We start from the raw sequence: 72,089 nt of genomic DNA, 5'->3' as shown, positions 1-72,089 counted from the left end.
CTCTTTGTGTGGACCCTATCTCTACACACCAGGTAGCCAACTGTCATGGGTAGCTTAAAGAAATCTGACACTTTGAAACTGCTATGCCCCAGTAAGAAGTGTCCTAATCCTTTACCTTGGCAGTTGAATGTTGAAAGGACGCTAACTCAATGGTAGCATTACACACGGGCCACACTGTTGTCACACCTACAGCTGTGCAAAGAATAGCATTCTGAAAGTCCCCTTTCTGCTAATAGCTATGATTGTCTTTGGTGTTTGATATGCAAGCAGGGGCATGCAGAGCTATTAAGAGTTCAAAGTCAGACAGGACAGGAGGATCTGAAACAGAGGCAAAGGGCAGCTCATGCTTCAGTGATCTGGCGGAGGACAACCTCCACACACAACTCTTTGTACCATGCTGGGGCTTATGTAAACAAACGAAAAAAAATCCTTCAGATGAGTGAGCTTCAATAAACACTGATCACTCCAATCGTCTTTGTATCGCGGGCCCTGAACACAACACCTGGCTCAATGAAATTCTTATTCTTCTTGAGATTTCCAATCACCACCAGTACCTTATTTGATTCAGAAAATGTCTATAATGTCTGCGTTATTTCAGATATGTAGAAAAATAGCTTGATATCTCTTTTTTCTAAGTTGATTTATTTGCTTAATATAGACCATTTTGCTTTATTTGAGTAAAAGCTGCACGGGTATGAAAAAGAGATTGATAATTGAACAGGGTTGTCACTAAATCACTTAAGGAAAGGCAGACAAAATGAATGAGGCACATTTCAGTGACAGAGATGTTGCCACTAAGCAATACATTAGATGAGGGACCGCTGGGGGCACCTGGGTCGCTCAGTCAGTTGAGTGTTTGGACTCTTGATTTCAGCTCAGGTCATGATCTCACAGTTGTGGGATTGAGCCCTGCATGGGGCTCTCCACTGAGTGTGGAGCCAGCTTAGGATTCTCTCTCTCTCTTTCTCTCTCTCCCTTTGCCCCTCTCCCCCTCTTCCTCTCCTTCTCTCTCAAAAAATCAAAATTTAACAATTTTAAAAATGAGGGACTTATTTTTTCCCTATCTCTCAACAATAGTGCAACTTAGAGGTTTCTATCTTATATTTGTGCACCTGCATAAATGGAAGAGAGAGAGAGAGAAATAAAAGGAAATGCAGAAGTTAGGTAGTTCTGTTATAGTCTTTGTTTTAAAATTTCTTTCAAATTTATTTTAATAGAGGTATTAAAGTAGTATTTCTAATAAAATGTACACCAATTACACTTCTCACCCATTCCCAACCTCTTCTCTTAATTTTAAAAACAACTCTAACCTTGTACAAAGTGTTGGAGAAGAAAAAATTACAAACAAATTAAAAATCACCTGCGGTCTTCCCTCATAAAATAAAAATATTGGTGGAAAGTTTTACAGATATGCATTTATTGAATAAATGGTTGCAATGCATATAAGATAGGCAGTATAGATCTCAGATGCCATATTATAAATGAAAATGTTGCTTACCAAGAGGAAACAAAAACTATCTCATGTTATTATATATCTTGCAGGAAACCTTGTATTTAATGTTGAATACCAGTCCATTACATCAGGATATCTAATTTTACATCATCAGTCAAGCAGATGGAGGCTATATGAACATTAAGGGGTTACAAAGACACTATCAGAAAAAAAAACTGAAGTTGCAAACACCACAGAGTAATAAATAATCCAACATGATGATAAATGACACAGGAATTGAGAGTTGATCTAGATACAGATTTTGTTTCCTCTTTTGGATTGGGAGCTGGTAGGAATTTGCTATTTTAGTCAGGTTAATTTGAATGACTTCTCTCAGTGTTGATTACAAATTTCTAAGTAATACTCCCATCCCTGCTTACAATGTCAGCTTTCCTATTAACCTTCTAAAACAATTTAAAGAAAAGGCAATTCAAGCATTGCTACTTTGTACCAGCAGAACAAAACGAAAACCAACCTAACAGCAAAAAAAGTAGTTTGCAATGTATAGTTTTACCTTAAGCTCTCAAATTCATCATCTTTTACTGATATTAAAGCACATTAAAAGGAAGAATTTCACCCTACTCCATTATATACCCTCAGCCTCTTTATTAATATTAACATAAGACCAGTAATAACTATTATGTTTATTATTTACAAAAAATAAAGTAGATGGCAAATGCTTATAATGTTGTGCCGTTTGATTCAAACAGCCACTGTTATTGGATAAACTTTTCCATACATAAGTTTGCCTTAGTTTATTTTTTTCACTATAAACTGATCCTCTTAATGATTTTCTTAAAGTTCTGAGTATTAGATAGGGGCATTCATATCTGCACTGACCATGTTTTTATCTTTACCTTCATCAGTGGATCTAAAATGCATCAGCTACTTCTGATACTTACCATCCTCACTTCCAGACCTATACTGAAGACTGGATTCATATGCACCCGAACACTAGTGGATCGTTTTTATTCTTGGGCTTTTAAATCCCAGAAAACAGCCAAAAAGTTGAAAGAGAAATTATGGGAGAAGTGGGAGAAGTGGTACTGATCACTTCACCTTTCTTGGAGCAGGGAATCCACATGAGACACTGATAATCTAAGTTATCATGTACTGTCCCTGGGAGACAGCATTTCTAATGCTGTTCTTTTGGAAGGAATGCAAAATAACTCCATGTAAATTTGAGTGCCAGCAAAAAATACATTGAATTGCTTGTGTCGCAGCGCTTAAAAAGCTCCCTGATGGGCTTTAAACTAGTGTCTACCATTATTGAGGGATAACTTCCGATTTATAAGCTGGACACTTTTGTCATTAAAAAACCTATCCACTAAAAAATATTGTTACATTACACCTAAAACTGAAATATCATTGTGGGAACATAAAATGTTTTCTTGGCCCTCAAATTTATCTGTACCCTGAATCCCAATATTTATGATAAAACAAAAGGCCAATGATCTTGATCACTTTGGATGTTTTCTCTCATCCTACAACCGAAAGTCGGAGACAATGCAGTCTCTAGCATCATAGACTCTATCTCACATAAATTATTCCTTAATATCTAATAAGCCTGGCTTTGGATTAACGCCATCATCCTTTCCTTGCACAGTACTCTGATCTGCAATTTTACGAAGAAACGGTGGAGAAATTGAGGAGAATTAAAAACTCTCAAGCGGTGATTTTCTTTCTTCCAACAATGGCAGATTAGGGTTGTTGTTTTTTTAACGGAGGTATAGTTGGCATACCAGGTTAGACTCACGCGTACAACATATTGACGTGACAGTTCTGCACAAGACACAGTGCTCACCAAGGTAAGTGTAGTCACCATCTGACGCTGGAAAACATTATTACATTATGGACTATACTCTATGTACTACACTCTTCATCTCCATGACATATTTATTTCATAACTGGAAGTTTGTACCTCTTGATTCCTTTTTTTTTTTTTTTTTCTATTTCACGTGTACCTTCACCCGCCTCCCCTCTGGCTATCAGCAGTTTGCTGTCTCTATTTAAGAGTCTGTTTGGGAGAGGCAGAGCTAGAGCTAAGGTGGTGGTGTAGGAGGAGGATCCTAAGCTTGCCTTGTCCACAGCTAGGTAAATGTCACATCGTTCTGAGTGCCCAAGAAATCGACCTGAGGACTGACAGAACAAACTGCACAATGAGAGGGAGAGAAGAGGCCACGATGAAGAAGGTGGAAGTACAGAGACGTGGTATGAGAGAGAAACAGACCATGGGTGCTGTGAAAGGGAGGGAGCCCTGATTGGAGAGAAAGGTGAGAGAGAGTGGAATGAACAGGGGATCACACAAGGAGAAAACTTCCCCAAAGCCATTGGCCGAGGAAACCAGAGAGGCTGGTTTTCATAAGGTTTTGTAACCAGCGGGGTACAAAGACTGGAGTTTTTGGGGTCCGTGGCTTGGCTGGGATAGAGCACTGAGGTTGCTGCCCTACCCCTGGAGAGAAGGCAGGGGAGCAACCCAGGGGGCAGCTGGCACAATCCAAGGATGGGCTGAGGCACACAGGGAGAGACTATTTGCTCTTCTTGGAGCTCATTTGTGAGAGGTGATGTTTGCAGAGTCAACTCTCAGGGGACAAAAGAGCAGGTGGGTGTCATTTCCTTCCCCCACTCCTCAGCAGAGGCACAGAGACACCTGCTGAGAGTGGCTAAATCAGACACTGGCGATTCAGCCTGCTTTGGCTCCAAATCCTATGTCCCTCTGCTGTGCCCTTTTCATCCAACCTGCATCAGTCCCAGCATGGCAAACTGTCCCCCAGAAGACCAGCACAGTTCTCCACACATGAGGTTCCTAAAGTTTGGAGTTGTACTTTAAAAAAATTTCTTACTGTTTATTTTTTGAGAGAGAGTGAGACAGAGCACGAGAGGGGGAGGAGCAGAGAGAGAGGGAGACACAGAATCCGAAGCAGGCTCCAGGCTCTGAGCTGTCAGCACAGAGCCCCACGTGAGGCCTGAACTCACAAACCGTGAGATCATGACCTGAACTGAAGTCAGACACCTAACTGACTAAGCCCCAGGCGCCCCTAAAATTCGGAGTTTTAAAAGTCAGTAGGCTTGGTTGGGATAGAGCCCAGAGTTTACTGCACTGCCCCAGGCAGTCAAGGAACCCGTAGGCAAACTGGTGAAAACAGCAACCTCAGAAACACCCAGGACACCCAAGGGGAAAGTACGTGCTCTTCTGGGAGTGCTTCCCAGAGAGCAGCAAGCACAGAGTCCCCTGTCATGGGACAAAGAAGCCAGCTATTGCCATTTTCTCCCCCCTGTCCCTCCGCATACATGAACTTGAGTAAACAGCACAGCACCAACATGGCTGCCTAACCTGGTTACACCAAGTCCTGTCCTCCTGTCCTCTGATGGTACAGCTTTTCTTGGGTAAGTGTGTTTAAGGACCAGTACAGCGGGCCCTTTCCCCAGAAGACCAGTAGAAACATTTGCACGTACAACATCTTCCCAACAGAGAATTCTGGAAAGTTTCAGTTCCAGTGAAAGTAGCATCAGATATCATTTAACAAGCAGACCAGAGCACGCTTCATTAAAACTTGCCAGGCTCTGGCCAAGGCCAATACTGCCAAATGGAAGAATTCAACTCAAAGAACAAGGAAAGGTCATAGCCAGAGATCTAATTGAAACAAATATAAGTAATATGCCTGATGGAGAAGTGAAAATGACAATCATGAGAATATTTGCGGGGCTAGGGAAAAGCATGGAAGAGGCAAGGGAGAATTTACTGCAGAGATGAAAGAGCTAAAAAAAACAATCGGGCAGAAATGAAAAATGCAGTATCTGAGATTTGAAACTGACCGGATGTAATGACCACAAGGATGGAAGAAGCGAGGAAACAAGTGGAACAGAAGACAGAATTGTGGAAAATAATGAAGCTTAACAAAAGAAAGAAGAATTATGGATTATGAGAGTAGACTTAGGGAGCTCAGTGACTCCATCAAAAGTAATAATATTTTATATCATGAGAATCCCAGAAGAAGAAGGAAAGAGAAAAGGGGGCAGAAGGTTTATTTGAGGAAATAATAGTTGAAAACTTCCCTAATCTGAGGAAGGAAACATACATCCAAATCCAGGAAGGACAGACAACTCTCATCAAAACCAACAAAAGCAGGACAACACCAAAATATATTATAGTTAAATTTCCAAAATCTAGTGGTAAAGAAGAAATTCCAACAGCAGCAAGACAAAAGAAGTCCCTAACTTAAAAAGGAAGCCACATAAGATTAGCTGAAGATCTCTTATATCAGACTTACATCAGACAAACTAAACTTCAAACCACAAACTGTAACAAGATAAAGAAGGGCACTATATCATATTAAAGGGGACTCTCTAACAAGAAGGTAGCAATTGTAAATGTTTCTGCCCCTAACTTGAAATTAACCAAATATATAAAAAAATTAATAACAGAAACACACACACACACACACACACACACACACACACACACACACTGGAATATTACTCAGCCATCAAAAAGAATGGAATCTTGCCATTTGCAATGACATGTCTGGATCTAGGATGTATCAAGCAAGTGTAATATGTCAGTGACAGACCAATATCATATGCATTATCAGTATCACTCAAACATCACTCAAAACTAATGTTTTGGTGGTAGTAATTTTGCAGTACGTAAGTGAATCAAATAAATGCGTTGCATGCCTTAAATCTATACAATATTGTATGTCAATTAGAGCTCAGTAAAACAGTAAATATAAGTACACATACATAGATATACCATCCAAGAAAAAAATAACAGAAGACCAAAAACAACAGAATATCGCTGTGTTAATTTTCTATGAGAAATTTGGTAAATCACTAACTTCCATCTGCTTGCTTTCTTATTGGGGATTTGAGAATACTGGAAGATCTTGGTTGATCAGAGTACACTACTGAGTTGAAATGTAATTTTGTTTTGAAAATGGTAATTAACCTTACCTCTTTTTACTTTAGTTCCCTTTGATGTCAATGCATCTCTGAGGATATAAACAGTAGTGTGAGTTGTTTCAGTTGGGAAGTAACACTTTCAAAAATCTCTTAAATGACTTGAAAACATACACATGCAAACACACACACATACACACACACACACACACACACACACTTGTTTTCTTTTATAGATCAGACCCAATACCTAAGAATTGCTAGACACAGGAAATCTGGATTTTATAGATGTAGGATAAACAAGATATGACATATCGAGACTTCCTCAAGAAATATTTAGTGGCTCCTTAATTCCATAAAACCAAATTAAAGCAGTGGTTTTTGAAAGGGAGAGGGGTTAGATGTTAATTCGTCATCACTCGCCAATGTGAAAAATCTCTTTGCTGACAAAAATTCTAACTTTGACAGTGTGCCTCTTTAGAAATCTCTGCTTGGAAGCTCCTGGGCCTTGCAATTCCTTTATAACCGGTAGTAGTTTCAAAGGCAGTTCATTAAAGCTCCCAGCACCATGATTCTATGTGTAGAATGAACTACTCAGGAGGAAGTAGAAATTGGACTATCAGGATGATCAGCGTGCTCCTACTAGTGAAAGCTTATAAAAATAAAGCTCTATTTGCAAAATATTAGCAACTTTGCCCAAAGTTCTCTCTTAAATTTAAGGTTTTCTGAGCAAAATACTTTGTCCATAGTAATAATTTTCATCTTCTCTGCTGCACAAAATAAGCACACACCCAATAACACTAATGTTGATGTCCAACATTCAAATTAATTATTAATACATATTAAGCAATTACTATGGGATATATTATGTATTATATGCAAAATGTATTTAGCATGTGATTATAAAAGCTCTATAAGGGTCCACTGGTCTTCAACTCTTCCTATACTTATTATTACTTTCTATATTTATTAATTTGCTTCGTTTCTAAAATGCATAATACCTAATTTATGTAATTAATGTTCCCATGCAGAACAGATTCCTTATCTTGTGATTTCTTTCATAACCCTTTTCAATCTGGCTTGTTCTATTTTTACATCACACACACACACACACACACACACACACACACACACACAAACTTTCTATGTGACATTCGTCTGGAAAAATTCACTGGTCTCTTCTAATTGTTTTCCTTTTGTATCTCTCACCATCTCTTGATACCAGAAATTAATTTCTTCCAGTGAAACCATTTGCATCTTTAGCTCTGCACATCTTAGGTTCCTGATTTTCTTCCCTCTTCATGTTGCTTGTGTTCTTTGATTCAATCCTCTACTTTTCCAGGCCAGTGATTGTAGTAGCCAAGGGTTTTGTCCTAAAATATCTGCTAATCTCTTGCAACACCAATGATTTGGGAGAAATTATCCATTCGAAATTTGAAAATTTCCAAATCTCTATCTTCAAACTCAATTACCGACACTCACATGTCACTATTAACTCTCCATACATCTTTTGAGCATGCGTGTTTTGGGGATCTTTAAAACCCAGTGGAAACTAACCTCCTCTTATTCCAAGGGTAGTCACTTTCTACCCAGTTTTCTGAGCAACAATTATATTTCCCATCCCAGTTCTCTGTTCTGATCTATGATTCTTACTTAATTACTCCCCATATTTCTTTCTTCTTTATATTTAATTTTAATCATTCCCTCAATTCTAATGCTACATTACAGAATTCATTATATATTTTTATATATTTTTTAAATTCTTATCTACATTCATGACACAATTTTGTTTTCATTGTATCTTCCACCACCACCTTTTTATTTTTGGTCTTTAGTGGTTTTAAAATACACCTATGCATTAGAACAATTTGGGGAAGTTTTGATTTTCAAAAAGTTATATTGCATTGAAACTTACATAAAAGGCTCCTGGGTGGATCAGTCAGCTGAGCATCTGACTTTGCCTCAGATCATGATCTCCTGGTTCAAGGGTTCGAGCCCCACGGACAGCACAGAGCCTGGAGCCCGCTTTGGATGCTGTGTCTCCCTCTCTCTCTGCCCTCCCACACTCATGCTGTGTCTCTCAAAAAATAAACTTTAAAATTAAAAAAAAATAACATAAACTGCATAGCCCCTTGAGTATACAGCTTAGTGAATGTTTACAAAAGTATTAACCCATTCTCTACTTGAAAATACACATTTCCCACATTATGGAAGCGTGTCTTATGCCACTTCTTAGTATATAAGCATTAAAAATGCCAAAGCTATAATTCCAGCACTACAGATTTTTATGTAATTCGTTTGAGGTGGATCCTGAACATTGGTATTTATTTTTCTACATAAGGCTATTTAATAACGTAAAAATACCAAGCAAAAAGAAGTACATCGGATGCATTTTATTAGTAGAGTTGAGAAATGGAGCACATGTGGATTAAATTGAGAGAGATTAAAACTCGCAGAACATTTTGGGAAGGAGACAGGGGTGAAAGTAAAACATAGTTTGAGTTAAGGATGGTGTGTTATATAAAACACTGCTGTCATGTGTTATTTAAAATATTTCTCATAAGTCTTTCAAAAACAGTTTAGAGTGGAAAAAAAAAACCAAAACACATCTGTATGCATAATGAGGTCTCTTTAGGGGATTTTTTAAATCTTTTGCGATGCGTATGGCATAACTTAACACCAGAATTTGTACCTATCTGCATTAGGCAGTCATCCACTAGACTGTCAGATAACAAGCACTTTTCCACTATTTTTCAATAAATTAATGGCAAAGCTAGCTTAAATTTAATGTGATTACTGACATATTTAACAATAAACGTACCATTTTGCTATTACTATTTCTCATTTATCTTATCCCTCTCTCTCTCTCTTTATAGGTAGATAGATACTGTATTTAGTTGCCTTCTTTTTGATGAACTACTAGTTTTCATTTTCCTGCTCTACTAACTTGATATTAACATTTCTGTTACTATTATTTTAGTGGTTACTCTACAGACTATAAAACATGCAGACTATAAAATATGACTTGATACTGTATTTTCTAGATAAAGAAGTTGCTCTCAATACCTTTATACTTCCCTCCTGCCATTTTGACATTGTTCTATTGTTGTTTGTATATCACGTCTTTTAGTTTTCAATATTTTAAATCCCACAAGGTTAATTATCATTCTGTATCTATCTACATTTAGCCATTGTTCTCTATTGTTTCATGAACTTCCAACCTCCCATCTAGAATTATTTTTATTTTGCGTAATAAACACACTTAACAATTATTATTTAGTGCACTTATGCTGATGTCAAATTCTTAAATTCTTTTTTCATTATGTGAAGTTTTTTTGTCTGTAGTTTTGAAGGACATTTTTACGTTTAGAATTCAAGAGCAGTGTACCACGTTGATTGATTTGAACAACCTTGGCATCCCAGGAATAAATCCCACTTGATACTGGTGAATTATTTTTTTAATGTATTATTGGCTTTAGCTTGCTAGTGTTTTATTGAGAATTTTTGTATCAATGTTCATCAGGGATATTGGCCTGTAGTTCTGTTTTTCAGTGCAGTCTTTATCTGGTTTTGGTATCAGGGTAATGCTGGCCTCATACAATGAATTTGGAAGTTTTCCCTTTCTACTTTTTGGAACAGTTTGAGAAGAATAGGTGTTAACTCTGTTAAATGTCTGGTAGAATCGTGGGACACCATCTAGCCCTGGACTTTGGTTTGTTGGGAATTTTTTGATTACTCATTCAACTTATTTGCCAGTTATCAGTCTCTTCAAATTTTCTATTTCTTCCACTTTCAGTTTTGGTAGTTTGTATGTGCCTAGGAATTTGTCCATTTTTTCTAGGTTGTCCAATTTGTTGGCATACAGTTTTTCATAATATTCTCTTATAATTGTTTGTATTTCTGTAGTTTTGGTTGTTATTTATCCTAATTTGTGATTTTATTTATTTGGGTTTTTTTTTCTTTTTGATAAGTCTGGCCAGAGTTTTATCACTTTTATTATTTTTTTTATTCTGTTTTGTTTTTTTTTTTTTTTTTTTATGGAGAACCAGCTCCTGGGTTCATTGATCTATTCAACTGTGTTTTTTCTTTCGTTTTTTTAGTTTCTACCTCATTTGTTTCTGTTCTAATCTTTATTCTTCTGCTGGCTTTAGGCTTTGTTTTTCTTTTTCTAGTTCCTTTAGGTGAAAGGTTAGCTTATTTATTTCAGATTTTTGTTACTGTTGTTGGTTGGGGTAGGCCTCTATTGTTACATATTTCCCTGTTAGGAACACTTTTGCTGCATCCCAAAGCTTTTGGACCCTATGTTTTCATTTTTCATGTTTGCACATATTTTTTTTTAAACTTGTTCTTTGACTTCATGGTTCACCCATTCATTGTTTAGTAGCATGTTGTTTAGCGTCCATCTATTTGTGTCCTTCCAAATTTTTCCTTGTGGTTGACTTCTAGTTTCATAGCATTGTGGTGAGAAAAGGCACATTGTATGATTTTAATCTTTGGGTATTTATTGAAACCTGTTTTGTTACTTAATATGTGACCTATTCTGGAGAATGATCCATGTGCACTTGAAAAGAATGTGTATTCTGCGGTTTTAGGATGGAATATATCTAATTCTGAATATATTTAGTTCTGAATATATCTGTTAAGTCCATCTGGTCCAGTGTGTCATTCAAAGCCATTGTTTGCTTATTTATTTTCTGTTTAGATCATCTGTCCATTGATGTAAGTGGGGTGTGAAAGTCCCCTATTATAATTGTTATTATCAATGAGTTCTTTTATGTTTATTATTAATTGTTTTATACATCTTGGTGCTTCATGTGGGGTGCGTGAATGTTTATAATTGTTAGATCTTCTTGTTGGATTGGCCCCTTGATTATTAAATAATGCCTCTGTCTCTTTTTATAATCTTTGTGTAGTATGGACATTTTAACAATATTAATTATTCTGACCCATGAACATAGAATATCTTTCCATTTGTGTCATCTTCACTTTCTTTCATCAGAGTATTATCGTTTTTAGGGCACAGATATTCCACCTCCTTAGTTACATTTATTCATAAGCATTTTATTGTGTTTGATGCTACTCTAGGTGGGATTGTTTTTCTTATTTCTTTCTTAGATATTTTGTTGTTAGCATGTTAAAACAAACTGATTTTTATAATGGCTTTGTACCCTGAAACTATTGAATTCACTGATGACTTCTCATAGACAAAATATATCCAGTGCCTTATTTTTGAACTTTTTTCCAGTTTCTACATTTTATTGCCATAAATAACCCTGGTTGCAACTTCTAATTGTTTAAAAAAAAAAGGAAATAGATAATAGCCTTAGTTAATTTGTCTTAGACTAATCTCCTAGAACTAGAATTACCAGTTCAGTGAATGTGAACATTAGGAATACTCGTTTTACGTATCACTCTCTAGAAATGTTGCATCATATTCTTCTCCTATCTGATTCTAGAAAGCCCTATTTCACTTCATTGTTGCCAAAATAGAGTGCTTTCTTTAAGATCTTTTCACTGTCACTAGCACAGATATGAGAATATTTGCAACTAGAACTATAATCTATGTTAACTAACTTGAATTTAAATTTAAAAAAATAATATTGGTACCTTAATTTGTGTTTCTTTTGTAATTTTAAGAAAAAATATGCCAGTATGCATTAACTAGCTGTATTTCTTCTATCATGATTTTCTGGATGTGTCTACTAACAGGTTATCTAGAAATCTTAGTTTTCCAAGTTTGGATGTTTGTAATTAATTTTCTGTAAAAGGGAAAATGAGAGGGACTAGTTCAGGAGATGCTAGGAAACACAAGTTTTAAAATTCAATTACTTTTTTTTTAATTGGAAATAAAGGTGAATATTCTTGATGTCAATATTAAGTATTATAAGGATATGTTATAATCACTTTTATGTAGTGTTTTCTAAGTTTATTTTCATTTTTAGAGAGCAAGGATGAGTAGGGGAGAGGGGCAGACGGAGAGAGAGAATATCTTAAGCATGTAGCTCAGCATGGGGCTCAATCCCATGACTCTGTGATCAGGACATGAGCCAAAATCGAGTCCAGTGTTCAACCAACTGAGCCACTCGGGCGACTCTGTTAATTGTTGTTTAAGTAAAGGTATTCTTGGGAGCCTTTTAAATATATGTACTATTTACCTCTATAGTATATGACCTTAAACTAATGTCCACTAATTTACTTTTTATTTTCTACTTTCTTCCCATCAGAATGTCACTATTGCCAATGGATGTATATTTACCATTTCTAATCCCACAGATCCCTATCCCCTCCCATTTTTTGTTTGCTTGTTTGTTTGTTTCTCATCACCTAATGATCATATTCTGGGAACTTGAGAATACTAAAACTATAATATGTAAATAGCAGGGCGTATATTAAATGTAAATTCAAAATATGCTACTTCTCTCCCTGACTTCAAATATACCTAGTAGAGATATTTCTCAAGCCTTAATTAATCAGATGGTCTTCCGGGGAAAGTGGTCATTATTCTAGAGGAAATTTAATCTCTATAACCCTGGTTTTCTTAGTGTAGGATCCTCAGATTGAATTCATGGCAAATAAATATCTCAAAGGAACTATATGAATATGGAGATAGTTTCCAATGTAAGTATTTCTGAAGCATTTCTCATTTAAGCACCACAATCCGTGTTGTAAGCAATTGTTGACCTCAGATTGAGTAGCACCTTTCACCTGGTGCAATTCTTTACATAAAATTAGGAAGTCAGACAGCTGTATTGAGTAACATATTTCAGCAACACACAGTTTATTAAAAGGCTTTAAAGAAATAGATCTGAGACCACTTTGTTTTATTTTTTAAACTATTTCCTATATAAACTTGCGATCAGACAGGCAACATGAATGAATAACACAGTGAACGTCATAAACCATACATAGAACAAGAATAATTAATATTTTGCTGTTTTCGTTACGTCTCCCTCTCTGCACGCGCTCACACGCGCGCACGCGCGCACACGCACACACACACACACACGGATGTAATTGTAATGTCACATAAAGGGTCTCTTCTTCGTTCTGTTTGGTTGTTAATAATTGGACATGGAACTGGGATTGATTTTCTCAGTGCTATTCAATTTTAGATGTTAGAAAATTCTTCCCAAATTTTTTGAATGTGTAAAATATTCTCTTAGTCTTTAAAAGTCAAAATTATGTAAGAGTATACTTAGAAAAGTTTTGCTTGTAACTCTACACTCACGTTGACTCCCACTCAGATGTGAGAAACCTAACATTCTCCTCCATTTTTTGTACAGTTCCATGGTACTCCTTCATGTTGATGTACCATTTAAAGAAATTAAATAGGCCCTTAATTTGAACATTTGTACTGTTTTAAATTTTTGGTGTAACCAGTGCTGCAGTGGACAACACTAGTGTCTTACCTCCTCCCCCCCCCACTCCCCCCACCCCCCCATTTACAGAGCTACATTTAGGTTGGATGCCTAGCAGTGGATTTCCTAAGCCAAAATGAAAATGGTGTCCAGCGTTGTGTGGTGGTGTCAGTTTCCCCCAATAAATTTTGTAACATTTTGCACATATATACCAGTGAACTATGAGAATAGCTTTTTCCACCAGGCACTAGAGTGTTTTGTCAAAATTTGGCGGGATTTTTATGAACTGCAAAGTGAGAAAATAGTTTAAATATGGGTCTTCATTAATTTGGAATTCTTTTATTATGGGGGTGTGTCTGAGCATTTTTCCTAAATTTAAAGGCATTTACTCTATTTTTTCTGTCAACTGTATTTTTAAGTTATTTGTCATTTTTTTCTACTAGAATTTACTTAAAGAAGTAGATAAAACATAAATAAAGACAACGGAAGGACAGGAAGGGAGGGAAGGGAGAGGAAGAGAAAGAATGGACACAGGTATTAAACTTCATCTATGATTAAAATCTGCACATATATTCTGGTTTTAGCTTGAAGTGTGTTTGTGTTTCTATGTCGAGGTTTTTTTTAATTGTGAAATTCATTGATCTTTCATTACTTCTGAATTTTGAGACATAATATGTAGCTTTCCAACTCCACCTTATGATACTAGATATTTTCTTTTTGTATTTGGAGAATTTATTTTTAAGCATTTATATTTCTGACTGATTTGGAATTTATCCTAGGGAAAGTAATGATACACGTTCAATTTTAGTGGGTTTTTTTAGTGACTATTGGGTTACTTTTTAAACTTTTTTTAATGTTTATTTACTTTTGAGAGAGAGACAGAGCATGAGTGGGGGGAGAGCAGAGAGAAAGAGACACAATCTGAAGCAGGCTCCAGGCTCTGAGCTGTCAGCACAGAGCCCCATGCACGGCTCCAGCTCATGAACCGTGAGATCATGACCTGAGCCAAAGTCAGACACCCAACCGACTGAGCCACCCAGGCGCCCCTAGGGTTACTTTTTAAAACGTTGATTGAAAACTCTATTTTTACCCTGTGACTTAATTTATCATATACTATACTTTCATATGCACTCGGGTCCAATTTTACTCTTTGGTGCCAGGATCTTTCTGAGTATTCATGTACAAATAGCATTGCTTTTATGAGAAAGGTTTTTTTTTCTTTATTTTAATATCTGGTAGGGCCAAAATCCTACTTTGCCTTGTTGATCTTTTTTATGGTTTCCTAGTCTAGTCATGTTTGTTTGTTTTCCATATGACCTTCATAATGAATCCAAGTCCTGGCTATTTTATTGGGACCATGGTAAATTTATTTTACCAAGTGTGGAAAATGTCTTCATAAAGTTTGATTGTTATAGTCAAAAACTGGTGTTTCCTTCCATCTTTTCAAGGAAAAGATTATATTATTATATTATATTATCTATTATCTATTATATTATATTATATTATATTATATTATATTATATTATAATCTATTTTTTTAGAGAGAGACAGAGACAGAATGTGAGTGGTTTAGGGGCAAGAGAGGGGGAGACACAGAATCTGAAGCAGGTTCCAGGCTCTGAGTTGTCAGCACAGAGCCCGATTAGGGGCTTGAACTCAGGAGCTGTGAGATCATGAGCTGAGCTGAAGTCCAATGTCCACTGACTGAGCCACCCAGGCACCTTGGAAAGTCACCATATTTTTTATTTTATTGGTACTTTGTTAATAAATAGTGGACTTTTAAAAAGCTTCAGGTCTATGGTATGAATTAAATTAATGGAAACCCTGTATTAAATCATCCAGTTTTTGGAATAAATCCTACTTGAACATGATGTATTTTTTAATGTGACTTTAGATTCTTCTGCAATTATTTTATTCATGATTAAACAGGACTAATCTGTACTTTTTTATTGTGTATCTCTTATGCCATTATATCTTGAACGTCCTTCTAAACTGAAATGACAATCTTGATTGGGTTTAATATCAACGTCTTCTTTCATAAAAAGAGTGCGGAATGTTTTCCAGTACTTCTTAATCTTTGTAACGATTTAACTGGCATGAGAATTAACTGCTTTGGAATGTTTGATAGAATTTTTCCAGTGAAATTCAATCTGACTCTTTTTGGAAGGTAGCACTTTGAAACTGTTTTTTTATTTGCTTTTTCTGACATGCATTTTTAAAATATGAAAGGCAGTAGGTATACGCATGTTTCGTTGATTCATTTTTTATTACAGAAGTTAAAAAATAACATTTTTGAAACGGACATTATTCATTCTGCCACTGCTTTTTGTTTAGAAGGCATCTCTTTAATTCTCTTACCCAGAAATCAGCTGATGATGAACAGATATATTATTTTGCTGATTGCTTATAGAACTTAAAACAGAAGAGTGAAAAAAATAAAAAGAGTGAAAAACAGGTTAACTCAGATTTGTTAAATGTCATTAATTTTCTTCTGCTTCTGATAGCTGAAGGAAAAGTGATGACTAATGCCCAACTGGATAGCTATTTATTTTCTCTATTAATTCATAAGAACAAACTCAGTGATAGAATTGTCATATCTATATTCATCTATTTGAACGTTGATATTTTAATTTTGAAAGAATTTTTGTTAGGAACTTTGTCTCCCACCTAACACAATAGCAAAGTGATCTTCCCTGTGACAACCACAGGTGTGATGTGCCCATGGAATTCTAAGTGTTTTTTCTGAAGTATTTTTGTACAAAGCAACCAAAAGCTTTCAGTGCATTTTCCTTTGCTCACGGTCTACTTCTGATTGTCATATACCACCTACTTAAAGCAAACATTCTTTGTAATTTCTATTTGTCAAGGACAAAGGGTATCTCTAAATCAGAGAATGTAGTATTTCCAATTTATGAACAATGCTCAGTACCCTAACAGATTATAAAAATTGTGTGTTATTAACTATAAAGTGGATAGAGAAATTAATTTTTTCTTTTATTGATATCAGGGTAGGAATATTCACAGGTCTGAGCAATTAAAATATCTGAGGGCTCTTTCTTTTAGAACTGCTGAATGTCTTACATATAATTCAAAAATTAAATTACAGGAAAAATGAGTGCTGTTTGAGCCCAAAACTTGTGTTCTCCTCTCTTTTCTTCAAGTTTTATTTAAATTCCAGTTAGTTAACATACAGTGTCGTACAGTTTCAGGTGGGGGCACCTGGGTGGCTCAGTTGGTTAAGCATCTGACTTCAGCTAAAGTCATGATCTCATGGTTTGTGAGTTCCCGACCCGGGTTGAGCTCTGTGCTGACAGCTGTCTCTCTGCCCCTCCTCCACTCACTCCCTCTCACTCTCAAAAAAAAAAAAAAAATAGTTTCAGGTGTACAATATTGTGATTCAACATTTCCGTACAGCACCCAGTGCTCATCTCAGCAAGTGTGCTGGTTAATCCTCATCACCTATTTCACCCATCCTCCCACCTTATCTCTCCTCTGGTAACCGTCAGTTTGTTCTCTATAGGCGAGAGTCTGTTTCTTGGTTTGCCTTCATCTCTCTTGTTTAACGCCTTTGTTTGTTTGTTTTGTTTCTTAAATTCCACCTAAGAGTGAAATCATATGGCCCTTGTCTTTCTCTGACCTATTTCACTTAGCATAATACTCCCTAGCTCCATCTATGTCATTGCAAATGGCAAGATTTCATTCTTTTCATGGCTGAATAATATTCCATTGTATATATATGCACACCACTTCTTTATCCATTCACAACTTTCTGGGCGACCGGGCTGTTTCCATAATTTGGCTGTTGTCGATGATGCTCCTGTAAACACGGAGGGACATGTATGTTTGTATTCTTTGGGTAGGTACCTAGTGCAATTGCTGGATCCTAGGGTAGGTAGTTCTATTTTTAACATTTTTAGGAACCTCCATACTGTTTTCCAGAGTGGCTACCCAGTTTGCATTCCCACCAATAGTGCAAAAGGGTTGCTTTTTCTCCACTTGGTTGCCAACACATGTTGTTTCTTGTGTTTTTTATTTTAGCCATTCTGATAGGTGTCACGTGATATCTCACTGTGTTTTTGGTTTGCATTACCCTGAAAATGAGAGATAGTAAGCATATTTTCATGTGTCTGTCGGCCATCTGGATGTCCTCTTTGGAAAAATGTCTATTCATGTCTTCTGCCCATTTTAATTGGATTATTATTTGGGTATTGAGTTTTGTAAGGTCTTTATATATTTTTGATATAACCCTTTATCAGGTATGTCATTTGCAAATATCTTTTCCCATTCCATAGGCTGCCTTTTAGTTTTGTTCGTTGTCTCCTTCACTGTGCAGAAGCTTTTAAAAAGCAAAAATAAACTATTGGGGCTTCATCTCCCCTTTTCGTTTTAAAAAATATTTCCATTCATTCAGTAAATATTTCATAAGCACATGTGAAATTTTACTTGGAAATATGCATACTTACATCTGTGTAATTCATGATGTTTTTAGACTGTTGTGGATTTAATAGCTGTGACACAGTGAATTCTGGCTCAATTTTGTTACCTACTAACAAAGTAGCCTACTAACCGTAATGAAACGCTCCCAGGTTCAGTGAGTTGAGTTCTTTCCACCTTGCTATTGGAAGTGTAAGTGACACAAGGAATAATTTAAAAATAATTTTTGAGATCTTCAAAATTTTATAATCTTTGACTTAGTAATTCTCATCCTAGAACTCTGAGTTAAGAAAGCAGAAACTCAGGTAATGATTTAAGTATAAAGAAGTTCAACATTATTTAATTTGAAATTGTGAGTAACAAATCTATCAAGAAATAGGTACTAAATTAATGCTATATATCTGAATTCCTGTACCATATATTCAGTTGTGCAAAGATCAGCACAACTATTTCCACTTGAGAGTCAAACTTTTCAAATCAGAAGCAAAAGCTTACAAGCTCAAAGAATGTCACAACAAAATGCATTTGCCACAACCCTGATAACCAAGTTCCAACCAAACTTTTTACTACCTAAGAACCATTACATTCCAATTACTATCATATTACCCATTTTCATTATGGCCATTATTTTATCATTACCCATTTTTTCACTGTTCTTTATGACTGACATCACACTTGAAATTACCTGATATTTTGTATTATTATTTGTCTCCTTGTAATGAAATACAGGCTGCATGAGAGTTTGGCCTATTGTCTTCAGGATTCCCTATTAACAAAAACATATTTCCTGTTTATTGTAGGCACTCAAATATATTTAATAAATAGGTGAAAAAATTAGTAATAGGATATCATGGAACTGTTAAAACACTTGTAATATTTCAGGCATATATTTATAAAAATGAGTGTTCAGCAAAATTGTACTTACTTCTTACACGTATATTTATAAGCAGAAGGAAATGGAAATATTAATATGTTAAGAGTGATAACTCACAAAAGTATTAAAAGTAGAAATTTTTATTTCCACTCTTTCCTTGCTAAATTCTCTGAAATGGGTATTACTAATTTTCTAATCAGAAAAGTAAACACAGTATCTCAAGCTAATGATACATAATAGCAAATTCTATAGACACTTTTCTCTTTTAACTCCTTAATATATATCCCCTTGAATATACTACTAGAACAATTAAAAACCTTAGGAGAAAAAAATAACATATACATAACACGAAAAAAAAGATGTATACAGATACTAAAAGAAATCTCTCTTGATAAAATCAAAGATTATCAAATGTTTGGTAGTTGATAAATGTTCAAATATGTTAAAACTGATGATTTACTAAAGAATCTTGTATGAGCATAAAAAGTTGATTTTCTTTTAATATTTATAAAGGAGAAGTTTTTCATACCACTTTCTGAGTGAGAGAAAAATTACAAAAAAATACTTAATACCCTTTTGGAAAGTATCTTTATTACAAAATATCAACTATCATTATATACCTCATATGCCATTATATTTCTAACATCCTTATAAAATGAAGTAATCATTGACTGTAATTTTCTTTACATGATTGTTTATAAAATACCATTAAGGTAGTCAAGGATCTATGAATAAGTCAAAATATTTTTCTCTCCCAGAGATCTAGCCACTTAAATATTTGTTATTTTAAAAATCATATTGAATATATAATTGTTAAAAATACTAAATGTTTTTATTTTTCATTTTTAAAAATTTTTGTTGTGATAACAGATCAGTTTTAATTCTAGCACCTGAAGCTATACAAGGGTATGCTTTATCAACTTCACGGGGCTGTTGTACACATTCAATAAAGTGACAACCGTGCAATATCACTTAGTATCTCACCATCAGGAACATACTTCTGAATTGTTGAAACACATCCACAAAATTAAAACCAAAAATCAGAAGCCATCCACAGTTATACTAATCGTCAAAGAGAAGTTTTACACTTACTACTTGATAGAACAGTCGGTACCTAGTACGGCACATCACAAGTGACTTCAGATTCTCACCCTGTTGTTGTCTACGGAGGAGGTTTCTCAAGCAGGTGTGTGACTGGCCAAGGGTGGGAGCCACCAGGACCAGGACCGGGATGGCAAGGACACCTCTACCACAGTTTCTATAGTTTTCACTGTTTTTGTTTTCTTTGTCAGTTAAAAGTGAACAGTGAGAATTAAATAATTATCTTTACATATACACAAGGTATGCTGTGAAAGCATATTTGCTTACAAACATATAAAAATACTTGTTAACTAGTTTGATAAGAAAATAATGTATAAAACTACATAGCAAAAACATTAATCATCTCTGACCCCGGAAAGATCAATTCCGTATTCTATATTACAAACAAAAAAACAGTTTTAGTTTTTTTTAATCCCGTATCCAGAAATACTTGAAAAGGCAGACAGACAGAAATTATTTATTTTTACTCTCAACATGGCTATGAGAAGAGTTAACTTAAAAAGCCAAGAACGTTGAAATGCCTAAATCCAGAATGAGTCCAAATATTTGGCCACAAAGAACATTATTATCATCTTTAGGAATGGAGGTGTAATAAAGGCTTTATACACAGTTTTTAATCTATAAACATAACAGGCATTTTGGTATTTTGGCCACTGGAAAACAAAGGCTGTAGCGTCAGTAAAGGTCTGAGATGTCCCACATCTGTGGATTCAATTCAGTGTACTTAAGGTTAACTAAAGTTGACATCAAAATTTTTAGAGATAGGCAAAAAATTCACATTTAAAAACAACTTATGTTTCTATTTAGAGTAACAATAGGCAATATCATTCCAGAAGTTACAAGTTAATTTCACAACCTATGACTTCAGCTTGGTAAACAGCTTAGGTTCCAAAACTGATTCATCCCTATTAAAATGTAAGCCCTTAAAAACGAATGTGTCTATGTATATAGATCATTATTTTTAAGAAATCAGATAATCTTTGAGGCAGCCTTAGTGTTTCCTTTAAATGTGTCTCAAAATGACCATAGGATTAGCTTCACGGAAAGGATTAGCCAGCTTCTTGGTCTAAGGCTACTAGTCACGGTGATCATTTGTCCAAGGCTAGAAAGGTACCAACACAATGTGATGTAAACCATAAGTGGAAGAGGAGACGACGAGGGCTTTTCCTGGTAGTTGGTAGCTAAAATTCAAGGGATTCTTAGAAAATGGCACAATGGCAGCCTTTCTTGTCTTCTTTCCGTGTTGGTTCTGGTAAAGGAGGACATTCCTGCTCTCGAAATTTCCTTATAACCCGGACACGTTCATGGAAAGCTTGATGTACATTCATCGCAATCTTTGCTGACGCCTCCATGTATGTTACCTTAAGCTGTCGTGTTAACTGTTGTCCTTCCTGTGTTACCTGTCTTTGATGATCCAGATCTGCTTTATTACCAGTTAAAATCATTGGAAACTCATCACGATCCTTCACTCTGAGAATCTTTGAAACTTGAAGATTTCTTCAAAACTGCCTCGATCTGTGACTGAAAAGACCAACAGGAGACCCTAGCCAGCTCTCAAATACTGTTCTCTCAGAGCTCCAAACTCTTCTTGTTCTGCCGTATCCAGAATATCTAGCTGGGCTGCTCTCTCATCTATCACACACTGCTTTATGTAGGAATCCTCGATGGTTGGGTCATAGTCCGTCACAAAATAGGACTGTTATAACGGGGTCCCTTCCTTCTCTCGCACCCTATGCCACACCTTTTAGGTTGACCAAAGCGGAGAGACATCTGGGTTTCTCATTTTTAAAATCCCGAAAAAGATCTTTCAACCTTCTTAACCAGAGCAAATCCTAAGAATGAAGAATTCCATCGCTCTTGTCTTTACCACAAGCCCTGACTTTTCCAATACTAAATGTTTTTAAAACAATTCTTGCTGAAACTTCAACAGTAGCATTTTCGAATGACCTATATATATAGTTAATAGTTTTCCTGAGTGATATAATCCACGAATTCATTCAAATTAAATTATTCAACACTTTTAATATTCCATCAGCCAAGCTATTATGAGCTTATTAAATGATTAATCCCAGTGTGATTTTCGGAAAAAAATAATGAGTGCACTCTATGTCAGCTTAGAAATATAATTGCACCATTATTGTGCTAAACTATTATCAAAGAGAATACAGTATTAGGTACATTAGCAATGACATTACTTTGCCTGCTGAATTTTTGCTTATAGAATTATTTGAAATAGAGGATTTGTACAGTCAATTAAAACCTAAGTATTTAAGGAATAATACGTTTAATTATTTGCAAGTTACCAGGTTGTTTGTATAGTTCTTTGACACAACAAATGTAGAAAATGTTTCCTTGAGGAATGTCAAATTATTTAATACCATAAAATTCCAAGGTCTGTTTTAATAAAAATTAAAATCTCCTAAATGTTATAGGAGTAAAATAGAGGAATGATTTCTAAGGCTGTCGCTAATTACCTTAGTTTTCCTTAGTAATGAACTCTAGTTTTGTTCAAATCAGCAACATGCTCAAGTAAAGGAATTGGCAATTTCCTTGGAAAGATGGATGCATTCATTCCCAATGATTCCTAACTGAGAATTAAGGCACAATTGAGGTTAACTAAATAAGGAGGAAATTTTTCTGCTGTAAATAAATGATACACAATGTAGTCAGCAGGACATGAGTATTAACTGGTGAATATTTTCCACTGCATACAGTTCATCAGTTCATCTTTATCCTGCGCTTGCTTGAAATAACTTCTTTTAGATTTAATTACATTCTTTTTTTCGTAAATTTTTTAAGTTCATTTTTCTTTAGCTTCGTTGAAATATTAACACGTAATATATGTAAAGTTTAAGGTGTATAGTCTGGTGACTAGATACAAGCATATATTGTAAATAGCACAATAATCTTCATCCTCTCACCTTTAATATGGGGGAGGGATAGTAGTATTTCAGATTTATTCTCTTAACAACTTATAAGTATCTAATACAGTATTGCTAATTATTGTCATGATGTTATACACTAGATCCCCAGACTTAGTGATATTGTAGCTGGGAGTTTGCACGCACTTTGAGCACATTCTCATTTTTGCCACCCACAGCCCCTGGCAACCACCCTTTTACTCTGTGTGTATGAGGTTGGCTTTTTTAGATTCTGCACATACATGACAACATAAAGAACCTGCAGAGTATTATGTTAACTGAAATAGTCATAGAAAGACAAATGCCATATGATTTTACTCAGATGTGGAATTTAGGAAATAAAACAAATGAACAAAGAAAGACATCAACAACGACAAAAAAAGATTCTTAAGTATAAAGAAATGGTGGCTGCCGGAGGGGAGGTGGGTATGGTCAAAGGGGAAACAGAAAAAGGGGATAAAAAGCGTACTTTTCTTGATAAGCACTGAGAAATATATAGACTTACTGAATCATTATATCACACCTGAAATTAAACTGTCAATTATGTTTGTAAAAAAAAAAAAAGTATCTGTCCTTCCCTGATTTTTTCCCCTTAGTATAATGCCCATCCATGTTGTCGTAAAAGGCAGAATTTCCTCCTTTCACAGGGTTAAATAATATTCCATTGTTCTGTATCTACACTACCTTTTCTTTGTCCAGTCACCTTTTGATACACATATGGGTAAATTTGATATCTTGGCTGTTGTGCATGATACTGCAATGAACATGAAACTACAAATAACTCTTCAAGATTCTGTTTTCATTTTCTTTATCTATTACCTAGTACTGCAGTTGCTAAATCATATGGTAAAATTGTTTTTTATTTTTTTGAGGAAACTCCATACTGTTTTCCATGGTGGCCATACCAATTTATATTCCCAAAGTAGTACACAAGCGTTCCCCTTTTCCCGCATCCCCACCAACACTTGTTGTCTCTTGTCTGTTTGATAATAGCTATTCTAACAGGTGCGGAATAATATCTTAATATGGCTTTTATTGGCATTTCTCTGATGATTATTAGCAATGTCGAACACCTTTTCATGTACCTCTTAGCCATCTGTATGTATTACTTGGAAGAATGTCTATCATCCTCTGCCCACTTTTTAATTAGGTTGTTTGGTTGTTTGCTGTTGAGTTGTGTGTATCATTTCTATATTTTTTATATTAACTCCTTATCTGATCGATGGTTTTGAAAATATTTTCTACTATGTTGTCGATTGCCTTTTTTTTCTGATTCTTTGTTTTGCAAAAGCTTTGTAATTCAACATAGTTCTACTTGTTCATTTTTGCTTTTGTTGCTTGTGATTTTGTTGTCACATCCAAAATAATCATTGCCGAGACCCATGTTTAGAAACATTTTGCCTGTGTTTCCTTCAGTAGTTTTACAGTTTGGGATCTTGAGTATAATAATTTAAGCCATTTCAAGTTAATTTTGGGGAGTGGTATAAGATAGGAGTCAAGTTTCATTCTTCTGCATGTTATAGTCTAGTTTTCCCAACACCATTTATCGAAGAAACTATCTTTCCGGCATTGATTCTACTTGATTCCCTTGTCAAATATTAGTTAACCATATATTCAAGGGCTTACTTCTGTGCTCTAGATTCTGTTCTACTCTTCTGTGTGTCTATACTTATGTCAGTACTGTACTGTTTTGATCACAACAGCTTTGTAATAAAGTTTGAAATCAGGAAGTATAATGACTCCAGCTTTGTTCTTACTCAAGATTCGTTTGGTGATTCAGAGTCTTTTGTTGTTAAAAATTTTAGGATCATTTTTCTCTTATTACAAAAAATGTCATTAGAATTTTGATAGGGCTTGCATTGAGTCTTTAGATGTCTCTGTGTAGTATGGACATTTTAACACCATTAATTTTTCTGATGCAGAAACAGGATATCTTTTCATTTATTTGTGTCTTCATTTTTTTTCATTAGTGTCTTAAATTTTGTAAATGAAATATATTTGACATATTATAAATTTAAGTTTACAAAATGTTAACTTGATACATTTATATATTGTGATATAAATGCCATAGCAGCAATCATTACCTTACATTATTACCTCTGTCACCTTACATTATTATATTTCTTTTTAGTGATTAGAATAATCAAGTTCTAGTCTCTTAGCAAGTTTGTTATAATACCATTGAATAATGGTTATAATATCATCATTAGTGGTTATAATACCATTGTTTTCTGTATTTACTACACTTCCCATGAGATCTAAGAGCTTTTTTACTACTCATATGTTTGTGACCTCAAACAATATTTGTCCTTCCCCTCCACACTCCCATCCCTTGGTAACCATTTTACTCCGTTTCTATGAATTTAGCTTTTTTAGATTCCACATATGACTGATACCATACATTTTGTCTCTCTCAGACAAATTTCCTCAAATTCCATTCATGTCTTCACAAATGGCAGGATGTTGTATATATCTTTCACTCCCGGATTAAAGATATTCCTATATATTTTGATGCTATTGTAAATGGAATTGTGTTTCTTTTTCAGATAGTTTTTTTTTGTTAGTGTATAGACACAACTAATCTTTTTATATGAATTTCATATCCTGCAACTTTACTTACTTTGTTGATTAGTTCCAGCGGTCTTTTGGTAGAGTCTTCAGGGATTTTCTCTGTATGAGATCTTATCTTGCATAAACAGAGATAGTTTGACTTCTCTCTTTCCAATCTGGATGTCTTGTACTTAGTTTTCTTGCCTGATTGCTCTGGTAGGACTTCCAGTGCTATACTGAATAGGAGTGGAGAGTGAGTACTTTCGTCTTGTTCCTGATCTTAGGAGGAAAGTTTTCAATCTTACACCATTGAGTTCTTTATATATGGCCTTTGTTATGTTGACATGCATTCCTTTTTTACCCAATTTCTTGAGTGTTTTTAACATGCATGGATGTTGAATCTTTTGAAATGCTTCTTTTCCATCTCTTGAGATGATCACAAGATTTCTACCATTTTATTTACTACATTTAGTATTTTGCATCAATATATTGATCTACTCTGGTATCCCACTTGATCAGGGTGTATGGTCCTTTTATGTACTGTAGAATTTGGTTTGCTAGTATTTTGTTGAGAATTTTTGCGTATATATTTATCTGTAGGGATATTCACCTGTAATTTTCTTACAGTGTCCTAATGTGGCTTTGGTATGAGGGTAATGCTGGCCTCACAAAGTAAAGTTTAGTTTTGGAGTATTACCTCCTATTTTTAAGAAGAGTTTGAGAAGGACTGGTATTAATTTTTTTTTTTTTTAATGTTTGGTAGAATTCACCTATGAAGTCATCTGCTCCTGGTGTATTCTATGTTGGAAAGCTTTCCATTACTGTTTCAATCCTGTCATTCATCATTGGTCTGTTCAGATTTTCTGTTTCTTGATGATTCAGTCTTGGTAGATTCTATGTTTCTAAGAATTTTAAGTTAAAATTGTTTATAGTAGTATATTGTCCTTGTATTTCTGTGTTACTAGGAGTAATGTCTACTTTTTGACTTCCAAATTTTTTTAATGTTTATTTTTGAGAGACAGAGAGTACACACATGGGAGGGGCAGAGAGAGGGAGACACAGAATCTGAAGCAGGCTGCAGGCTCTGAACAAGCCATGAGGACAGAGCCTAATGTGGGGCTCAAACTCACAAACCGCAAGATCATGACCTGAGCTGAAGTAGGTCACTTAACTGACTGAGCCCCCCAGGCACCCCTTTCACTTCTGATTCTTCTTTTTCTTAGTCTAGTTAAGGATTTGTCAACCTTTTTATATATTAAAAAAAATACCTTTTACTTGTAATGATCTTTTCTATTAACTTTTTAATCTCTATTTACTTTTGCTCTGATTTTTTCATGTTTTTTCTTCTACTAACCTCGGACTTAAGTTCTTCTTTTTCTTACTCCTTGAGGTGTAAATGTAGGGTGTTTATTCAAGAGTTTTCTTTTCTTTTAAGGTAGGGATTAATTTCTCTTTTAGAACTGTTAGTCTACACCACAGTAATTTTGATACATTCCGTTCCATTTTCACTTGTTTCAAGTATTTTTTATTTCTGTTTTTATTTCTTGGATTCATTGCTCAGGAGCTTCTTGTTTAATTTCCATACATTTGTGAATTTTCCTTTTTTTTTTCTATTATTGATTTCACTTTTCATAACATTGTGGTCAGAAAAGGCAGCTGGTATAATTTCAGTCTTCTTACATTTGCCAAGATGTGTTTTATGATTTAACATATGGTATATCATGGAAAATGTTCTGTGCATGCTTGAAAAGGATATGTATTTTGCTACTGTTGGGTACAATTATCTGAATGTGTTTAGGTCTATTTGGTATAGTTCAAGTCCTGTGTATCCATACTGATTTTCTGTCTGGATGATATAACCTTTGTTTAAAGTGGGGTATTCAAGTCCCTTACTGTTAATGTATTATGTTTCTCCCGAGAGATATATTAGTATTTGCTTAGTGTATTTACATGCTCCAGTATGGATGAATATTTATGATTATTATAGCCTATTGATAAATTGGCCTGTTTATTGAAAAATTATTTGTTTTTTGTTACAATTTTCAACTTAATATCTATTTTTCTTATAAGTATACCTACCTCTGTTTTCTTTTCATTTCCAGTTGCATAGACTGTCTTTCTCCCCTATATTCACTTTGAGCCTAGGTGTGTCCTTAAAGCTAAGGCAAGTCACTTGTAGGCAGCATATAACTAAGTTATTTTTTAATCCATTTAGCCACAGTGTCTCTTGATTGGAGAATTTAGTCCTTTTACATTTAAAGTAATTTTTAATAGGTAAAGACTTATTAATGCCATGTTAATTTTTCCTGACTGGAGCTCTACCAAGGAAGCTACTTTGGACCATGGGATGGATATGCCTGGGTCCCCCAGAGCCTACAGGGAGTGACCCAGAGAGATCTGTGTAAGCCTGGTATTGGGAAAGGCGGATTCTGGAGTCTTCCCTGAGATGAGTCACTTTACCATCCATTTCTCATGAGGGAATGTCTCTTTCATTCTTTTTCTCTGTGATAGGCTACTTAGACTTGTAGGATGTGTAATGGGGGATATGTGAATCTATTCTCCTTACTGTTACCAAACCCAAGTTTGGCTGTCCCTTGCTTGAGAGGCCAATACTCAAGAGATGAGTTTTGATTGGAAAGGAACTTGAGCTTTATTCAGGAGGCTGGCAACCTGGGGAGAAGGCGGATTCTTGTTCAAAAGCCCACTCCAAGGTTTCTAAGCCTGGCCCAAGGGTTTTTAAAGGGTTTTAGGGTAATCAGCAAAGAGAGCGCAGTGGCCTGCAACATTTCTTAATGATGTGTAGACCTGATGTTGCCAGCTACAAACATTATCTCAGTGGGAGGAGGTTGTTGTGGAGGGGGTCTGGTTCTTGTTTTTTGGTGTGCAGGAGTACTCTGTTATTTCTGCCAAAAAGGGCAAGGTCTACCGATCCCCAAAACCATTTGTGTAACCTAAAAAATAAACACACTGTGCTAAAAAATTGTGAAGCTAATCCAAAATCTGAGGCAGCTCCAAAGAGACTTGCTGAATTCTGTGGCCAGGAAAATTCTGGTCTTTCAGTCCTCAGGGTCAGTGGTCTGCAAATCTCAAAGAAAGTAATTTCATTCTGTTACAGATCGAGGGTCTTAGGTCAGCAGGTGAGGAGTGTGTTATCTTGAAGCAACTTTACCCTTAAGACCAACTGGAGTGCTCTTCTACTACCCTCCTGAATGTCTCTTTTTTTTTTTTATTTCTGTACTTCCTGCATATGCTTCACCCATATAAGCCCTGATCTAGATCTTTGGTTCTGTGTGCAGAATAGTTGTTCAGATTGATGTTTATGTGTGTGGTGGTGTGGAGGCATATTATTATGCCACCACTTTTTCTATTGGTTCATTTTAAGTTTAACATAAGATTTACATGTTCTATAGTCAGTTAGACATCTTTTATGTGTTGCTGGACTATATTATACAGTATTCATTTAAACTTTTCTCATATAATTGTATAAACGACTCAGCACCTGGTATTGGCATTTAACTCACTAATCCATACATTCATTTCTTAAGTTTATTTAGGTGTTTTTTTTTTTTACTTTTGTGATTTTGGTATACATTTGAAGATATTCTAAGGACTTTCTGAATTTTAAAAGGACTTTTTTATTCTAAACCATCTGATGAAATAGAATACCTGTAATTTGGCTACAAGTATTGTGAATTGGCAGTAATATGTGTTGTTCCAAGTCAGTCAAATAATTGCAAATACTCAGTTTGTTCATATATTACTATAATTTGAATCAATAATATTCCCAATTATTAACAATGATAAGTAAACCAAAATGTAATTTGCTTTATATGTGTCCATGCGAGATGTTATAGGAATATACTGAATATGCATCCCTTCTTTAAAGATATTCCTATATACATACAGTTCATGGTTCTTCAGGATTTCCACTGAACAAAAAATCTAACTGTATTAAAATGCAAAAAAGCATAATGATAGCCAATAAGTGAGTCGTAAAACTAAATTTCAAAAAAAATATTTAATGGTTTCTAAACATTTTCCATTAGAAGTAACCATATTGTGGTAGTTCTTAAAAGTAAACTCATTTTTAAAGCCTGATTGTCAGTTGCTAAATTATGTTTTTGTGATTGCACCTTGTAAACCTTTGTCAGGTTTTTTGCAAGAAACCCAGTTATCCAGTAGAGTAGCTACTGGATAGTTACCATTATCAGTAATGTAATAAATACTACTGGACGTGGAATGCAATTTAGGTTGAAAACAGAAATACTATTTCCACCAGCACTTATACTCTTGTATTCCAAGGTCAGTGAATTTGCAAAGTGTACACACATAAGAATATTGATAGATATAGATATATATAAATAGATATCCAGAAATGGCAGGGAACTGAAAACATTGGTGAATAGCAGTAAAATCAGTGATTCAATCCACTAAACCAACTTAATGAACAGTCAAAGTTGTGTGACAAATTACCAATTTAAATTTTTTGCATTATAGTGTGAATACATGGGTAGTATTTGGCAAAAAAAATATATTTAGCACTTAGAAAACTGTTTTGTTTTCTTGGACAATATATGCTTATTTTCTGAACATTTAAAAAAAATATTCTAAGACTTGAGGAACCTGGGTGGCTCTTTCGGTTAAGCGTCTGACTCTTGATTTCGGCTCAGGTCATTTCACAGTTTGTGGAATTAAGCTCTGTATTATCAAGCTCTGTACTAACAGTACAGAACCTGCTTAGGATTCCTGTTCCCTCTGTCTGTGCATCTCTATTGAAATAAATAAATAAACTTAATTATAAGACTAAATTATTAAGTCTCTGTCTCTCTCTATATATATGTGATATACATACACACACACACACACACATATATATATATGTACATATATATGATACACATATATATATGTACATATATATATAATACCAAACAGATGAACAAATCTATCTATCTATGGAGAGAGAGGAGAGGGGTAGAGGGAGAGAATCTTAATCATGCCCTAGGCTCAGCATGGAGCCTGACATGGGGCTTGATCCCATGACCCTGGGACCATGACCTGAGCCAAAATCAAGAGTCTGACGCTCAACCAGCTGAACCACCCACGCACCCCTAAGTCTGTATTTGATGAAGTTATTCTAATACTCTAAGCTCAGTAATATTTATCTATTTGAATGGTAACACACATGGTCATGGTCATGGTCAACTTTTATCTATTTCATTATTTTATGAAAAATATGTATGAAAATATAAGGCAAATATTCTGTAAGCAATATTTCATGTGAATGCATTTGGTTATTAATCTTCAGGACTTTCAGTTGTAACTTGGCGATCATAATTGTCTCATATCAATTTATTTCAGTGACAACAGCCTTTTCCACTCTTTTTAAAATTATTTTTTTAATTTAAATCCAAGTTAGTTAACATATAGTATAAACATATAGTGTAATAATAATTTCAGGAACAGAATTCACTGGTTCATCACTTACATATAATACCCGGTGTTTATCGCAACAAGTGTCCTCCTCCATGTCGGTCACCCCTTCAGCCCCTCCCCCCACCCAACGTCCCAACAAGCAACCCTCAGTTTGTTCTCTGTCTTTAAGAGTCTCTTATGGTCTGTCTCCCTGTTTTTATATTATTTTTGCTTCCCTTCCTTTTTGGTCATCTATTTTGTATCTTAAATTCCACGTGTGAGTGAAGTCATATGATATTTGTCTTTCTCTGACTAATTTCACTTAGCATAATACACTCTAGTTCCATCCACATTGTTGCAAATGGCAAGATTTCATTCTTTTGATAGCCGAGTAATATTCCATTGTGTGTGTGTGTGTATGTGTAAGTATATATATGTATGTGTGTGTATGTGTGTATGTATATATATATATATATACATATATATATACATATATATGTGTGTGTGTTACATATATATATAACATCTTCTTTAACCATTCATCAACCAGTGGACATTTGGCTGTTTCCATAACTTGGCTATTGTCAATAGTGCTGCTATCAACATTGGGGTGCCTGTGTCCCTTTGAATCAGCACTCCTGTATCCTTTGAATAAATACCTAGTAGTGTACTTGCTGGGTTGTAGGGTAGTTCTATTTTTAATTTATTGAGGAGCCTCCATACTGTTTTCCAAAGTGGCTTCACCAGCTTGCATTCCCACCAACAATGCAAAAGAGATCCTCTTTCTCTGCATCCTTGCCAACATCTGTTGTTGCCTGAGTTGTTCATGTTAGCCATTCTGACAGGTGTGAGGTGGTATCTCATTGTGGTTTTGATTTGTATTTCCCTGACGATGAGTGATGTTGAGCATCTTTTCATATGTCTGTTAGCCATCTGGATGTCCTTGGAAAAGTGTCTATTCCTGTCTTTTGCCTCTTTCTTCACTGGATTATTGGGGGGGGTTGGTTATTGAGCTTGATAAGTTCTTTATAGACTTTGGGTACTAACCCTTTATCAGGTATGTCATTTGCAAATATCTTCTCCCATTCCGTCACTTGCCTTTTAGTTTTTCTAATTGTTTCCTTCACTGTGCAGAAGCTTTTTATTTTGATGAGGTCCAAATAGTTCATTTTTCCTTTTGTTTCCCTTGCCTCTGGTGATATGTCAAGTAAGAACTTGCTATGGCCGAGGTCAAAGAGATTTTTGCCTGCTTTCTCTTCTAGGATTTTGATGGCTTCCTGTCTTATGTTTAGGGCTTTCATCCATTTTGAGTTTCTTTTTGTGTATCATGTAAGAAAGTGGTCCAGGTTCATTCTTCTGCATGTCACTGTCCAGTTATCCCAATGCAATTTGTTGAAGACACTGTCTTTTTTCCATTGAATACTCTTTTTTACTTTGTCAAAGATTAGTTGGCCATACGTTTGTGGGTCCATTTCTGGGTTCTCTAGTCTGTTCCATTGATCTCAGATGGGGTTATGTTTCAAAACCCCATGCTTCAGGGGCACCTGAGTGGCTCAGTCAGTTAAGTGTTCCACTTAGGCTCAGGTTGTGATCTCGCAGTTCCTGAGTTCAAGCCTCACGTGGGGCTCTGTGCTGACAGCTCGGAGTCCGGAGCCTGCTTCAGACTCTGTGTCTCCCTCTCTCTCTGCCCCTCCCCCCACTCACACTCTGTCTCTCTGAAGAAATAAATAAAAATAAAAACCCCATGCTTCAGTAATACCCCTGTGACTAGGACCTGCACCAACTCTACGGGGAAGGGTCTCGCTGAGCAATGGCCAGTTTCTGGCTTGCCCCAGAAAACATTTTGTGTGATCGCCCAGCAGCAGAGGTTCAGAGATTCTGGCAAACCACAACACACAGCTGGCACAAGGTTTCATTATGGCATGTTTGTCCCATTACCAGAAAACATGGCTGCTCTCTAGGGTCTGCTGGACCTTTGCGTGTGGGGAGGCCATACGGCCTCTACCCAATGCCCTCCTGGCAGGGGAACCACTTCTCCCTACCTGGCACAGTGTCTGCCTCTGGGGATTCTCCCCACTTCCCCACAGGGCACCGCCAGGCACTGAGCTCCAGAACTTCAGGCTCTGGGCTCCAATGATTAGTATTGAAACCCTCTCCTCTCTTCCTGTCCGTGGTTTTGGGGAAGAGACTTCTCACACTCTCCTGTGGGGGTTTTCACTCTTCCTCTCCAGCCTCTTTCGGGGGAGCGCTTTTCTTGCACAGTCCTCTTACACTGCATTCTCCTTCCTTCCCTTTTGCTGCCGTCTCTCTGCAAAAACAGCTCCTTACTCTCTTCGGCTTTTCTCCCCCCGCCCCCAGTTCCCCTCTCCCCACCGATTGCCTGCGAGTTCTGTGGCTCACGTTATGCAGATTGTTCTGTTCATCCTCAGGTCAGTTTCCTACGTGTTCAAAATGGTTTGGTGCTGATCTAGCGGCGGTTCGGGGACGAGACGAGCTCAGGGTCTCCGTGCTGCTCCAAAATCTTAACTCCTCTCTGCAGCCTTTTCCACTCCAAAATGTCCTAATATGATGTTTGATTTCCACACCAATCTGCTCTGTTTTCTCGATATAAGTGACAAACCCATCCTTTCAGGTGCTCTCATTTGTTATTTCTTTTTTTTTATTTTCAGTAGACTTTAATTTTAGAGCAGTTTTAGGTTGACAGCAAACCTGAGTTGAAAGGACAGAGATTTTTCTGTGTACTTGCCGCCCTCATTTTACGAATCTCTCCTATTATCAAAATCCTATGCCAAAGTGCTTTGATATAACTGATGAACCTACATTGACACATCATTGTACCCAAGGTCTATAGTTTACCATAAAATCACTCTTGGTATTGTGCCGTCTGTGGGTTTGGATAAATGTATCATGACATGTATTCACCATTATATCATCATATGGAGTGATTTCACTGCCTTAAAATTTCACCATGCTTGACCTATTCACTCTCCCACCTCCCCAATCACAGGCAACCAATGATTTTTTTTCCTGTCTCCAAACTTTTGCCTTTTTCAGAATGCCATACACTGATAATCATATAGTATAGAGGCTTTTTGAATTGGGCTTTCATTTCGTAACTTGTATTTAAGTTTCCTCCCTCTTTTCGTGCCTTGATCGCTCTGTTTTATTTACCACTGAATTATATTCCATTGTTGAGAGATACCACAGTTTGTTTATAAATTGAATTACTGAAAGATATCTCGGATGCTCCCAAGTTTTTGCAATTATGAGTAAAGCTATTAAAAACATCCCTGTACACGTTATTGTATAGACATAAGTGTTCATTGCCCGTGGATAAATAGGCAGCAACATGATTGCTGGATCACATGGTAAGAATATGTTTTGTATTTTAACAAACTACCAAAATGTTTTCTAAAGTATCCATATCGTTGTGCATTTTAACCAGCGACAAATGACAGTTTCTGTTGTTTCTCATCACCCCTGCACTTGGTGTTATTTGTGTTCTAGATTTTGACCAGTCTAATAGGTGGCTGGTGGTACCTCACTGGGGTTTTGTTTTTGTTTTTGTTTTTTTAAGGTTTATTTAACTTTTTGAGAGAGACAGAGACAGAGAAAGACAGTATGAGCAGGGGAGGGGCAGAGAAAGAGACACACACAGAATCTGAAGCAGGCTCCAGGCTCTGGTCTGCCAGCATAGAGCCTGATGCGGGTCTTGAACTCAAGAATCGCGAGATCATGAGCTGAGCTGAAGTCAGACGCTTAACTCCCTAAACCACCCAGGTGCCCCCCTCACTGCTGTTTTAACTTGCCTTTCCCTGATGATTTAAGATGTGGACCATCTTGATATGTGCTTTTTTGCCATCTGTATATCTTCTTTGGTCAAGCATCCGTTTAAGTCTTTGGCTCGTTTTCTGATTAGGTTTTCTTACTCTTGAGTTTTAAGGTTTCTTTTTATAATTGAAGAACACTCCCGTATCAGATGTGTCATTTGCAAGTATCTTTTTTCTCATTCAATGGAATGTCTTGTCATTCTTTTCACATTGTCTTTCATGGAGTAGATGTTTTTAACTTTAATGATATCCAGCTTATTAGTTACTTCTTTCATGGCTAGTGCCTTTGGTGTTGTATCCAAACACATCATCACAATACACAAGGCCTTCCAGGTTTTCCTCCCTGTTGCCTCCTAGGAGTTTTATGTTTTATGTCTTCTTCAATTTCTTTCGTCGTTGTCTTAGAGTTTTCAGTGTTCAGTTCTTTTACCTCCTCTGTTCAATTTATTTCTAGATATTTTATTCTTCCTGATGCAACGATAAATGGGATTGCTTCCTTAATTTCTCTTTATACTCATTCATTATTAGTGTACAGAAATCCAACAGATTTTTATATATTAATTCCTTATCCTGTCACTTTATTGAATTCATCTATTAGCTCTCACAGTGTTGTTGGCAGAGTCTTTAGGGTTTTTTATATATGTCACCTCCAAATAGTGACAGTTTTATGCTTCTCCGTTTCTGATTTGCTAGTTGCTCCAGCTAGGGTTACCAATACTATGTTGAATAAAAGTGGGTAGCATGGGATCCTTGTCTTCTTCCTAATCGTAGAGCAAATGCTTTTAGCTTTTCACCATCAAGTACAATATTAGCTGTGGGTTTGTGATATACGGCCTTTAATATGTTGAAGTATGTTCTTTCCAAATCCACTTTGTTGAGAGTTTTTATCATAAATCAATGTGAAACTCTCAAAATGGCTTTAGTACATTTACTGGGACGAACATAAGATTTTAGCCTTTCATTGTGTTAATGTGGCATTTCACACAGATAGACTTACAGACGTGGAAACATTCTTACACCCATGGAATGAATCCTACTTGTTCATACTGTGTGTTCTCCCTAATGTATTACTGAATTCTAAATTTATCGTGTTAACATTTTGTTGAGGATTTTTGCATCTGTGTTCATCAGGGTTATTGGCCTCTACGTTTGTTTTCTTGTACTGTCCTTTTCCTGGTTTTAATAGAACATTTTATGATTCCACGTTCTTTCCTTTTTTGAGCATATTGTCACAATTGTTTTGGGGTTTTTGTTCTTAATTTTTTTGGCGATTGCTTAGCGTTTGCAGTATGTGTGACTAATCCATGGCTACTTTTAAATAATACTCTAACACCTCACAGGTAAGGCAAGTATCTTATAATTACAAGTAATCATAATTCCTCCCATTCATTCCTTGTATTATTTCTGTCATTCATTTCATATTTGTATCAGCAAACATAACATTTGAGAATGTTTATATTTGTGTGCGTAACACTGTCTTTTGAAGAGGGGAAGTTTTTAATTTTGATGATATCCAGTTTATAGATTTTTTCATTTATGAATCATACTTTTGATATAATGATTAGAAAATGTTTTCTTCTAGAAGTTTTATAATTTTAACTTTATATCAGGTCTATAATCCATTATAATTCAATTTTCAATATGATGTGAGGTATGAAAGGTTTTTGTTTGTAGCGGGGAGAACTAGGGATACAGAATTGTTCTCGTATATGTAAATATCTACAAACTGCCTAAGCTAAGATTTTGTTAAATCTATTCATAAATTTTTACAAAATTCCTATCAACAACATCGAGTCTTATCATAGACATATACTCTGAGGACTACAAAATAGCTAAGGAAATTAAGATAAAATATGTGAAAAGTTAACTCATGTATATCACATTTTTTGTTGGGTGTACCTTATAGATTTCTTAATTGTATATAATTTTAAATGGTATTGTAAAATTTCATTTTCCATTGCTTTTGTGTAGAAATACAATGATTTCATATCATAATTCATAATACACAATGTTGATAGACTAGCTTATTAACTTCTAGTAGTAATTTTGTAGATTCATCAAATTTTCTGCATAGATCTTCACATCATCGATGAATAAAGACATTTTTGCTTCTTCCTTTCCCATGTGGATGCCTTTTAATTCTTACTCTTTTATTTCCATGCCTAAATCTTCCTTGTAATGTGGAAATAATAGTGCTAAGAGCCAACACCTTGACATTTTTCCTGATTTTTTTTAGGGAGAGCATACATCTCTTTGGCATTGAGTATTATTAGCTGTTTGTTTTGTAGAGGTAGTTCCCTTCTGTTCTTAGTTTCATAAGAATAATGTATTTTGGATTATGTAAAACACATTTTGTCATGCATCAACTGAGATAATAGGATTTTTTAGTTTATTAATATTGTGAATTACTTCACTGACATTACAAAGTTAAACCAACTTTGCAATCTTGGCCTAAACCTCATGTAGTCATGATGTGTTACTATCTTTTTAATATTGTTGAATTAGCTTTGTTAATTTCCATTTAGAATTTTTGCATCGATATTTATGAAGAATATGGTCCTGATGTTGTTTTATATTCTCCTATTGTCATTCTTTAGTTAGTATTGGTATCACTAAAATGCTAATTTCACAAAATTATTTTGAAAACATTCACCTTTTTCAGTTTTCTGAGGAAGTTTTTATACATATGGCATTATTTCTTCTTTCAATGTTCAGTGTAATTCCTCAGTGAAGCCATTTAGCTCTAGGGTTTAATTTGTTGGCAGTTTTAAAACTACAAATTAATTTTTTTTAAGAATAGGTCTATTCAAGTTATCTACTTCTTTTTGAGAATACTTTGATTGTTTTTTGATGTTTTTTTCCCATTTCAGTTGATTCATTTCTTCATGAATATATTTCGATACTCTGTGTCTTTCATGAAGTATGTCTATGTCAGCTAACTTCTTGACAAAATGGCATAAACTTGTTCATAATATTATGATTTTCCTTGAAATAATTATAGATTGGGGAGCATCTGACTTTGGCTTAGGTCATGATCTCACAGTTCGTGGGTTCGAGCCCTGCATCAGGCTCTGTGCTGACAGCTCAGAGCCTGGAGCCTGCTTCAGATTCTGTGTCTCCCTCTCTCTCTGCCCCTCCCCTGCTCATGCTCTCCCTCTCTCTCTCAAAAATGAATAAATGTTAAAAACTTTTAAGTAAATAAATATTTATAGATTATGTCATGTGACATCATGTGTCTCATCCTGATACTGCTTAATTTGTGACTTTTCTTTTTTATCCTGAACAGTTTAGAGTGTTATAAATTTTATTAATCTCAAATAACTAGGTTTTGAGTTACTTGTTAAGTACTTTCTATCAAGTGCAAAAATATTTAGCATTTTTATGTACTTTTTAAATTAATTAGCCAACGTATCATTATGAAATCACCTTATTTAGCCCTGTCAATATGTTTTGCTTTGAAACCAACTTTGTCTGTTACCAGCTTTGGTTTGATTAGTGTTAATATCATATGTATTTTACTACCCTTTTACTTTACCCCGTTTCTTTATGTTTACAGTACGTTTCTTGTAGGCATCATATGGTTCTCACTTTTTATACAGTCCTGTAATGGTTTCTCTTTAATGGTGGTGTTTAGACCATTTCCACATAATGTCATCATTATTAAGGTTAAGTTTAACCATACAACTTTCTATTTGTGTTCTACTGGTTCAATCTGTTCTTTGCTACCTTTTTTGTCTCTTTTCTCCTTTGTTCAGATCTAATATAATTTTTTTAAGTTTATTTATTTTTTGAAAGAGAGAGAACATGGACACAAGTCAGGGAGGGGCAAAGAGGGAGAGAGAATCCCAAACAGGCTCTGTGCTGTCAGCTCAGAGCCCGATGTGGGGCTCCATCTCACTAACTGTGACATCATGACCTGAACTGCAATAGAGAGTCGTATACTTAACCAGTTGAGCCACCTAGGTGTCCCAAGATCTAGTATAAATTTTTAATGATCCACTTTATGAGTTTTGTTGACATATGGACAGCAATTTTTGTTGTTGAAATTTTAGGTTTTAGTTACAGTAAAAATAGTTAATATATCACAATATAACTTAAAATGGATATTATACCAACTTAAAAATTTTGTTTCATTTTTGTTATACAACTTCTAAATATTATATAAACACCAGGTTGTATCACTCTTGTTGGTTAAGAGTCAGTAACGTGTTAAATTTTTTTTAATTTTTTTAATGTTTATTTTTGAGACAGAGCATGGGGGGGGGGGGCAGAGAGAGAGAGGGAGACACAGAATCTGAAGTAGGTTCCAGACTCCGAGCTGTCAGCACAGAGCCCAGACACAGGGCTCGAACTCACGGACTGTAAGATCATGACCTGAGCCGAAGTCAGATGCTTAGCCGACTGAGCCACCCAGGCACCCGTCTTAACAAATTTTAAATGATGCCAAAAAATGTCATTTTTACCCATGTATTTACCCTGCCTAGTGCTTTTCCTTCCTTTGTGTGGATTCATGTTTATATTGAATATCATTTTTTCCATCTTAGAAAGTACTTTTTTATTGAAGTATAGTGAATACACAATTTTATATTAGTTTTAAGTATACAGCATGTTTTGATAACTCTGTAATTTATGCTGTGTTCACCTAGGTATAGCTACAACCTGTCACCATGCAGTGCCATTACAATACCATTGACTGTATTCCCTATGCTGTAGCTTTTATCCCCATGACTTAACATGCCCATAACTGGAAAGCTGTACCTTACATTGCCCTTCACTCATTTAGCATTTTGCCCATCTCCCAACCTTACTCCTTTCTGGTAACCCTAAGTTTGTTCTCTGTATTTATGGGTCTGTTTCTGCTTTTTGTTTGTTCATTTATTCCTTTGTTTTGTTTTCTAGAGTCTATATAAAATTGAAATCATATGACATTTGCCTTTTTCAGTCTTATTTCATTTGGTGGTCACAAATGCCCAGACCTCATTATTTTTAATTGCTGAGTAATATTTCTGTGTGTGTGTGAGAGAGAGAGAGAATGTGTGAGTATGTTCCACATCTTTATTCATCTATTAATGAATACTTGGATTGCTTCCCTGTCATGGCTATTGTAGATAATTGCAGCAAAAAAAAAAAAAATAGGGATGCACAGATCTTTTCAAATTAGTATTTTCCTTTTCTCTGAGTAACTACTCAGTAGTGGATCATATGATATTTCTATTTTTAATTTTTTAAGGACTCTCCATCCTGTTTTCACTCATGGCTGCACCAGTTTGCATTCCCACCAGCAGTGCAGGAAGGTTCCTTTTTCTCCACATCCTTGCCAGGACTTGTTATTTCTTGTCTTTTTTACTCTAGCCATTCTGGTAAGTGTAATATCTCCTTGTGGTTTTGAAGTACATTTCTCTGATGATGTGGTAACACATCATTTCATGTGTCTGTTTGCCATATATATTTCTTCTTTGGAAAAATGTCTATCAGGTCATTTTTAATCAGATTATTTCTCTTTTTTTAGGGCTTTTTGGTATAAGTTCTTTATTTCAGATATTAACTCCTAATCAGATGGATTATGTGAAAATACCCTCTCCTACTCACAGGGTTGCCTTTTCATTTTGTTGCTGGTTTTTTCACTATGCAAAAATGTTTATATTGCTGTAGTCCCAGTATTTATTTTTACTTTTGTTTCTGTTGCCTGAGGAAACCTATCTGGAGAAATATTGCTAAGACTGATGTCAAATACATTCCTGCCTATGTTTTCTCCTAGAAGTTGTAAGGTTTTAGGCCTCAAATTTAGGTCTTTAGCCCATTTTGAGTTTACTTTGCATGTAATTGTCCAGTTTTTTCAGTGAAATTTATCTTTTCCTCATTATTTTTTTTTGTTCGCCTCCTTTGTCATAGATTAATTGACCATATAAGCATGTGTGTTTTTTCCTGGCCTCCCTATTCTGTCCTTTTTCTCTGTGTATCTGCTTTTGTGCCAAGATCAGACTGATTTGATTACTACAGTCTCCTAGTACCTTTTGAAATCTGGGATTGAGACGTCGCTAGCTTTGTTCCTATTTCTCAGGATTGCCTTGACTATTAAGGTTCTGTGTGTGTGCGTGACTTCATACAAATTTTCATAGTACTTGTTCTACTTCTGTGAAAAATTCTGTTGGTATTTTGATAGAGATTGCATCGAATCTGTCAATTTTCTGGGCAGTATGAACATGTTAACAAACATTGATTCTTCCCATCCACAAACATGAAATCATTTTACATTTATGTCATATTCACTTTCTTTATTCTTTGGCATTTAATCTTTTTGGTGCAGTTGTAAATGGAATTGTTTTCTGAATTTCTCTTTCTGCTGCTTCACTGTTAGTGTAAAGAAATTCAGTTTCTATGTATTAATTGTGTATCCTGCAACTTTAGTGAATTCATTTTTTACTTCTAATTGACACTTTAGAGTTTTTTAATGTAATGTGTCATCTGCAAACAGTGATGGTTTAAATTCTTCCTTACCAATTTGGATGTCTTCTATTTGTTTCTGGGGTTGCTGCAGCTAGGACATACAGTACCATATTGAATGTAAGTGGTAAAAGTAAACCTCTTTCCCTTGTTTGGGATTTTGGAGGAAAAACTCTCAGTTTTAATCATTGAGTATGATGTTCACTGTGGGTTTTTCATCTGTGGTCTTTATTATGATGAGGTATACAACCTCTACACCTGCTTCTTTGAGAGTTTTTATCATACGTGGAGCAAATTTTACCATAAATGGATCAAATGGATAAAGTATTTCATCAAATGCTTTATCTCCATCTATTAAGGTAATCGAGTAAGTTTTGTCCTTCATTTTGTTAATAGAGTTTATCAGGTTGATGGACTTGTAAATTACAAAACCATCCTTGTATTTCCAGAGTAAATCCCACATGATTGTGAGCGACCCTTCTAATGTATTGTTGAATGTTTTTTGGTAATATGTTGTCGAGGATTTTTGTATCTATGTTCATCATGTGTATTTTCTTTCTGTAGAATTTTTGGGTTTGGTATCAGGGTAATGCTGACCTCATAGAATGAATTTGGAGGCTTTCCTTCCTCTTATATTTTTTGGAATAGTTTGAGGAGAATAGGTATTAACTCTTCTATAAGTGTTTGGTAGAATTCACCTGTGACTCCATCTGGTTCTAAAATTTTGTATTATGGGAGCTTTTGGTTGCTGATTGAATTAGATTACTACTAATCGGTTTATTCAAATTTTCTATTTCTGATTTAGTTTTGAAATATTGTGTATTTCTAGGACTTTATCCACTTTTCCTAGGTGATCTAATTTGTTGGCATAAATTTTTTCATATGATCCTTATAAGGGCTTTTATAATCCTTTGTATTTCTGTGGTATTGGTTGTTATTTCCCTTTCAGTTCTGATTTTGTGTCTTGTCTCTCTCTCGATGAGTTTGGCTAAATGTTTATAAATGAATCAGTTGTTGGTTTCATTGTTCTTTTTCTATTTTTGTCTCTATTTCATTTATCTCTTCTCTGAACTTATTGTTTCCTTCCTTCTATCAACTTGGCCTTTGTTTTACTTTTCCTAGTTCCCTTATATGTAACGTTAGATATTTATTTTTTGAGGTTTCTCTTGTTTCTTGAAGTAGGCCCATATCTATTTACATTTCCCTCTTAGAACTTCTTTCACTGAGTCCCTATTTTGGGCTGTTGTATTTTCATTTTTCATCTGTATCCATGTGTTTTTTAATTTCCTCTTTGAGTTCTTTGTTGAATAACCCATTGGTTATTCAGAACTCTGAAGGACCATTTTTAACGGTTCTTATCGTACAGATCTCGTACATCAATTCTCTCAGGTTGCATTTGGGAAAAAAAGTGTTTATTTTGCCTTCATTTCTAGAAGACCCTTTCTCTACTCATCAAATTCGCGGTTGACAACGTTTTGCTCAGTACTTTCAAGATGTTGATCAACCATCTTCTCACGTGCTTTGATCTGACAAAAAATCTGCTTTCATCCTTATCTTTCTCTTTAAATACGTATATTTTTCCTCGGGATGCCTTTAATCTTTTATATTTATAACTGATTTAGAGCTATGTAATTAAGATACTCCTTGGTACAGCTTTCCTCGTGTTATTAGGGCTTGATGTTCCTTGAGTATCTTGAATACCTGGGTTTAGTTTTTATCAGATTGCCAAACTGCTGGCTAATTATGTCTTCAAATATTTTTCCCTTTCTCTTTCAGGACTCTAATTATATGTAAAATAGACTGCTTAAATTTGTACCACACATCATATTGGGTTTTTCCCCCCCATTCTTGTGCTTTGTGTTTTGAACAGTTACTATTGTTAAGCACCCATGTTTATTGATTTTTTCCTGCAGTCTCTAAAAGTAATTATATCCAATGTATTTATTTTATGCGAAACATAATTTTTTGCTTCAAGAAGATCACATGGATTCTTGGGGCACCTGGGTGGCTCATTCTGTGGGGCATCTGACTCTTGATTTCAGCTCAGGTCGTGATCTGTTTGGTTTGTGAGGTTGAGCCCCAGTGGGCTCTGCACTGAGAGGACAGAACTTGCCTGAGATTCTCTTTCCCTCTCTGCCCTCCTCACATTTGCTCTCTCTCTCTCTCTCTCTCTCTCAGGATAAATACATTTATTTACTATTAAAGAATCAGATTCTCTCCATATCTTTATGCTTAAAATGTTCAAATTCTGTTTAGCTTTATGAACATGTAAACTATAGCTTTAGTAACTTCTCAGGAGCTACTTTGAGCATCTCTGTCACTACTGAGTCAGGTTTGTTTCATTTCGTTTCGTCATTTGGAGGATGCTTTTCTGCTCCTTTGCATGCTTGGTAATGTTTGGAGAAAACAGACTGTGAATTTTACTTTTATAGAAGTTAGATCATTTTCTATCCCTTCAGTTTTCTAAGGTTTTTGAGCTTTATGCGAGGCCATATTTAAGTTACTTGCAAACAGTTTGGTTTATTGTTGGAGTATGCGTTTTAAGAGTTTTTTAGGCAACATCAGAATGATGTTTAGTCTAAGGAGAACTACTCCAAACACTAAGGCAAGACCTTTTGACGTTCCCTACCAATGGCTTTTCCACTCTGGCTGGTGCCAATAGGCAATAGCATGGCCCTGTGGGAACCTTGGACACTGTTTCTCCAAACCCTTTGGTTTGTGTTTTTTTTTTTCTCCCCACCCTTGGGTAGTTTCTTCATGTGTGTGCACCAGTTCATATGCTACGATTTTTTCTAGGACAGACATCAATGAGTTTTCTCTCTGTTCTGCAAACCCTATTTTTTAATTTTTTTTAATTTTAATTCCAGTGTAGTTAATACACAGTGTTACGTTTCCAGTGTACCTTACAGATATTCAACAATTCTATACATTACTTAGTGCTTTTCATGGTAAGTGTACCTTAATCCTCCTTCATCTATTTTACCCATCCCCCTCTCACTCCTCCTCTGCTGTTTTTTATAGTTAAGAGTCTGTTTTTTGGTTTTCCTCTTTTTCTCACCTGTGTGCATTTTGTGTGTGTTTGTTTCTTAAGTAAGTTCCACAAATGACTGAAATCATATGGTATTTACCTTTCCCTACCTTATTTCACTCAGGATTATATGCTACATTCTCTAGATCCAACCATGCTGTGGCAAATGGGAAGATTTCATTCTTTTTAATGGCTGATTGAGATTTCACTATATATGTATACACACACACATCACGTCTTCTTTATCCATTCAGTTATCAGTGGACACTTGGACTCCTTCCATAATTTGTCGATTTTAAGTAATGCAGCACTAACCATAGGTGTGCATATATCTTCTCAAATTAGTGTTTTTGTATTCTTTGGGTAAAGAAAGATATTCCATGCTCATGGATTGGAAAGGTAAATATTCTTAAAGTGTGCATACTACACAAAGCAAACGACAGATTAAATGCAATCCCTATCAAAATACCAACAGCATTTTTTTTTTTACTGAACTAGAACAAATGATCCTAAAATTTGTACGGAACCGGAAATGAACCTGGATAGCCAAAACAATCTTGAAACAGAAGAGCATGGCAGGAGGTATTACAATTCTGGACTTTAAGTTATATTACAAAGCTGTAGCAATCAAAACAGTTTGGACCTGGCACAAAATTACACACAAAGATATCTGGAACGGAATAGAAAGCCCAGAAATAAACCTACGACTATATGGTCAATTAACCTTTGACAAAGTGGGTAAGAATATATAATGGGAAAAAAAACAATCTCTTCAACAAATGATGTTGGGCAAACAGGAGAAACTGGAGCACTTTCTTACATCATACACAAAAAATAGCTGAAAATGGATTAAGAACCTAAATGTAAGACCTGAAACCATAAAAATACAAGATGAGAGCACAGGTAATAATTTCTCTTACATCAGTTGTGGTAACATTTTTCTAGATATGTCTTCTAGGACAAGGGAAATAAAAGCAAGACTAAAGTATTGGAACTACAACAAAATAAAAAGCTTCTGCACAGCAGAAGAAACAACAAAACTAAAAGATAACCTACGGAATGAGTTATTTGCAGATGACTTATCTGATAGTGGGTTAGTACCAAAATATACAGAGAATTTACACAACACCCCCCCCAAAAAAAACCCCAAATAATCCCATTAACAAATGGACAGAATACACGAACAGACATTTCTCCAAAGAAGATCTACAAATGGTCACGGGACACATGAAAAGTTGCTCAACAGCCCTCATCATCAGGGAAATAAAAATCAAAACCATAAGAGACAAGTGTTGGTGAGGATGTGGAGAAAAAGTAACCCCATGCATTGTTGGTGGGAATGTACTGGTGCAGCCACTGTGGAAATAGTATGAAGGGTCCTCAAAAAATTGAAAATAGAAGTACCAAAATGTCCAGTAATTTGACCACCGGCTTTCTAGATCTGCGTAGACTTTCAGCTACATCTGCTCCACTCTGGGAGTCCACACCCTCTGCCTGAGTTACTCTTTCTGCATTAGGCCTGGAAAGTTTCATTGCAGTAAGCTGGGTGATTGCGGGGCTCACTTTGTTTTCCATCTCTCAAGGATTATTTTCCTTCTTTGTAGGATTTCCAGTTTCTTGAAATTCATGGTTTTAAGTGGAACATAAATCTACTCCCTGTTATTCCATCGTTAGAAGCAGAAGTCCCTTTTTTTTTTTATCATCATTAAACATTAACAAAATGTTCTCATAATCTTTTCACTAGTGTTTCTGGTGGTTTTTTTTTTAACCAAATACAAATGTTTTACTATAGTTTCAGTAACACTTTCTACTTATTATTCTAAAAACATATTCCCTCATTTAATTCTCCTTCATTGTGTTAAACTATGCTATCTCCTTCATCCATTAGTGCTTTTAAACTCTACAGTTAGCCTTTCTCCTCTCAATTTCATGACTTAGTGTCCAACACCTTTTCTCAAAGTTGTTTTGAAGTCACATCATTTTTTATGTACATGAAATGACATCTGCAGGTATTTTTTTTTATCACATTCCTATATTCTTCAGTTGGCAAATACCCAATACTTCTGGGGCATATTTGGATGAAACATTGGCTTTTTGTTCCACCCACGCTCATGGGTGCAGAGAATCAATTGAATTATTCAACATGCAAATCAGATATTTTAGATAGGTTACTATGCCTCTAGCACTAAAAAAAAAAATGAAATCCTAGCACAGGAAAGAAAAAAGAAAACAATATTCACGTCAGGGTAAGTAGGACACTAAAGCTGATAATTCTGTTTGTGGGGATGGGAGAAAAAAGAATGAGCAAATGTCAGGATTTGGGAGTATTGATAGCCATGCCTTATTTTTGGAAAAAGTCCACATTTATCCCTCCAAGACCCAATAGACTTTGCTGTGGTTCAAAATCTGTCTAAAAATGTATTAGTGCTTTGTTAGCTGAAATAGCTTTGCAGTGATAAATGTTTGTTTTTCACTTTGTACCCATAGAAGAAACATTAAATGTCTGTCAGTGATAAATAAACACACTCTCCTGAACCTTGCAGAATATTTCACTGATCTGAGCTATTTCAACTCATTGTTACTCTCTTCTCTAAAGCATGAAGAAATGGCTTTACTTACACTCCATTTATAAAACTGCTACAGACAAAAAATTAAAAATGACAGCCCTAGATACCACTGATGGCATCTGTATTCCAACAAAGTGGTCTTAGGATGCTAGTGAAAATGTAGTAAGTATATTTAACTGGCCTAAGCACTATTCACAATGGATAAGTAAAGTATGAAACTATATACATTGCGCAATGCAATTTTAAAACATATTATCAAATAAGTGAATATATTTAAAGAGCTGAAATAATTTTTTTACCCTGAGATCATCTCCTTTACTTATTTTTTTCTCTCTTTCCTCCTCTCCCTATCATTTTCTGCATTTCCTTCCGTGCTATTTTCTTCTTCTTCAATTCCTACAAATAGTATTGTATGGCTTTGAAATTCAAGGATTAAAATTTAAAATGTTTTGTCTAGCTGTTCATAACTTTCTTGAACTCCAGGCTCCCTTTGTAATTAATTTGAATATCAGTTAAAGTTGGAGTTGTCTTTCATATTCTTCATTCACACTTGTAAGATTCCATGAAAAATGTCTAATAAACTTTCCTGAGTTCCTTAAAGTAGCATTTTCACATTAAGACAATCAACATTTAGTAGATGCACAAAGTAAACCTCACCAACTGCTAACTCATTTTATTTTCAGAGACCATAGAGAAGAAAAATCATTATCCTATGATACTGTGTAAAAAAGAAAAAAAATAGATTCCAGTAAAGTTAAATAAATATGTATATATCTAAACTGCTCCAGGAAAGAGTAGATTCTAGACATATCTTTCCCACCCTACGTACATGTCTGTCTTTATGCAGTATATGTTTCATGCATTATTTATCTGGTTCTAAAGGTAGAGTATAAATTTAGGGGCCTGGGGACAAGTGAGGCAAGGAAGAAAGAATCCAGATGTCTAGTTAACACAAAACGATGTACATAGCAGAAAGTGAGGCACAGATCGATTGATGATAAAAATAATACATAACTGACAAAACTGACAAAAATAACAGACTCCATTAAGTGGTCTTACCCAAGACCTTATATGACTGACAGAATACGAATACTTGCTTCGGAAGCCAATTGAGGTCTGAAACAAGATTTTAATTTGAGTGCCAAACTCAGTAAGACTAAGAATCCCAAGGAACTCAATATTCCTGAAGGGAATTGAGAATCAAACACCCATCATTTGGCACCTCCTAGGATATTGCATGTATCAGTGAAGTTAGTTAGAGACGGCAGAAGAGCAAAGAATATTAATGGCGCCTAAATGCAAGAGCGTGAGGGCCCTAGAATTCCTGGAGGCCAAGATTAGAGCCGAAACAGGGGTGGAAGTAATAGGATTTTTAAAAATCTGTTACACTACTGCCTCATTTTCTGAAGACAAGAGTTGAAATGTTAATACTTCAGACAATTGAAAATAAATAGTAGGCTATAATTAATTTGCTGAGACAGGTGAGAAGTACAATTTAGATGACTTGTGAACTCACAAGTTGAAATATGAACGTTTCAAGTCATTTTGACTATTTTGTTTCCAAGTATGGATAAAACCTTTGGATATTCATGTTCCTTCAAGCATAACACTTAAACGACAACATCGTATTCGGTGAATTTGTTGCATGCAATATGGTGCTATTTGTAGTTAGTAAATTGACCCTTGAAATAATTTTAAAGCTAATTTATAATTTAAAAAAACGAAGCTTTTGCCTTCAAGTCCAACTTGTAAAGGTGTCATAAGTTGGCACTCTTTCCCTACAATAAAAAAAGCTCAGCAATCGTCAAACAAACTTTCTTAGAACCATCAGAAAACTAGGGTTACAGGGCATTTGGTTGTCCCCACATCTAGAGAGGCAGGAACAACAGCAGCTGGAAGACAGAAGTGGTATTAAGACTCACTTTACTGAAAAATCAGATATTGCTGCCAGCTGAGTGTGGACCGGAGTAAGAAACGTTCAAGGGTCACTATTCCTTCCAGAAACTACACCAGGCTTGCACAGAGAAAATCTAAGAAAAACATCCTCATGACTCTTTCAGGAATAAAGGAAGAGAAACAAACCACTGTAATACCTTTCATAAACCCTCATCGTAAAGCCCAACTCTCAGGGAAACCCTAAGCCTGAGTTTATTTTCCATGGCGGAAAAGAATTACACAGCACTGTACCCTCTCCACACTTCCTATCTCCTAAAGAGAAGGAAAAACTAACTGATAACAAGGGACAAGGCTTCAAAAAAATGAGGGGACAAAGACAATAAAAGTTGTATCACTGGAAAAGAACCAAAAAACTGGAGAAATGCAAACCCCATGAGAGGGGAGAACTATTAGCCTGAGATTTATTCCAAAGAATATGGCGTGCTTCCCTTCTGTCACACCCAACTAGCATCCCAATAAACCCCAAGTAACATAACAGTGGAATACAGTTGAAAGTGGTCCCAAGATGAGGTCTTTCTGAGGAACAGTGCAAAGACAACCCCAGTGCCAAGAGAAAATGTAAAAACAAGAACAGTAGAGGTGTTTGAAGCCGATCACTGAAGAACGCCCAAATCCTGAGCAGAATGGAATAAATTCTCACATTACAACAGGGATAACTCAGCACCTGTTACAGATACAATGTCCAACTTTGTACAAAAATTATACAGTCTACAGAGACAAAACAACCATCAGAAACAAATTCAGATGTGACACAAATGTAGGACTTAGCAGACAAGTGTTTTAAAATATCCTGTCAGTCCGGAGATGACAACAATGGAAAAGAATCAAAAGCAAATTCTAGAAATCAAGAAACAAATAACAGAAATGAAGACTGCCTTTGATCACCTCATCACATTTAACACACTAAGGAAATAGTGAACTTCAAGAGAGTCAGTAGAAACTTTCCAAACTGAAATGAGAACATGAAAAGAAAATGAAAAAGACATCAGCACATCTAATAACTGTTGAACGATACTGAAAGTTTCAATGTAAGCATAATCGGAAAACCGAAGAAAGAGAATGGGGCAGAAGAACGATTTAAAATACTAATAGCTGGGAACCTTCAATATTATTGAGACAAAAAAAATCGCAGACTTAAGAATTTCAAAGATCATCAACAACCACTTGTAATTAGGGAAATGAAAATTAAAACAATACTACATGCCTTTTAGTAGAGGTACAAAATAAAAAAAATTGAATCCTAAGGATAGCAATTTTGGTAAGGACTTGGAGAAACAGGAAATAATTTCCATTTACTGGAAACAAAAATGGAACAGCTCCTTTGGAAGATTCATTGGAAGTTTCTTACAAAGCTAAACAGAGGTTTATCTTTGATCTGGCAATCGCATTCTTAATATCTGTCCACCTCTTATGAAAACTCAGGTCCACACATCCATGTGAACTTTTATAGCAGCACTATTTATCATCGCCCAAAACTGGAAGCACTTGAGAGATCCTTCAATATTTTAAAGGACACACTGTGACACATGCCTACTATTTACTATTAAGGGGTAACGGAAAATGAGCTATTAATACAGATGAATGTTAATTGCATACTGTTAAGTGAAAGCCATCCTGAACAGGTTACATATTGAATTATTAAATTTATATGACATTCACGAGAAGTAAAAACTGTAGGACAGAAGGCAGAGGAGTACTAACCTTGGGTGCTAGGGGAGATGAAAGTTTAATAGGTGAAATACAGAGGATTTTTTAGGGGAGAAACATTTCTCTAAAATAGAGTAGTGATGAGTACATTGGATCATGAACTTGTCAAAACCGTTACAACTTTACAGCACAAAGACTGAAACTGAATGTAAAAAAAAAAAAATGTTTAATCAATTAGGAGGTTAGAGGTTCCAAGGACATAGAAGCAAACTAGAAGAAAAGAATCTAATTGTATTAAAATGTAGGACAGAACCTCACTAAAGGGAAAAGTACAAGGTACTCATCTAAAGAACTTTGGAAATGAGTAAAGAGTCTAAGGCAGTAGATAAAAGAAACTGTATAAAACACTGAATTAGTTGGTAAAACTATTTTTGATCAGAGTACATTAACAATCATGAAAGCAGTATACTTGTATACTAGAATTGAACTATTATGTAAATGGATGAAAGATGGTGGAATTCATGTTCTCGCTGTAGGAGTGGGAGATTAGAGGTGAGCAAATAGGGAAAGAACTAAAATGAACATGCGATAGTACACTAGAGGTGGAGGCATGAGGGTGAACTTCTGTTTAGCTTAGAAAAGACGTCGATGGATAAATACAGAAATAATTTTAGGAGCAACATCATCATAATGGCGAATTAAGTGTTTTATGCCATCTTTTCCCTAGAGAACACGGAGACAACCATCCGTGGATAAGGAACCCTTTCTAGAAGTCCAGGGATCCAGTGGGGAAGTTCCAGCACATTGTTAGACCAAATAAAATCCAAGATGGAAGCATGGAAATGGGTAACAGCTCACTTTACCCACAGCACCCGTTTTCTAAGCCCACACAGCTCAGTGTGAAGAGAAATGTTTTTGGCCCATGATTTCTCCCCTGGGGAAAAGTAAGAGTATATGAGTAAGTGCGGAGCTTCTCCATGAGGGCAGCACGTTGCCAAAGAGTCTCATTTCTCTTTAGCCCTATCCAGAACACTGAGTACTGAACTTCATGACTTGGGAGGGGTGAGTGATGAACAGGACGACAGCCAAGGTATGGGCGATGTACCAGAGGGATGGAGGTTCTACTCACCATGTCACAGACACCATCAGGAAGCCTGAGTGAGCCACAGGGGACACCTAGAATGCAAATCCCCAAGCGGCCCATGGGCACTCCCAACAGCAGCAAAAGGGTTTCACAGAGGGCTGGTGAGCATGTTCATGCAACCAGCCCAAATCTGTGGACCTGGAAGAGTACCACAAACTTGAGTACTAGCACATTGTAGGGAAAGCAAAATGAAAGCTGTCAGCAACAGGGCTGGCTTTACAGTATTGAGAAATATCTTTACAAGAAGATTGAGGGAAGACACATGTAAGAATTCTGTCACAGGAGTGGCCGGGTGGCTCAGATGGTTAAGTGTTCAACTCTTGGTCTCAGCTCAGGTTATGATCTCACGGTTCCTGAGTCCAAACCCTGCATCAGGCTCTGGGCTGATGGTGCAACACCTGCTTGGGATTCTGTCTCTCTGCCCCTCCCCCACTTGTGTGCACTCTCTCTCAAAATAAATAAACATAAAAATTTTTTTTGAAAGAATTCTGTCACAAAAGTTACCAAGATGTATTCAGCAGATGTATGCATAGAAAGGCATCCCTAGCAGGGCTTACAAGGTCCTTCTCTTAGCTAGTTAGTGAGGAACAGAGGAGGTGACTTCTTCAGCTGTGAAGACAGAAACTCAAGACTACAAGGAACATTACAAATTAAAGAAACATGATGACTCCAGAAGAACACAATTTTTCAGGAATCAACCACAAAGAAATGAAAATCGGTGACTGACCTGATAAAGAATTCAAAATAGCTGTTTTGAGGAATCTCAATGAGCTACAAGAAAACATTTAAAGATAACTCAGTGAAATCAGGAAAACAATACACAAAATGCAAAGTTTAACAGAAATAATTTCAAAACAACCAGTCAGAAATTCTGGGACTGAAGGAAGTAGTGAATGAAATGAAAAATACAACAGAGAGTATCAAAAACATAATTGAGCAAGGGAGAAAAAAAAGATTCTGGGAAGTAGAAGACAAAGCCTTCATAATTATTCAGAGGAGATCAATAAAAGAATGAAAAAGGGTGAAGAAAAGCAGCATGAACAACCATGGAATATCATTAAAGAAAAGTTGGAATCTCAGAAGAAAGAGTGGGAGAAAGGAGCAGAAGGCTTAATTAATGGCTGAGGCTTCTCAAATGTGGGGAGAGACTTGGACATCCAAATTCATTACGATAACAGATCTCCCCCAAATTTCAGTCTAAAATGACTGTCTCCAAAACACATTCTAGTACACCTGTCTAAAATCAAAGACAGAGAGAGTACCTTAAAAGCATCAAGGAAAAAAATCTCTCCTAGAAAGGAATCCCCATAAGGCTACCAGTGGCCTCCTCAGTAGGAACCTTGCAGGTCAAGAGAGAGTGGTATGATATATTCAAAGTACTGGGGCAGGGCATGCGGGGGACCCTGCCAACCAGAATACTTGACCCTGCAAAGTTGTCCTTCAGGAATGAAGGGCAGGTAAAGATATGCCCAAACAATAGCTGAGGGAGATAATCACCACTGGACCTACCTTACAAGAAATGCTGAAAGAAATGTGTCAAGTTAAAATGAGAGGACATGAATCAGAAATATGAAGACATATGAACGTATAAAACACACTGGTCAAGTATACAATCAATTCAGAATGCCCTAATAATGCCATGTGTTGACTTGTGATGTGTCTATCAGGTAACCCTAGTATAAAAGTTAAAGGAAAAAATGGGACAAATTATAGCTACAATAATTTTAATAGATACACAATATAAAAATATATAAATTACAACATTAAAAACACATAAAACATGTGAGGAGGAGTAAACAACTAGAATTTTTAAATGTAATTGAGGTTGTTAGCCTAACATAAACTATTATATCTATGTTTTCTAGTAACCACAAAGCTAAAACTTAGATTTTTCAAAGATTAAGAGAAGTGAATCAAAGCATATCCCTATGGAAAATCCTAAATTCTCAAAGGAGGACAATAAGAGAGGAAGAAAGGAAAAAGAGAGTTACACAACCACCAGAAAATGATTAATAACATAGCGCTAGAAGTCCTTACCTACTAATAATTACTTGAATATAAATGGATTAAATTCTCCAATCAAAAGACAAAGAGTGATTGAATGCTTTAAAAAACAAGGCCAGAATATGTGCTGCCTAAAAGAAATGCACTTCAGCTTTCAGAAGCCATAGAGGCTCAGAGTGAAGTTATGGAGAAAGATATTCCTTGCAGATGGAAACCAAAAGAGAGCAGGAATAGCTGTACTTTTCTGAGAAAAAAAAAATGACTTTAAGTCAAAACCTGTAACAGGAGAAAAAAAAAAAAAAACTTTAACAAGAGATAAGGAAGAGCATATTTTAAATAAAGAGATCAGTGATCAAGGGTATATGCCAATCATAAATTTACCTAAACTCAACATCAGAGTACCAAAATATATTTAAAAACTACTAATGGTTATTAAGACAGAAATAGACAATACAATCATGGTAGAAGACTTGATTGCCTCACTTTCAAAATGGATAGATTAGCCTAAAAAATAAGGAAGGAAATCTGTTTGCACTATGCTTTCCAACAAATGAACCTAACGGATCTATAGAAAACATTTCTAGGGAGAGTTGATACATAATCTTCTCAAGTGAACAGAACATTATCCAGGCTAATGGATACAATGTATGTTTTCTGACCACAGTGCTATGAAACTAGAAATCAATTGCAAGAGAAAAGCTGGAAAATTCACAAATGTGTGGAAATTAAACGCACTACTGAACATCCAATGAGTCCAAGAAAAAAATCAAGACTAATCAAAAAATATCTTGAGACAAAAGAAAAGAGAAACGCAACAAACCATAACTTAGGGGAGGCAGCAAAACCATTTTTATAAGGGAAGTTTATAGAGATAAAGATCTCCAAGAGACAACCTGTACGCTTCAAAGAGCTCGACAAAGAACAAGATAAGCCCAAAGTTAATAGAAGGAAGGAAATAATAAAATCAGAGCAGAAATAAATAAGGACCAAAAAACCAGTAGAATACAGAGTTGTGAAAAGATAAAATTGATAAACATTTACTCTAGACTTATTTATTAAAAAAAAAAGGGAAACTCAAATTCAGAAATAAGAGATATTAGAACTGACACACCACAAATACAAAAGATCATGAGAGTTTGCCATCAGCAATTATAGGCTAACCAATATACAACCTATGAAGATTAAGTCATTAAGAAATAGAAAATCTGAACAGACCAGTAAGGAGACTAAAGCAGTCATCAAAAACCTGTCAACAATGAAAGCCCAGGGCCAGAGGGTTTCTTTGGTGAATTCCTCTAACAATTGAAGAATTACCACCAACCGTTTAAATTCTTATAAAATGAGTTTGGGAGTGTTCCTTAGTTCTTGGTTTTTTTCAGGCCAGCATTATTACCCTGATACCAAAGCCAAATAAGGACACTACGCGTAACTAGAGATCAGTATCCTTGCTAAATATAAATGCAAAATGTTAACAAAATACTAGGAAATAAAACTTAACAGCACACTAAAAGGATTATACCCCACAATAGAGTAGGATTTACCCTTGGGAGGCAAAGGTGACTCAGCACATGCAAATCAATAAATATGATAGGGGCACCTGGGTGGCTCAGTCGGTTAAGCATCCAACTTTGGCTCAGGTCATGATCTCACGGTTCGTGGGTCCGAGCCCCGCAACAGACTCTGTGCTGACAGCGCAGAGCCTGGAGCCTGCTTCGGATTCTGTGTCTCCCGCTCTTTCTGCCCCTCCCCTGCTCACGCTATCTCTCTCTGTCTCTCAAAAATAAATAAATGCAAAAAAAATTTTTTAAATAAAATAAGTATGATAAACCATTTGGCAAAATTCAACATCCTTTCATAATAACAATGGTAAACATATTGAGTGTAGAAGGAACATATCATCATAAAGACCATAAAAGGCAAGGCCACAGCTAACATAGACCCACATGAAAATTTGAAAGCTTGTCTTCTGAGATCATGAACAAGACAAGGCTACTCATTCTCATCATTCCTATTCAGCACAGTACTGAAAGTTCTAGCAAGAATATCCAGGCAAGAGAAAGAAATCAGAATGGGTGAAGTAAAAGTGTTTCTATCTGCAGATGACGTTATCTTATATACCGGAAATTCTAAAGACTCCACTGAAAATTGTTAGAATAATGTATTCAGTAAAGTTCCAGGATATAAAACACATAGAAATGAGCTACCTTTCTATATTCTAACAACAGAATATCTGAAGAAAAAAAAGAGAATGGTCTCTTTCATAATTGCATCAAAAACAGAAAAAAAAAAAAAATACACAACCAAGGGGATGAGATACCTGTATACAGAGGGGAAAAAAAAGAAAAACAACACTTTGGTGAAAGAAAGTGACAAAGATACAAATGAATGGAAAGATATCCTGGGTTCCTGGAGAGAAAGAACTAATGCTAAAATGTGCACTCCCCAAAGCCATTTATAGATTTCATAGAATTCCTAACTAAATTCTAATGACATTTTCACAGACATAAAGTTCTAAAACTTGTATGGAACCATAAATGACCCTGGATAGCCAAAGAAATCCTAAGAAAAAACAAAGCTGGAGGCATCATACTTCCTGTTTTCAAGCTGTATTCGAGTCATATAAATACATAGATCCAGAAAACAGAATTTTCTCAATAAATAAAACATAAATCAACCCTTGTATATATAGCCAACTCATATTTAACAAGAAACTCACGAATATCCACTGGGGCAAGAATAGTCTCTTCCATAAACGGTGTTTGGAAAATTAATCACATTCTTACAACCACTCACAAAAATTAACTTGAAATGGATTCAAGATTTAAGTCTAAGACCTGAAAGTGTGAAACTCCTGGAAGAAAGCAAAAGAAAAATTCCTTGAGACTGATCTTAGCAATGATTTTTTTAATGTGACATCAAAAGCACAAGCAAGAAAGACTTAGTTTAGTTTGACAAATGGAAAAAGTTTCTGTACAGCCAAAAATAAAAATAATTAAAGCCACAATAATAAGGGGTGCGTGGGTGGCTCAGTCGGTTAAACATGACTTCGGTTCAGGTCATGACCTCCTGGGTCATGGGTTTGAGCCCTGTGTCGGCTCTGTATTAACAGCTGGGATCCTGGAGCCTGCTTCGGATTCTGTCTCCCCCTCTCTGCCCCTTCCCCACTCACACGCTGTCTCTCTCTCTCTCAAAAATAAACATTAAAACATAATAAAAAGGCAACCAATGGATGCAATGGGAGAAAATATTTGCAATCATCTATTGGATAAGGGGTAAATATCCAAAATATATAAACAACTCCTACAACTCAAGAGCCAAAAAACAAAAAAACCAAAAAAGCTGATTTAAAAATGAGCAGAAGAGCTGAGTAGACATTTTGCCAAAGAAGACACACCCATGGCCAACGAGTACATGAAACGTGATGCTCAACATCACTAATCATCAGGGAAGGGCACGTCAAAACCACAGTGAGAAATCCTATCCCACCTGTTGGGATGGCTTTTATCAAAAACACATTAGTGAAGATGTGTTGGCAAGAAATGTGAAAGAAAGGGAATTCTGTGTACTATTAGAATGCAAATTGATACAGCGACTATGGAAACTAGTATGGGTTTGTCAAAAAAATTTAAAAATAGAACTACTCTATAATCCAGCAGTCTCACTTCTGGGTATACATCATAAGGAAATGAAATCAGTATGTGAAGAAAATACCTGTATCCCCATGTTCATCCAAACATTATTCACAAGAGTTAAGACATGGTAAGGACCTAAGTGTCCGCTGATGGATAGTCATTGATGAATAAAGAAAATGTGGTATGTCTATATCTCTAATCTCTCTATTATTTCTTCCATACATAGATAATATGAATATGATTCAGCTATGGGAAGTACCGTCTGCTATTTGTGACAACATGGGTGGAATATGAGGACATAATGCTAAGTGAAGTCGGTCAGACAGATGAAGACAAATACTATGTGATCTATTTTAAATGTGGAATTTTAAATATGTTAAATATTTAAGTAAAAAAAATGTAAATATCCAAACTCCTAGAAACAGAGATTGGACTAGGGGTAGCCAGGGGCTGGATATGTTGGGGAGAGTAAGGACGAGTTCGTTAAAGGTGTAAACTTCCAGTTACGAGGAAGTTCCTTGAATTGAATGTATAGGATGGCGACTGTAGTGAACAATACTGTCTTATGTGTTTGAATGTTGCTTAGAGAATAGAGCTTAAATAGTCTCACCACAAAAAGAAATGCTAATTACATAAGGGAATAAAAGTGTTAACGAACGCTATTGTGGTAATCGTTTTGCAATGTATACATGTATCAAATCATCACATTGTACAAATTTAATTTAGACAATTTTATATGTCAATTATGTGTTAATAAACTTGGAAAAAAGAATTATAGTTAAGTGTCATACACTTTTTTACTGTAAATACATTTTTGTTTATTCTGTTAACTAAGTCCCTAGCAACAATACCTCCCCTTAACAACAAGCCCTGTATTCTAATTTTTCCATCAAAAGGAACCTGGGATCCTTAGAGAAATGATAATGCAGGGAATACGCACGATGAGCCTGAAATATCTTTCAGTGTCAGAAATTAATGAAGTGTTTAAAAAAATAAAAACAACTGAAATATGCTAAAAGGGACATCGGAGCCAACTGATAGAACTCTCTATGGTCAAAAATGAAAAGCAACACAAAATAATATGTGATCGTAACCCAAGTTAGAAAATTAATATCCTTTAGCCCATAATGATTAAGTAAATAGATTATAGATAGGTAAGAACAGACAAATATCCTAAACAAGAGAATTCCAATTAATGCAGGTAGTGTAGCATAATTCCCCAACACTTAAAACTGGGTTATACATAGTGACCTCCTTCAAAACAATACAATATGGAAAGGAGGAAAAAAATAAATTAATATCTAAAAACCTGACAAACATCATCAAACTACGTGATCAAACTTAACATCCATTATGACAAATTGTGTTGACAATATGCATCTTTTTTTTTAATTTTTTTCAACGTTTCATTTATATTTTTGAGACAGGGAGAGACAGAGCATGAACGGAGGAGGGTCAGAGAGAGAGGGAGACACAGAATCTGAAACAGGCTCCAGGTTCTGAGCAGTAAGCACAGAGCCCGACGCGGGGCTCGAACTCACGGACAGTGAAATCGTGACCTGAGCCGAAGTGGGACACTTAACCGACTGAGCCACCCAGGCGCCCTGACAATATGCATCTTTTAATATGATGTGATGAGAACTCTATCTTACCTCTATGTTCTTCCTTCCAAAAACCCTCCATCCAAGTCTAAGCACAGTAACATCATTAGAAAATTCTCAGTTGAGGGAAACTATATAAAATACCTGACAAGTGGGGTTCCCGGGTGGCTCCAGTGGTTAAGCATCCAACTCTTGGTTTGGGCTCAGGTCGTGTTCTCATAGTTTCTGAGATCGAGCCCTATGTCAGGCTCTGTGCTCACAGCGTGGAGCCCGCTTGCGATTCTCTCTCCCTCCCTCTTTCTCTGCCCCTCCCCTGCTCAGGCTCTCTTTCTCTCAACATAAACTTTTAAAAATTATGTAAGAAAACAGTAAAATAAAAGACCTGACCAGTACGCCTAAGAACTAACACAGTAGGTAAAAACTAAAGCTATCAAGGCCTCAATTTAGTTACCGACAGTGTTTACATACTGGTTCATCACATGTGTCAGGTGTCCATAGTAGTGTCAGATCTTAACATCAAGGAAAACTAGGCATGGAGTATATAAAAACTATTAATTTTACACCCTTCTGTTCCTCTGAAACTATTCTTGAAAAGCTACTTAAGGAGCGTCTGGGTGGCTCAGTCGGTTAAGCGTCCGACTTCGGCTCAGGTCATGATCTCGCGGTCCGTGAGTTCGAGCCCCGCATCGGGCTCTGTGCTGACAGCTCAGAGCCTGGAGCCTGTTTCGGATTCTGTGTCTCCCTCTCTCTGACCCTCCCCCCGTTCATGCTCTGTCTCTCCTTGTCTCAAAAATAAATAAACGTTAAAAAAAAAAAGAAGACACTTTAAAAACAAACAAAAAAAAGAAAAGCTATTTAAAAATATGTAGTGAGAAAACAAATACTATGAATAAAAGTCTAGGACAATGTAATCAAATTCCTGTTTGGGTGTTTCCTTGCAAAAATATACTCTGTGTAATGTGAACATTATTTTCTGTCATTAAGGCATCTATATCTAGACATTCATTCTTATAGGTCTAGAGATAAAGAGGGACACGTAATCACACACTAATACTGATAATCTTAGTACGGAAATGGTAGTGATAGAAATATGCAGAGTGTACTATGGATATCCATAGGAGAGTCCATAAAACTCTGGGAGAAGTTAGCCCATGAATTATCTTTTAACTGGTAAATCAGAATTAACCACATGTAGAAAAGAGAAGGAAGTTATGCACTTTAAATAGACAGCATATTCAAATGTAAAATAGTAAGGAACACTAAGTTATGTGTGGGGAACCTACGCACTATAGACTGGATAGGATAATGAGTGAAAGAGGCAGTATAGAGCAAGCATAATCAGTGGTCCCCCTGATAGTGTCCCATGTCATCTGGGAATAAATCTTACTGATTTGCTCACTCTTATCCCAGAGAAGCCATGGATACACTCCCATGTGAACAACCCAGATAGTAATCCTCTTCCTCTTACTAGTTCTCGGTTTCAAGACAGCAACCCTTTCCAATTTTTGCCAATGAGATTTGAGATCTGTGGCCGTGAGAATCGAGATTTCCACTCTACGGTTGAAGACTTCCTCACTCTTAAAAGTGACAGTCAAAAAGAACTGATCTCTTCTACTTTTGAACATTGCAAGGGATGCCTGTCATTATTGTAACCTTTTTGCAGCCATGAGAAGATAAAACCTGATGTCCATACAAACCCCCGTAGAGTAACAGAGTAAAAACAAGAGAGAATCAGCGTTTTGGGGAGGCCACTAAACCACTAAAGTAATTTAAGTAATGCTTTATAGAGCCCTAAAAGTTCTTGTTAGGGAGACAATAAATTTGACTGTTATTTAATCCAATTAAATTTCTAAATCATGCCCCTCAATTTGTGATTATGTCTTTCCCACCAGAATTGTAAGATCAACAAATTATGCATGTAAATGAAAGAATAACTGAGTGAATGGATGAATATCTTAATACAGGTTACATGTCCTGAGACTTAATGAATACAATTTAATGGAATAAGACGAAGCCGAAAGTAAAGACAGGTATCAGAGCATGGGAGCTGTAACATGCCTTATGAAGAAACTTAAGCTTTATTATATAAACCAGTATTTCTAAAAATTTATGTCAGTACTAATTCCACTAATTCCATGAAATGATAATAGGTACTGCATAAAAATAATCTTTAAGTAAACAAGCATTAAGATTTCATCAACGGGGTTTTTTTCCAGGAACTTAATACAAAATTACACAAGATAGATACACTAAAACGGATGCTATAAAAGATATAGTTTCCTATCTTAAGTTTACTGATCTTTGAAATGCATTCTGGGAGTTCTGGTCCAATGGCAACAGAGAAAGACCCTGAACTCACCTCCTCCACAGACACAGCAAAAGTACATCTGTATATAGAGAAATTCCTCCGGAAGAACTGAGGTCTTACTAAACAGCTTCTGCACATACCGAAAGGCCAAAAAGATGAAGACATAGTAACAGAGGGAATCGCCACCCCTGGCCCTGTGAATGCAATGGGGAGGAATACTACCTACAGACCATGAGCCGATTCCTCTGCCCTGGGGCACAGACAAAAAGCTAAGGTTTAAAAAGGGCAACTAGTCTATTAAAACCAGCCCTAGAAACCTGCCGACGGTGGGAAAACTGCTGGAACTCTCTCTAGTCCAGGAGGCCGTGAGCACCGGTTTATACTACCCCACCACAGGAGCAGGGCTCCAGGAACCATCACCAACCTGCCACCTCCGTGAGCCCCAGGCCCCTAGCCTACTCCAGCCGCAGACATTCTGGGACACAGAAAACAAAAGAACTTTGGTTTAAAAGGACAACTAGAATGTCAAGAAATGAGCCCTAGAATCCTGACAAACGGCAGGGTTGTTGCTGGAACTCTGAGTCAAAGGGGCCAGTGAGCAAGCACCGTGGTTGATGTTCTCCTTCCACCTTCATAGCATGTCTGGGGGAGGGGTCCAGGCACTAAGGCAAACCTACAACATCACTGAGCCTCGGGCCTCTAGCCCACACCTGCCCCAGCCAAACAACCAAGACCTGCATTGTGGTGCACACTGCACACCCCGGTCAGCGCTCATTACAACTCCAGCCATTGTCCCAAGCTGCCACAGAGACAAAGCATCCTGAAACACTCTAGGTGCATGCAACTTTGACGCAAGATGACTTGCTAGGGTACCCCTGGCTCAGAGCACTTGGGGACCTCTGGGCTTCCATCTGCTTTGTTTCTAACACCCCACCAGGTACCAGCTGCATAGGCTTTCCCTGGTCCCCTGGCCCACACCCCGCATCGCCTTGAGCCACCCTGCCAGGGTACCCCCTCTGCTGCGTATCCAGGGACACCCTGGCTTTCTCTTACTAAAACTTCAGTTGTCTTGCCTTCTGTGTGGAGAGAACTAGGACACTCCCACTCCAAGCCTGCACCATGCCTCAGTTCTAGCAGCCCCACCGGGGTGGCCCTGTGTGGAATACCACAAGGATCTGAGGCCCATGCCCTGCCCCAGCTCTGGCCACTGCACCAAAGGGGCACCTGCATTGAAGGCCCCAGGAAATGCTGACTTGCACCCACTTTAGCTCTAGCTGTCCTCCCAGGGTTTTTCCTGTGCTGAGAGCCTTGAGACAACACTACCACCACAATACACACACACACACACACACACACACACACACACGCACAGCTTTTAGCTACTTGAGCTTTGGCTGCTCTGCCAGAGCACTCACGGCATGCAGAACCCTTAGACCACTCCCACCTATGCCCACTTCAGTTCCAGACATCTCGCCAGGGCAGCCCCAGCACATGTGCCCTAGAATGCCCAGGCAAAACCAGACACAGCTCCGGCCTCCACCCAAAGTCACCAGGCACACAGAGCCTATACAGGGGATGACCATATGCAAGGCCATTCCTTCAAGTTTAGGAGAGGTAGGTATTCCGTCAAATTCATAAAAAACAAACACAGAAAAGTCAAGCAAAATGAGGGGCCATTAACTTAATACAGACTGCTGTATGCTTAGGATGTGATGTATGAACCTTGTGGTAACCACAAACCCAAAGCCTCTGATACACACACACAAACACACACACACACACACAATAGAAAGCCACGCATAACAAACACTAGAAAGTATTCAATTTCAGGGAAGAGACCAAGAAAAGAAGTAAAAAACAGGTAAGAACTACAAAAGTACCAGAAAACTACCAAAATGGCAATAGTACATACCTCTCAACAATTACTTTAAATATAAATGGTCTAAATGCTCCAATCAAAAGATATAGGGTAGTAAAGTACATTAAAAAAAAAACACACACAAAAAAAAACAAGACCTATCCCTATGTGGCCTACAGGAGACTCATTTCAGACCTAAGACCTATATAGGCTTAAAGTGATCACTCACTCTCTCACTCGCTCTCTCTCTCTCTCTAAAACAAACACCTAAGTACATATAACAAAGACTATAAGAAGAGACCAAAAGAGGGCATTACATAATGACAAAAGGATCAATAAAACAAAAGGATATAAAATTGTAATTCTTGTGCACCCAACATTGCAGCACCTAAATACATGAAGCAAATATTAACAGATATAAAGGAAGAAACTGATAGTTATATGATAATAGTAGTGGACTTTAACACCTTACTTACATCAATGGATAGATCATGCAGGCAGAAAATCATCAAGAAAACAGTATCCTCTAATGACACATTAGACTAGATAGCTTAACAGCTACATACAGAACATTCTACCCCAAAATAACAGAATACACATTCTTTTCAAATGTGCATGGAATATTCTTTAGGATAGATCACATGTTAGATCCTCATATATTTAAAGAGATGAAATCCTATCATGCATCTTTTCTGACAACAAGGGTATGGAACTAGAGGAAAAAAAGAAAAAAACAAAAGTAAATGGAAGCTAAACAATATGCTTCTAAAAACCAATGGATCAATGATAAAAGAGAGGTAATTTAAAAATACATGGAGATGAATGAAAATGAAAACACAATGGTTCAAAATCTGGGATAGCAAAAACAATTCTATGAGAGAAACTTATAGAGATATAAGCCTACCTCAGAAATAAGAAAAATCTCAAATAATTCAAACGTATACCTAAAGAAACTAAAAAAAGAACAAAGTTCAATGTTCATAGAAGGAAAGAAATAATAAAGATCAGAGCAGAAATAAATGAAACTGAGACAACAAAAGAAAAGCCTAGAATAGCAAAGATCTAACCAAAAGCTGGTTCTTTGAATAGAAAACAAAACTGATAAAACTTTAGCCAGACTCAAAAGAAAAAGAGGACTCAAATACTATCAGAATGGAAATAGGAGAAGTACCAACTGACACCACAGAAATACACAAGAATTATAAAAATGCTATGAAAAATTACATCCCAACAAATTTGACAACTTCGAAGAAATCTGGATCATCCCCTAGATACAGACTGAATGTTCCAAACTTAATCAGGAAGAAAGAGAAAATTTGAACAGACCAATTACTAGTAATGAAATTCAATCAAGAATTTCCTAAAAAACAATGGTAAAGGGCCAGATGTATTCACAGATCAATTATACCAAATATTTAAAGTGTTTATACTGGGGTGGCTATTGGCTCAGTTGGTTAAGCATCCGACATCAAGAACTCACGGTCCATGGGATCAAGCCCTGCGTAGGGCTCTGTGCTGAGAGCTCAGAGCTTGGATCCTGCTTCTGATTTTGTCTCTGTCTCTCTCTCTGCTCCTCCCCTGCTCACACTCTGTCTCTCTCTCTCAAATAAACATTAAAAAAATAATTTAGAAAATAAATAATTTATACTTATTCTCCTGAAACTGTTTCACAAAGTAAAAGAGGTAAGGACTTCCAGGGAAGATAACAGAGTAGGAGGATCCTCGACTCATTTGTCCCAAGGATACAACTAGAGAACATTCAAAGCAATGCAAATAACTCAGAAAACATCCTGAAGACAGTCAGAATAAATTCCAAAACTAAATGTAGAGAAGAGGCCACATAGGAAAAGGATAGGAAGGACAGAGACATGAAGGACACGGGACTATCCCTGGTGGTGGGGAGGGGATGCCGTGGGTATGGAAAGGGGAGAGAAACAGATTTCCACACTGGGGGCACTTGCAAAGGAAAGATGGATCCCCATAACAGGTGGCTTTGAAAAGAAAAAAAAAAAAAACAGAGAGGCCAAATTTTATGAATCCTTACCAACCAGCAGAACTTAAAACCTGAAATTAAAAAAAAAAAAAAATGGGTTTGACTTTGGGAGAGCCAGGAGGACTAGAAGACACTAAGCCCACCCCACCCCCTTCCTTAAAGAGACAGCACGACAGCCCATGCAGATAGAGCATATAAGCAGTAGTTTCCAAGGTCCCTGGGGCATATGGGAGGGAACATTATTTCCTCATCTCAGAGCCCATCCCAGAAAGACAGACATCTCCGGTGAACTCCTCCAAGAACAAAACAACTCGTTGGCACCATTTCCCTCCCCCACCCCCAGCACATACACACAGGAACCTGCTGGGATTGGCTACCTAACTTGCTAACACTGCTGCCCAGCCTTCGCATGCTGTGCTTCCCCTAATCTAGTCCCTTCAGATGGCCTACCTCAGTCCAGTGCAGCAGGGCCCCTCCTGCAGAGAACCTCAGTGCACAAACGTTGCTAGCATGCCACCTAGCTGCCCTGAACCCCCCACAGGGTACTTGCACAGAGCCAGAAAGGCCCCTTCAGTCATGGCAATGTCGGGTGTCTCCTGTAGAGGCCCTGGGCCTTGCAAACCTTGCCACACTCCCCCATGCTTTGCTTTCACAGAGCTGGAGGGAAGCACATAGTAATTAAAATTGCAAAAACTAGGGGTGAAGAAAAACATGTTTAAAGCAGCAAGAGAAAAAGAGCTAGTTACATACAAGGGAAATCCTGTGAGGTTATAAGCAGATTTTCAACAGAAACTTTGCAGGCCACGGGAATGGCAGGATATTTTCTAAGTGCTAAGAGGGAAAAACCTACATCAAAAAATGCACCCAAAAATACTTTATCCAGCAAGGCTATCATACAGGATGGAAGGAGAGAGAAAGCATTTCTCAAACAAAAACTAGCGGGGCCATGACCACTAAGCTGGCCCTATAAGAAACATAAAAGGGACTCTTTGAGTGGAAGGGAAAGACCAAAAGTGACAAAGACAAGAAACCATCAGAGAAAAATTCCAGGACAAAACAAATAAAAAAAATAACAATAAGCAAATTCACAGGTGAGTTCTCACAAACATTTAAAGAAAAGTTAAAATCTATTCTTCTCAGACTATTCTAAAAAATAAAAAAAAAGAAAACTTCCAAATTCATCTATGAGGCCAGCATTATCTTGACTACCAAAACCAGATAAAGATACCACACACACAAAAAAATAGATAACTACAGGACAGTATCTCTGCTGAACAAACATGGAAAAGTCATCAACAAAATACTAGCAAACCAAATCCAACAATACATTAACAAATAAAATGGGACTTATTCCTGGGGTGTAAGTTTAGTTCAATATTCACAAATCAATCAACATGAAACATCACATCAATAAGAATAAAAACCATATCATCATTGCAATAGGTGCAGAAAAAAAATTGACAAAATACATTCATTCACAATAAAAACCTCAACAAAATAGGTTTAGAGGAAACACACATCAACATAATAAAGGCCTTATGTGAAAACCCCCCAGTGAACATCATACTTAATGGGAAAAAACTGAGACCCTTTCCCCGAAGTTCAGGAACAAGACAAGGATGCCCATCTCACCACCTTTATTCAACACACTACTGTAAGTCCTAGACCCAGCAATCAGAAAATAAAAAGAAATAAAAAGTATCCAAGTTGATAAGTGAAACTTCCACTATTTGCAGATGACTTGTTACTATATATAGAAAACTCTAAAGATTCCACCACCAAAATTATTAGAACTGATAAATGAATTCACTAAAGTCACAGGATAAAATCAACATCTAGAAGTCTACTGCATATCTATATACTAATAATGAAGCAGCAAAAAGGGAAATTAACAGTCCCATTCACAATTGCACCAAAATAATAAAGTACCTAGGAATACAGCTAAGAAAGGGGTGAAAGACCTGTACTCTTTCACCACTGATGAAAGATATTGAAGAACACACAAAGAAATAGAAAGACATTCATGCACATGGATTGGAAGAAGAAAAAAAATTTAAATGTTTCTACTATCCATGGCAATCCACAGATTTAATGCAATCCCTATCAAAATAGCAACAGCATTTTTAACAGAACTAGAACAAACAATCCTAAAATTTGTATGGCACAATAAAAGACCCCTAATATCCAAAGCAATCTTGATAAAGAAAAGCAAAGTTGGAAATACCACAATTCCAGACTTTAAGTTATACTAAAAAACTATAGTAATCAAAACAGTATGGTACTGGCAGATACAAATAAAATAGACACTCAGATCAATAGAACACAATAGAAAACCCAGACATAAACTCACAATAATATCAATGAATCTTCAACAAAGGAGGAAAGAATATGCAATGTGAGAAAGAGTCTCTTCAACAAATGGTGTTGGAAAACTGGATAGCTACATACAAGAGAAAAACTGGACCACTTTTTTACACCATACACAGAAACAAACCCAAAGTGAATTAAGACCTCACTGGGAGACCTGAAACCATAAAAATCCTAGAGGAGAACACAAGACGTATTGTCTCCAATATTGGCCATAGCAACATTTTTCTATATAAGTCTCTTGAGGCAAGGGAAGTAAAAGCAAAAATAAACTATCGGGATTACATCAAAATAAAAACTTCTGTACGGCAAAGGAAACAATCAACAAAACTAAAAGATACCCTACTGAATAGGAGAAACTAGTTGCAAATGACACATCTGATAAAGAGTTTAGTATCCAAAATATATAAAGAACTTCTACAACTCCAAACCATCCAAAAAACAAATAATCCAATTAAAAATGGACAGAAGACATGAACAGACACCTCTCCAAAAAAGACATACAAATGGCCAACAGACACGTGAAAATGTATCCAACATCACCAATCACCAGGGTAATACAAACCAAAACTACAATTAGGTATCATCCCATACCTGTTGGAATGGCTAAAAGCAAAACTCAAGAAATGGCAAGCGTTGGTGAGGATTTAGAGAAAAAGGAACTCTGACATGTTGGTGGGAATACAAAATGGTGCAGCCACTCTGGAAAACAGCATGCAGGTTCTTAAAAAAGTGAAAAACAGAACTACCCCACAATCCAGTAAACTTATTACTGGCTATTTAACCAAAAAATACAAAAACACTAATTCAAAGGGATCTATGCACCCCTATGTTTGTTGCAGCATTATTTATAGTAGGCAAATTATGGATATCAGCCCAGTATTCATCAATAAATGGATGAGTGGAAAAGGTGTGGTATACATACAATGGAATATTACTCAGACACAAAAAAAGAATGAAAGTTTGCTATTTCCCAGATAATGGACAGAGCTGGAGAGTACTATGCTAAGTGAAATAAGTCAGTGAGAAAGACAAATACCATAGGATTTCATTCACATGTGGAATTTAAGAAACAAATAAGCTGGGGCGCCTGGGTGGCTCGGTTGGTTAAGCATCCGACTTCGGCTCAGGTCATGATGTCACGGTCCGTGGGTTCGAGCCCCACGTCGGGCTCTGTGCTGACCGCTCAGAGCCTGGAGCCTGTTTTAGATTCTGTGTCACCCTCTCTCTGTGACCCTTCCCCGTTCATGCTCTGTCTCTGTCTCAAAAATAAATAAACGTTAAAAAGAAATTTTTTAAAAGAAACAAATAAGCAAAGGAAAGTAGAGCGAGACACAAACCAAGAAACAGACTCCGAACTATAAAGTACAAACTGATGGTTATCGGAAGGGGGATGGATGGGGGCCATAGGGAAATGGGTGATGGGGATGAAGGACTATGTGTAATGAACACAGGGTGATGTATGAAATTGATAAACCGCTATATTGTACACCTGAAACAAGTGTAACACCGTATGTTGATTACATAGGAATTATAATACAAACTTAACAAATAAAAAAATGTTTTTAAATAAACAAAGCAGAAGATGAAGGAAAGTTTTCAAACACATTCTACAAGGCCAGCATCACCCTGATTCCAAAACTATACAAAGACACTTCAAAAACAAAACCAAAATGAAAAACAAAACAACAAGACGACAGGCCAATATCCCTGATGGACATACATGCAAAAGTCCTCAATAATATATTAGCAAATTCCATTCAACAATATAGTTAAAGGATCTTTCCACGTAGTCGAGTAAGATTTATTCCAGGGATGCAAGGATGATTCATAATTTGCAGGTCCATCAACCTGATAAACCGTATTACTAAAACAAAGATTAAAAATAATATGATCAGGGGCGCCTGGGTGGCTCAGTCGGTTAGGCGGCCGACTTTGGCTCAGGTCATGATCTCGCGGTCCGTGAGTTCAAGCCCCGCGTCGGGCTCTGTGCTGACAGCTCAGAGCCTGGAGCCTGTTTCGGATTCTGTGTCTCCCTCTCTATGACCCTCCCCCGTTCATGCTCTCTCTCTGTCTCAAAAATAAATAAACGTTAAAAAAAATTAAAAAAAAAAATAATATGATCATCTCAACAGACACAGAAGAAGCGTGTGACAAATTTCCACATGTGTTAATGATAAAAACTCTCAACAGTGTACATTTAGAGGAATGTATCTCAACAGAATAAAAGCCATGTATGAAAAATCCACAGGAGAAAAAACAGAGCTTTTCCTGTAAGATCAGAAATAAGAATGTCCACTCTAACCACTTTGATTCAACATTGCACTTTAAGTTCTAACTACAGCAACCAGACAAGAAATAAAAGGCATCCAGGCTGTTAAGAAGTTAAACTATCACTTTGCAGATGACATAATACTAAATACAGAAGACCCTAAAGACTCCACAAAAAAGCTTTTAGCAGAGTGACATGAACTCAGTGAAGTTGCACAATACCAAATTATTACACGTCAGTCAGTTGTGTATTTTTACACTAATAATGAAGCAGCAGAAAGACATATTAAGAAAACAATTTCTTACAATTGCACCAAAAAGAATAAAATGAAAAACATGTACTCTGAAAAATATAAAACATTGATAACCAAATTGAAAGCGGCACAAACAAATGAAAATACTCTTCTTGTTCATGGGTTAGAAGAATTAACATTGTTAGTATGTCCATACTACCTAAACCAATCTACATATTCTACCAATCCCTATGACAATACCATCAGCATTTGTCCTAACACTAGAAAAAATCATACTAAAATGTATGTGGAACTGCAGAAGATCACCTGAGCCAAAGTCATCTTAAGAAATAAGAACAAAACTAGGGACGCCTCAGTGGCTCACTCGGTTGAGCGTCCGACTCCAGCTCAGGCCATGATCTCGTGGTCTGTGAGTTCGAGCCCTGCGTCGGGCTCTGTGCTGACAGCTCAGAGCCTGGAGCCTGCTTCGGATTCTGTGTCTCCCTCTCTCTCTGCCCCTCTCCTGGTCATGTTCTGTCTCTCTCTCTGTCAAAAATAAATAAAACATTTAAAAAATTTTAAGAAATAAGAACAAAATTTGGAGGTATCACAATTCCACATTTCAAAATAAATACAATGCTGTACTAATCAAAACAGTATGGTACTAGCAAAAACAAAAAATAAACAAACACACAACTCAACAGAACAGAATAAAAAGCTCAGAAATAAACCCATGCTTCTATGGTCCATTAATTTATGGCAAAGGAAGCTAGAATATACAATGGGGAAAAGAGAGTCTCTTCAACAAATAGTGCTGAAAAACTGGGCAGATATCTAAATGTGAGATCTGAAATCTTAAAACTCCTAGAAGAAAATATAGAAAAATGTGACAAGAGCCTTACCAACATTTTTCTAGATGTCCCCATGGGCAAAGAAAACAAACACAAAAATAAGTTAATGGAACTACATGAAAATAAAAGTTTTTGGTCAGCAAAGGAAACCATCAACAAAACACAAAGGCAACCTACTGTAAAGGAAACCATATTTGCCAATTATGTTCAATAAGCAATTAATATCCAAAATCCATAAAGAACTTAAACAATTCAACCCCAAACAAAAACAAAACCAACCAACAAAAATCAGTCTATTAAAAAATGAGCAGAGGACGTGGATAGACATTCAGATACCAACAGACACAATAAAGTTGTTCAACATCACTAATCATCAGGGAAATGCAAATCGAAACCAGGTGACATATCACCTTCAACCTGTCAGAATCAAAAAGACAAGATATAACAAATGTTGATGAGGGTATAGAGAAACGAAAGCCTTCCTGAACTGTTTATGTATTCTGTTTTGGTTTTTTTTTTGAGGAAGAGGGTATGAAAGCATGAGTGGGGAGGGGCAGGAGGAGAGGGAGAGAGATTCTTAACCAGGGTCCATGCTCAGCATGGAGCCCATAGCAGGGCTTGATCTCATGACTGTGGGATCATGACCTGAGCAGAAAGCAAGAGTTGGATACAAACTGACTGAGTCACCCACTTGCCCCCTGTTTGTGGAAATTTAAATTGGTCCAGCAACTCTGGAAGACAGTGTGGAAGTTCCTCAAAAAATTAAAAATAGAAATACCATAGGATCCTGTAATTCTGCTCCTGGATATTCAGCCAGGGAAAATGAAAATATTAATTTGAAAAGACACATGCACCCTTATGTTTACAGTCACATTATTCACAAGAACCAAGATACGGGAGGAATGCAAGTCTCCACTGATAGATCAATGTATAAAGAAGATATTATTATATATATACACATACACACAATGGAATATTACTTAGTAATAAAAGGATAAAGTCTCATCTTTTGCAACAACATGGATGGATCCAGAGAGTATTACACTAAGTGAAATAAGTCAGGGAAAGACAAATATGTCTGATTTCACTTATATGTAGAATCTATAACACAAAACAAATAAAGAAACCAAAAGCAGAAAGAGACCCGTAAATACAGAAAACAAACTGATGGTTGCCAGAGGGGAGAGGATGGGGGGACAGGCAAAATGGGTGAAGAGGAATGGGAGATATAGTCCTCTAGTCTCAGGGATAAAAATACAGCATAGGGAATATGGTTAATGACAGTGTAATAGTGTTAGATAGTGGCAGGTA

At 36.3% G+C, this 72,089-nt stretch overlaps 1 pseudogene; it reads right to left on the bottom strand.

Annotated features, from left to right (window-relative positions):
* Positions 1–19,923: 19,923 nt before the first annotated feature.
* Positions 19,924–45,921, bottom strand: LOC106971748 (ras-related protein R-Ras2-like; annotated as a pseudogene).
* Positions 45,922–72,089: the final 26,168 nt, after the last annotated feature.

This window comes from Acinonyx jubatus, chromosome A2 (genome assembly GCF_027475565.1).
Source record: "Acinonyx jubatus isolate Ajub_Pintada_27869175 chromosome A2, VMU_Ajub_asm_v1.0, whole genome shotgun sequence".
NCBI classification, from domain to species: Eukaryota; Metazoa; Chordata; class Mammalia; order Carnivora; family Felidae; genus Acinonyx; species Acinonyx jubatus.
Note: the sequence above shows the minus strand (reverse complement) of the source record. Positions and strands in the feature narration are given on the sequence as shown.